Raw genomic sequence first — 66,705 nt, 5'->3', positions numbered from 1 at the left:
TTCCCTTATTATTTTTCGTTGTTGATGGTTTACTAAGCACTAATGACATCGACCATTATAGTTCGGGTAATGTTAGCATTCATACTTCCCTTCCCCAGTTGTGTTAGACAAACGTGTTTTTCACATTTAAATAACTAATTTGGAAATATGATAATCAATGATTCATCCTGCCCTTGTATATGGTTTCTTTACCTTTTTGTTTAATTGATTCTACAGGAAGAAAAGAGATTTTCATTCACCAATCAGAAGGGTCTATATATAGAACGGTTTGCATTAGTAAACTAAGTACGCATATTACCTTGACGCATGAGCAATTCCTATCGTAGAACAGGTTGTATAATGCAGTAGTGGTTTTATGTATTGTAAATAAAATGTCTTCCATTTGATATAGTTCAGCATTCTGAGGTTTGCAACACAAAGCCTAGTCAATTAACATTGACGCATGCGTAGCCCAAATGTTTCTGAATAATGTCGTAGATCAGGTTGTATATGATAGTTTTCGGTATTTTAAACAGTTATCTTCAATAACATATGGATCAAAATGGTATGTATTAAGTATTTTTGAAGTGTTTTGTAAGTTATCATTTTGGTTTACATGAAAAAAGTAAGGAATAGTGTTAAGCCTGCTAAAACGTGATTACAATTCATTGAAACAGTATTTGTCATGAGGACTTTACTTGTTATATTGGCAGTAGTAGTGCTGTAAAATCGTTTTAAATTTCCATCAGATCCGATTTGTTTTCTGTTGAGATCTTCAAGGTTAAATCTCTTAAGGTTGCGAGGTGAAAGTAGATGTATACATTTGGAAGGTTCATGTGCAATGTTGTTATAAATTTAGCCCAATTTTATGGAATCAAAAATTCGACCGTCCGTCATGTAATCAACTTGTGGAATATTTCGAATGAAATGAAGTTGTATTCATCATCACAAGGACATGTTCATATTCAGTTTAGATTTTTTTTTTTTTTGACTCGTTAAATTAATTTCTTGTATTCAAGTTATGTCTGCCGAAATTTTGTTAACGAATAAAGAAGAACTTTTTACATGTTTTTTACCACTAAAGGCTATCAATATTTTGAACTAACAATATATATGTTTCATTTTCATTTAGTCAAATAAGAGTTCAAAATTGATTAGATTTGATATTTTTGCAATGAAATCAATAATAATAAAGTTTTTTTTCTGTGGATATGTTTCCGTCTAAACATACATTAAGTATAACAACACGAACTATTACAGTGCATTATATCAGTGTTGGTAGAAATGTTTATAAAGCACCATACATGTTTGCCGATGCCTTTCAATGATTTTCACAACTTAATTCATCACTGAAGTCAAAGCATGTCAAAATGTTCACCAGTTATAACACATAAGATTTTATTGCTATATTCTCGGTACATCCATTTAAATTATTTCTCAAAGCAATAGATTTCTTAATTATATAATTCTTAAAAATATATTGATTAGATATTTTTGGGCATTTAATGCCTTTTCGACCAGCCTAGAAAATAATATGTATCTATAAGAGACGAGACAATCTAATTTATTCTCATATCAATATTGGAATTATTTATTGTATGAAAATGTGCTCACTTGTGTTTGTGGATGCTTTTGAGCGATTATTTTCATTTTCATGGATCTATATACAATTTCTTTTCAAAGGTAAGTCTTTTAAACACGTGTATAGAGTATAATAGATAATTAACAATGTATACGACAATTAATCAATTTCAGAAAATAATCATGATTTTCTAAGTTCAACTTTAGTTCTTTAAAATACACTATTTATAATATTGATGTACATGGCAACACTTCATACACGTGTATAAAAGAAATACACTATGAGTATTGGTATAGCCCTTTTATATTTAGATACCATACTGTAGTCTAGACTAGAACTACGTCTATATATGCAAAGTGTATATATATGGAACAGACTAGATTCAATATATATTTTGAGTTCATTTTTTTCAAATATATTCCTCATGTTATTCAATTTTGAATAAATAAAAATATGCATTTTCTCTCATTCCGAAAAAATAGCTTCGTATTTAGTTTGCCGTAACGGTTTGTTTTCACATTATATGTAATGTATTTACGAGCGGTTACAGGACGTCGCATACCGTATTTATATTTTCCGGAAAATGAAATGACTTAGTTTTTTGTCGAATATGAACAGGATGAGGGATTTAGAAAATATTGTTTGTTGCTGTTTTGTGAAATAGATATCTAAATATACCAGAATAGGTAGAAAACTTGTCATAAATACAATGTTTATATTTTTATTAGGGGTGTTCGAGGAATGGTCCCTTCCGCTATTTTGACAGTGATCTTTGGCTCGCTGTCGTAAAAAACCAACACGTGAACTTAATTTTAATTTTGTTGAAAATATTCTTCATAAGTCTGTCCTAAGTTACAATAATACAAACATCAACCATTGCATACTATTTTAATTTTAACAGCCGAAACCTGTGTTTTTGTTCGAGCACTGGTCAGGGGAGTCTAAATACTATCTTGTTCTCTATTTTCTTCTCTTTTTGTTCTACCTATTTACATTCTTTCTATATCACAGAAAAATAACTCGTCGCTGTCAGGTAAGCAGTAATCACTATACAAATAATGCATGGAAGAAGTTAAAATTCTTAATGCTAACTGTCAGGCGTTGGGCGATAAAAAGAAAAGAAAAGACGTGTTCACATATTTAAGAAGTATGAATTTTAATATCTATTGATTACAAGATACGCATTTTACTACAGAAATGGAAATTATGATAAGGTCGGAATGGGGACATACCTGTAATTTCAGCTCGTTTAGCTTAAACTCAAGAGGGGTAGCAGTTTTATTCAATAACAATTTTGAGGTTGATATTTTAAAACAGAAAAGGGACCTGGATGGGAATTTTATTGTTTTAGATGTGTCGACAAATAAAAAAACGTTTAACACTTATACATTTGTATGGTCCAAATTCAGATACCCCATCATTTTATAGTAAGTTACTAGAGGTTGCAAAGGATTTTGGAAATGATGCTTTTATAATTTGTGGAGATTTTAACTTAGTCTTAGACCCTAGTATAGATTGTTCCAAGTATATGCATGTAAATAACCCTAGGGCAAGAGAAAGGGTTTTTGAAATAATAAATGAGCTTGGTTTGATTGACATATATAGAAATAAACATCCAGATTGTAATAGATTAACTTGGAGAAGAACAAGGCCAGTAAAACAGGCTAGACTAGACTACTTTTGAATTTCAGAGAATCTTATTTCTAGTATAAGAAAAACAATATTGATCCAGGATATCGATCCGATCACGCTATGCCATACATAACTTTAAGTTTTAATGAATTTAGAAAAGGCAAAGGATTATGGAAGTTTAAAGATTCCCTATTACATGATTTAGAATATCTTAACTTAATAAATAAACACATAATAGATATTAAAACTCAGTATGCTTATAATCTGGAGAATTTAACTCAAATTTCAGATGATAATATTCAATTCTCAATAGATGATCAATTTTTTTCAGAAACTTTTTTATTTGAGATCAGGGGGAAATCTATTTCATATTCATCTTTTAAGAAAAAGCAAAGAACAAACCAGGAATAGTCATTAAGGAAACTCATTAAAGAATTGGAAGACCAGGAAAATGTTATTTTAGAAGAATTAGCAAAAGTACAGAAAGAACTAGAGTCCCTCAGAAAACATTATCTTAAAGGAAGTATACTGAGGTCAAAAGTGAAATGGGTCGAAGAGGGGGAGAAACCATCTAAGTATTTTTTAAATTGGGAAAACAGGAACTTTGTCACTAAAATTATACCAGTAATTGAAAAAAATGATGGAGAGATTATAACAGATCAAGATGAAATTTTAACTTAAAGTAAAGCAGTTCTATAAAAATATATATTTAGAAGAATTAAAATAACATGATACTAACCTAAATGAATATCTTTATTATGATAGTATACCAAAACTGAATTTATCTGAATCCAACAGTTTAGAGGGCAATATAACTTATGAAGAGGCAGGTGTTACTTTAAAAAAATATGAAAAATAATCAAAGTCCTAGATCAGATGGCTTCACTGTGGAACTTCTTTTAAAATGTTTTTGGAAACAGCTAGGTCATTTTGTAGTCAGGTCGATTCAACATGAGTTTAATACTAACAAACTTTCAGTAACACAAAGGCAGGGAATCATTACTTGTTTACCTAAGGGAGATAAGCCAAGACAGTGTATTAAAAATCGGAGACCAATTTCACTCTTGAATACCATATATAAAATTGCATCAGGCACTATTGCTAATAGAATTAGAAAAGTTTTAGACAATATTATAAACACAGATCAGTCTGGATTTATACCAGGAAGATCGATTGGGGAGAACACATGATAGTATGCATTATGCAGATGAAAATGATATTCCGGGTATGTTGTTAAATGTGGATTTTGGAATTTTATTGTTAAAGTACTTAACTTTTTTAACTTCGGAAATGACGTAAGAAAATGGGTGAAAGTTTTTCAAAATGTTTCTGATTCAACTGTTAACTAGGGGGGGATTTTTCTCCATTTTTTCTTATCAATCGAGGATGTCGACAAGGTGATCCTATCTCCCCATATTTGTTTATTCTCTGTGCTGAAGTTTTAGGAATTAGAATTAGAAGTAATGTAAACGTTATGGGTATTAACATTGATGACAATCCTACATCTGTATCGTACTATCCCAATATGCTGATGATACATCAGTTATATTAGATGGGTCAAGACAATCATTAAGGGAAACATCGAAAGAATTACAAAATATATGCATAATTATCTGGCTTAAAAGTAAACAATGGTAAGACTGAAGTAAATTGGATAGGGAATAAGAAATATAGTGATGAACAATTTTGTCCAGAATGGAACTTGCATTGGGGAAAAAGGAGTTTTACAGTTTTGACCATTGATTTTAACGTAGAATTACATAGAATGGTAATACATAAATTCCTATGGAACAGTAAAGTAGATAAGGTTAAGAGAGATATTATTAGAAAGGAATACAGACAAGGCAGTCTTAGAATGATAGACATTTACTCTTTTATCAGGGCTCTCAAGTTAACATGGATCAGAAGATTATAAAAACTGGTACAAGAACAATGTTATTTTTCTTAGTGACCTTTTGAAATGTACATACTCGTTAAGTTTTTACAATTTTCATGAATTTACAGAAAAAAATAATTAATACTAACTTTGTAACTTATCAGGGAATTATAAATTCATATAGAGAGTACTTATCTCACAAACAGTTTGATCATTTCAATCTGTTATATCCATTTATACCCTATAATTTAGAATTTTTTATTAAACATAAACAAGTGTCAAACGAATTCTACCACATACTATGTCAAAATAACACTAGGTCTTCTGGTAAAGGAAAATGGAACAATTTATTTGAAATTAATGAAGAAACTTGGAAGCAAATATACTTGACTCCTTTCCAAGTTACTTCAAGCTCAAAACTTCAATGGCTACAATACAGAATAAATCATCATATCCTCACAACAAACTCCTATGTATTTTAAATTGGCTGATCTGAAAATCCACATTGTTTTTTTCTGTAAGACAGAAATAGAAACAATAACACATATGTTTTGGGAATGCAGAGAAGTACAATTATTTTTTGAAAATTTAGAATTTTTGCAAGACTTATTATTTATTTCTTTTTCTTTTAATAAAAAGACTATCATTTTTGGTATACCCAACAATAGAAACATATATTACAAAAATGATAACCTCATTTTACTCATTTTGAAACAATACATTTACATATCTAGATGTCTACAACAAAACCTATCAATAAGATCATTAAAACTATTATAAAGGAAAAGTATGATATTCAGAAATACATTAGTATTGACAAAGGAAATAAATGTAAAGAAGAATTCAAGTAAGATTGGAAAAATGGATTAAGCTTATAGAAATCACACCCAATCTGACAGCACGACTTGAAATACAATGAAATAATATATTTGATTATTATTAAATAATAACCAATAACTAATGCGGAACTGCAAACCTCCAGCGAATATATCCCATACTCTCTCTCTCTCTCTCTCTCTCTCTCTCTCTCTCTCTCTCTCTCTCTCTCTCTCTCTCTCTCTCTCTCTCTCTCTCTCTCTCTCTCTCTCTCTCTCTTTCTTTCCTATTGTACATGTATGTATATTTGTATAATTTGTTGTACGTGTGTGTTAATGTTTTGACATGTGTGTATAGGATAAAAAAGAATTGACCATTTCCTTTGAGTATGTATAAGTTTGTATATCCTGTAAGTGTGTGAGTGTGTGTGTAAGGGAAGGGTGTAAGGGTGTTTGTTTGTGTGTGAGATAAAAAAAAGGAGAATAAGATTGAGTAGAATGCATGAGAAGGATGGTGTTGATGAGGAATAAGCTGAGAATAAGGATAATTGATAACTGTAATAATGCAGATAATTATTTATAGCATGAAAATTCAGATTGATTTGTGTTTGTTTACTAAGTAAGGATAAGGAAATGTATTACTGTTGTATTAGAATACGTCTTGAAAAAAAAATTAAAAAGTTACAAAAAAAATGTGCAATTGTGCATACAGGAAAAATATTTAGATATTTCCATTTTTACATGTAAATGTTTAGAAAAAATTCCACTCACAATATGGTCTTTAATTTGCAAATCACTGATATTAACTTTTTTTTCAAAAGGAAGGCAGTGAGCATAAAACATAATAGATAAATTCAAAATCTAAAATGTTTTTTTTCTCTTAGTGGTAGACACACACTTCGTCGACTTCTTGTAGATATAACTGAATATTATAAATTACACAAATCTATTCTATTATATTCGATCGATAATGCTATTGTTGTCTTCTACAAACAAAATAAAAAGCAAGTACTGATGTTTTTGTTTTGTTGAATTGTCTATTTTATTGTCGTTTAGATATGTAAATATTTCTAGGTTTGTGTTCTGATAAAAATGATCTAGTTTTAGAAGTGTCCAACCGTAATCACTTAAACTATATAATGACTTGTCGTCGGCATTTGTCCATAATACGGGTCGGTTGTGGGCAGACACAGGTAAATTAACGGAGCGTCACTAATGCAGTATTCAAATAACAACAATATCCTCCTTGTTATGTAAAGCCGCGAATATGTGTAGGATTTTGTTCTGGTATGATTTCTACACCAGTCGATCAATAGATTCTTTAAAAGAAAAACAAGATCGAAAGCAATGTTAATGTATGATTTCTATGTTAAATTTGTCGCTACGTAAGCCATAATATAAGTTGCTCATGTCTTGTCACGATTTTGCAATATTTAGGGTTATTTTATCAAACGAGCATACCTAAATTGATTTTTTTGTTTTTGAATTACAAAAACCAAAATATTTTTTGATAATTTTGTAGAGCACAAACGTTATTAGCTATTATTAACTAAATACCATACTTACCATTACTTCTTGAACAATTAGAAATTATATGTTAATTAATTACTTAATAGCTTGTATCGTCTTACATTCCTGCAAAGAATTATGTTATTAATGTCTCTACTGAAGTTAGTCAACAAATAAACAGAAACGAGATATTGAACGAAATTCGATACATAACATAATACGTTGATGATTAATCCGACATTAAATCTGTCCAAAATTCAACCTGCCCAGAGCTTGTTTACAGATGTACTTATTAACAGATGGATCGAAATCATGTGTGGAATACCTGTATAGTAATTGATTTTTTAAATTTGACTGCTTAAACAAAAATCAAAGTAACACAGGGTAAATAGTGTTCAGTACTGGCGCACATAAAAGACTAAGGTCAATCCTTGCCCCGTGGCCAAATGAAAAAGCTACAAACCAAGTCTCAATATACCGTGACGACTATCAACGGAGCCAATATTTACGAAGGGGTAATAAAACTATCTATCTGCCACTTAAGTGTTAATGGCAGTAACCTCAAATCAACAAACGAAATAAAGTTCCAAAATTCTACATTGTACAACAGATTAAATACAACTTGGTTTTAACCTGTTCATTGTTATGGGTATGTATTGGATATAATATTTTTGTCTAAAATAGCAAGGATATTATCCTTGTATGGTTGCAAGTTTGCCGGACCACATATATTACCTTTTTTGACCAGAGTCCGTAGGCTGTCGCTAATATCGCGGGTTTTTTTTTCATTATACAAAAGATTAAATGTTAGTTGACTTTTCCTGTAATATGAATCTTATCATTGTTATGGATGTGTATGATAAATGTTTTGCCCCAGAAAACAAAGGTATTATCCTTTTCAGGATTGCAAATTTGCCTGATCAAGTATAAAACCTACTCTGTGTGTTGTAATTCAGGTTTTTTGCACTACATTTATATAAACAATTGATTCTCTCAAACCATACAGACTATACACAACCCAATTTAATACTGTTGACATCCATTATTAGCATGTTAACGTATGTGTACCGTATTATTGTTATATTATTGATATGTAAGTAATTGGTTGAGAACAAGATATTTTTGCCTTTTTATTTTTGTTTAACAGAGCCAGAACAAGTTGCCCATTCTCGTCTGCATTTTTGCATGTGTCTTGCTCTTACTAAGTGGACATATATACAAGAGTAGAAACATTCCAATGCCAGTCTTCTCTGTCAACGCCAAATTAAAACCCACATTGCCAACCATTAAATCCGTTTCTCAGCACAACTCAAGGATTACAGTCGTCAGAAACATTCTTAATCAACCAAAGGAAGAACCATCCGTCAAAACGCTATTCCAGCAAAACTCCACAACACCTGCAACCAAGGACCTAATGAGTCAAAATAGGACATTGTTAGTTTTCAAAGATCCATTCAAGAAAAATGAGACACTGACATCTGGACAGAATTCATCTCTCCAAAATGTTACCAAGAGAACTACTAAACTTCCAGTCAAGAAAAATATCGCAGAAACATGTGTAAATCCTATCAAAACATTTTCATTAAAAGGCTACATTGTTTACGAATGTGACAAGGAACATCCGGGAGATTGTGGAGGGTGGTCAGACCGGATGTCCGGTATGTACAGTGCCTACGTCATTTCCGTGATTTTAAGTAAGCATTTTCTTATCAAATATACGCGTTCTGGAAACTTAACTGACTATCTCAGTCCTAACTCCCTTGACTGGCGATACAATTCTTCCCTTCTGGAGGGGAGATCATGGGGCTTTACGGATTTAATTATCAAAACTCCAAATGAAATCAAAGAATGCAATTTAACTGGACTTCGAAAAATGTTCTCAAAAGACGTCAATTTCGTGAGAATCAATTGGGACTACACTCAATATTTCAGGAGGTTTCCTGCTTTACAAAGTGTTATTCCATGGCTGTTCGAATTGCATTATGCTGATATTTATTCCACCTTCTTTCATAAATTTTTCAAGCCAACAAAACTAATCACTGAAGCAGTTAATGACATTGTTGAAAGTGCACCAAAACTTGCCTGTGCTCATATTCGTATGGGTGGAAGTAAAACCATACCAGGAGACGATAAACACACGGACAAATCACAGCTTAAATTTATCTGGGATCTACTAAAGAGATTTGAAAACAGAAATTATAGCATTTTTATTGCAACAGACGCACAATTTGTCAGAGATCGAGCAAAGGAGTTATTCCCCCTCCTGATAGAGGTGGAAGGACGAATCATTCATATCGACTGGAAAACAACCGGGGGTAATTTGGACGAGGGCTACAGAAAAGTAGTGGTTGACTTTTTTGTTCTCGCGAAATGTGATGTTCTTATGTTGACACTCAGTGGATTTGGAATAATGTCCGCTTATTTAAACACTAATGCTACTGAAATGTACTGTCTGACCAAACAAGAGCTAGTTCCATGTTCTCGATATACAATCCACAATTATTTCCCAGGTCCGCTCCTTGCACACAAATAATATTGCACTTTTAAAACAAGATATGCATTATCTATTTCCATATTTTTATTTGTGTCTGTTGTATTTCGTCATTTTATCACACTTTTATTTTCATTTCACCCTTGTGATATTGGTATTCTCCGTGCAGTCATGTCAATGTCCGGATCGATAAATAGGTGTATGGATTTCACATCATTCGAGTTCTTCATTCTGGACTTTAGTTTAAGTAGGGTCGATTCGGTTCCAACATGGTTGCCTTCGACTGGCAACTCTCGAGAGTGAGGTTATTTATAAAATTGTCGAACTCTCTGTCAGCCGAATGCTTCTCTCCGAGAATGAGGCCTTTTTCGTTTATATGGTTAGCTGTTTGGATCTCAAGTTGTTCGTTTATGAATTAAAGATGGATATGATGATTTTTTATTATTTCAAACGAGTCTTGACATAGCCCTTATAAGCTTGTTTCAAAACTGCAGTTGAGTCAGGATTTATACTTGAAATAATCACTTTCACAAACGGTCGAACCGGATGTTCCGAAATAAATGAAAACGGCCAGCCTCGTTCCGCCATTTTAACTCCGATCAAACTTTCCAAATTACGAGGGTATTGAAAACGACATTCACCTTTCGCATAAAATCTATGTATGATATACTAGAGTAAAAACCATGCGCGTTCGGCTGCCCGAGTAATAACTTTGTGGACCAGAGAGTTGCCAGCCGAAGTTAGACCAGGGCAGCAGATGATAATGATGTCAATCATATTCTGAACTCGTCTGAAAATGAATTTATCAATAGTGATTTCATTAAGGAGAAGGTGATGGAAGCTGTAAGCGTCTGAAAAACAATAAACCAGCTAGCTTAGATAATACATATATCTTAAATGAATTTATATAAAAATAAGATAGATGCATAAAGTATAAATGTGAATTTGAAAGTTATTTGAATAATATTTCTTGGCAGCATAGACGGGTCTTTTGTATGAACAAGTTTCATCCTTCAGGTAGTAGTATCCGTCCACTATGCAATGGCGACAATGTGGGAGATGAATGTCCCAATATCATTGTATGCCCCTTTTTTCCATGCTGAACAGGAAAACATGTATACTTTACAAGATACCCATTGTTGTATGAGCTGCATACACTTTTTGCAAGTGGTGAAATCAGAGGTATCAGAAATCTTGCTAATTTCTGCACAATTATATTATTATTGTTTCTAGTCAAAATAATTACCTAGATCATCTACAGTAAATTATCAATCTGAATTTGTTATATAGTGGCTTTTATCTAAGTCACGCTTGATTTTTATTATTAGATTTACATTTTATCATTTACCTTTTTGTAATGTTCTTTTTTTAACTGCTTGAACTGTCTGTAATATAACTATGAGTATATGACATCTTATGTTAAACATGTTAATTATGTACTTGTATACATGTATATGTTTCTACAATTAACACACAAAAATCAAAATCTTTGATAGTTTTAATCGTGATCAATCCGGTTAAGGTGAAATTAACACCTAAAAATAAAAATATTTGATAGTTTTAATCGTGATCAATCCAGTTAAGGTGAAATTAACACCCAAAAATCAAAATCTTTTTGTGGCCGGCCAATTTTTAGGAGATAAGTGGAAGAAAAGATACTAATTAAATTTGTAGCTTATGTATGTATTCATAAATGACAAATTCTTGAACTTTTAGTACATGTATACTGTTTTGCTTCTTACTTTGTTTTGTAACATGGGGAATGAATGTAACAACAAAAAGACTTAATTACAAAAAAATGAATGTTTTTCTCCAATACATGCAAGGTATATGCATAGCTTATTTTATGCTGCGACACAACTTTTTTTAAATGATTTTATTATTTATCTCGTATCCCTTTATGGGGCCTCCATATCCTGTTGAGGGCCCCTTCAGTAGCCAGTTTAGCAGCTCTCTGATTGGCTGGTTATTTTTGGCCTGTCTATGCGAGAGAAAAATTTCAGCAGCGCCATTTTGTCTCCTTTTGGTTGGGCAGCGAACTTGTTTTTATCTAGCTCGCTGTGTGGTGTAATTCTATGGAATCCTCACCACAGGATGTTAACTGTTGTAATATATTTTGTAAAAGTTTTATTTCCACATGATGGATTTTGAAGAATATAATAATATGGTTCTTTATAATAAATTGCCATCTTTATAAGATGGCCTTTTCAATTCATATTGTCTTTGAGTCTGATGTGGAGCAAGCATAAATGCAAGCTATATGCATAGCTTATTTTATGCTGCGACACAACTATTTTAAATAATTATATTGATTTTCCTCGTATCCATTTATGGGGCCTCCATATCCTGTTGGGGGCCCCTACAGTAGCCAGTTTAGCTGCTCTGTGATTGGCTGGCTATTTTTAGCCAGTCTATGCAAGAAAAAAAATTTCAGCATCGCCATTTTGTCCGCAGCTTTTTGCATCATTTAATTTAAACTTGGCGATTTCATAAACAATTTTAGGCCCACCCTCAATCCACCCAATTTGTTATATTTTTGTTTATTTCATAATAAGTATATCTTGATGTATTTACCAGAGTGTTTAATTCCGTATAATTAGCGTAATTCTGTTGAATCCCCACAGCAGGATGTAAATTGTTGTAATATATAGTGCAAAAGTTGTATTTCCACATAATAAATTTTGAAGAATATAATAATATGGTTCTTTATTATAAATTGTCATCTTTATAAGATGGCCATTTCAATTCATATTGTCTTTGAGTCTTATGTGGAGAAAACATAAATTATACTAAAGTTTTCTTATTTTTTGCTTTCATCAATTAAAATTTTGAATAATCTAAATATGTGTAAAGTTGTTTTTAGGAAAACTTTTTGTATCTGACATAAGCCAAAGTGGCGTTTCATCAGCATTCCATGCAATCTATTTTCAGATAAATTAGTAACGCCTTGTTCTAACTTGGTATGCTTACATGACTCACCATTACAACTAAATGTATTTATAATCTATTATATATTACAACATTAAAATTAGTAATGAACAGTTATCACAAAGGGTATGATTAAGTGTTGCATCCATATTCACATCTCTCTATGCTGTTTCTGTAATGATGTGTAACACAAGCAAGCGGAGATGTGATGTTGTAATGTTGTTGTAACACAACAAGTGGAGATGTGATGTTCCGGTGACTAGTACGTACTGTTTCTGTAATAATGTTGTTACACAACAAGTGGAGATGTGATGTTTCGGTCACAAGTACGATGCTTTTTTTGTAATGTTGTTGTAACACAACAAGTAGAGATGTGATGTTTCGGTACCTAGTACGATGCTGTTTCTGTAAAAATATTTTAAGAAAACAAGTGGAGATGTGATGTTTCGGTAACTAGTACGATGCTGTTTCTATAATGTTGTTGTAACACATCAAGTAGAGATGTGATGTTACGGTAACTAGTACGATGCTGTTTCTGTAATAATATTGTAATACAACAAGTGGAGATGTGATGTTTCGGTATCTAGTACGATGCTGTTTCTGTAAAAATATTTTAAGAAAACAAGTGGAGATGTGATGTTTCGGTAACTAGTACGATGCTGTTTCTATAATGTTGTTGTAACACATCAAGTAGAGATGTGATGTTACGGTAACTAGTACGATGCTGTTTCTGTAATAATATTGTAACACAACAAGTTGAGATGTGATGTTTCGATAACTAATACGATGCTGTTTCTGTAATAATGTTGTAACACAACAAGTGGAGATGTGATGTTTCGGTAACTAGTACGATGCTGTTTCTATAATGTTGTAACACAACAAGTGGAGATGTGATGTTTCGGTAACTAGTACGATGCTGTTTCTATAATGTTGTAACACAACAAGTGGAGATGTGATGTTTCGGTTAGAAGTGCGATGTGTACACCGTTACCTTTTTCCGACAAATGACCAACCAGCCTTTGAAAATGGAAATCGACGATCGATGTTTCAATGTCGATTTCGTCACTGTTGAGTACCATACTACACTATAAATGTTGTTTGCTTTCGCTACAGACCTGGCCATTTGCCTGATGACAGTGACAGTGTACACATCGTACTAGTCATCGTCACGACACACACAAAATTATCACTGGCGACAAGTACACATCATACTAGTCATCGACACGTCATACACAACATTATCATTGGTTTAAAGTGTACACATCGTACTAGTCATCGTCACACACAACATTATCACTGGCAGACAGTGTACACATCGTACTAGTCAACGACACGTCACACACAGCACTATCGCTGGTTGACAGTGTACACATCGTACTAGTCATGGACACGTCACACACAACATTATCACTGGTTGGTAGTGTACACATCGTACTAGTCATCGTCACACACAACATTATCACTGGTTGACAGTGTACACATCGTACTAGTCATGGACACGTCACACACAACATTATCACTGGTTGGTAGTGTACACATCGTACTAGTCATCGTCACACACAACAATATCACTGGTTGACAGTGTACACATCGTACTAGTCATCAACCAGTCACACACAACATTATCACTGGTGGCCAGTGTACACATCGTACTAGTCATCGACACATCACACACAATATTATCACTGGTTGACAGTGTACATATCGCACTAGTCATCGACACGTCACTCACAACATTTTTACTGGTTGACAGTGTACACATCGTACTACTCATCGTCACACACAACATTATTACTGGCTGACAGTGTACACATCGTACTAGTCATCGACTAGTCACGCACAACATTATCACTGGTTGACAGTGTACATATCGTACTATCGTGTTACTATAATGTTGTTGTAACACAACAAGTAGAGATGTGATGTTTCGGTAACTAGAACGATGCTGTTTCTGTAAAAATGTTGTAACAAAACAAGTGGAGATGTGATGTTTCGGTTAGAAGTGCGATGTGTACACCATTACCTTTATCAGACAAATGACCAACCAGCCTTTGAAATGAAAATCGACGATCAATGTTTCAATGTCGAATTCGTCACTATTGAGTACCATACTACACTATAAATGTTGTTTGCTTTCGCTACAGACCTGGCCATTTGCCTGATGACAGTGACAGTGTACACATCGTACTAGTCATCGTCACACACAACAATATCACTGGTTGACAGTGTACACATCGTACTAGTCATCGACACGACACACACAAAATTATCACTGGCTGACAATGTACACATCATACTAGTCATCGACACGTCATACACATTACATTATCATTTATCATGCAGACAGTGTACACATCGTACTAGTCATCGACACGCAACACACACTCATTATCACTCACTGGCAGACAGTGTACACATCGTACTGGTCACCGACACGTCACACGCAACATTATCACTCTGGCAGACAGTGTACACATCGTACTGGTCACCGACACGTCACACACAACATTATCACTCTGGCAGACAGTGTACACATCGTACTAGTCAACGACACGTCACACACAACATTATCACTGGTTGCTAGTGTACATATCGTACTAGTCATCGACCAGTCACACACAACATTATCACTGGTTGCTAATGTACACATCGTACTAGTAATCGTCACACACAACAATATCACTGGTTGACAGTGTACACATCGTACTAGTAATCGTCACACACAACAATATCACTGGTTGGTAGTGTACACATCGTACTAGTAATCGTCACACACAACAATATCACTGGTTGACAGTGTACACATTGTACTAGTCATCGACACATCACACACAATATTATCACTGGTTGACAGTGTACACATCGTACTAGTCATCGACACATCACACACAACATTATCACTGGTTGACAGTGTACACATCGTACTAGTCATGGACACGTCACACACAACATTATCACTGGTTGACAGTGTACACATCGTACTAGTCATCGACACATCACACACAACATTATCACTGGTTGACAGTGTACACATCGTACTAGTCATCGACACGTCACACACAACATTATCGCTGGTTGACAGTGTACACATCGTACTAGTCATGGACACGTCACACACAACATTATCGCTGGTTGACAGTGTACACATTGTACTAGTCATCGACACATCACACACAATATTATCGCTGGTTGACAGTGTACACATTGTACTAGTCATCGACACATCACACACAACATTATCGCTGGTTGACAGTGTACACATCGTACTAGTCATGGACACGTCACACACAACATTATCACTGGTTGGTAGTGTACACATCGTACTAGTCATCGTCACACACAACAATATCACTGGTTGACAGTGTACACATCGTACTAGTCATCAACCAGTCACACACAACATTATCACTGGTGGCCAGTGTACACATCGTACTAGTCATCGACACGTCACACACAATATTATCACTGGTTGACAGTGTACATATCGCACTAGTCATCGACACGTCACTCACAACATTTTTACTGGTTGACAGTGTACACATCGTACATGCACCAAATAATAGACCAACCAACTCACATTACAAACACCTCTGCCTACATACTTGATCTAATTTTTGTTGATAAACCACATTTTGTTGTAAATCATGGAGTTAATTCCCCACTCTGCGATCTCGATCAATGTACCATATACTGTAAATTAAAATACAAAGTACCTAGACAACAGTCCTACGAAAGAACTACATGGGATTATAAAACAGCGGATATTGCAGGTCTTAATGATGCTTTTATCTCTGCACATATCGACATATTTTTTGGTTTATTTGATCAACTAGATGACATCATAACAAACGTAAACAAATTTATTATTGACACCTGTAAATCATTCATTATATGTAAAAAAAAGTTACGATCCGTCCTCGTGATAAACCTTGGCTTACAAACGAAGTCAGGAAAGCATTTCGATGTAGAGACAGGTTTTTAAAGCGTACCAAAAATGATTACGACAAGTTAAGATATCAAGTGGCCCGAAGAGAAGCAAATCGTCTTAAAAGAGAAGCATTAAAACGATACAATGAAACAACATTAACTAAACTCACTAACAGCAACACAAACAAAAGATTCTGGTCGATCACCAAATCACTTCTCGGGAAAAACTCTGATCACTTAATTCCTCCTTTAAACGAAAACAACACTATGATTAATGACGATAGCGAAAAAGCAGAATTATTTAATAAATACTTCTCTGACCAGTGTACAATTCATAACAACGTTGAAAAACCAGTACTTCCTTCTAATGATGAAAATGTTGAAATTCCTTGTATCACCGATATCGAAACTAATCCAGAAGAAGTGTGTAATATTTTTAAATCCTTGAACACAAATAAAGCAACTGGTCCTGACGGCATAGGCAATTTTATATTGAAACATTGTTCAGAATCACTGTGTCAAATCTGGTCTCATATTTTTAATATCTCCCTTAGATCGGGTTGCTTTCCAACCATATGGAAAACAGCCCAGGTTTGTCCTATTCACAAGAAAGGCACCAAACAAGACGTGACAAATTATCGTCCTATATCACTCTTATCAAATATCTCAAAATGTCTCGAAAAAATAGTCTATAAACGCATTTATAATCTTCTCATTAAGGAAAATTCTGGTTTAAAAAAAACGATTCTACAATTAACCAATTATTAAAGATTACTCACAAAATTTACAAAAGCATTGATGGCGGAAAAGATGTATGTTCCGTGTTTTTGGACGTTTCCAAGGCATTTGATAAGGTATGGCATGAAGCTCTTATATATAAACTAGAGAATATTGGTATCAAAGGAAATTTACTTAATTGGCTCAAAAGCTATCCTAAAAATAGAAATCAATTTGTTGTTTTAAATGGTCAATCATCAGAACGTAGGTATACCAACTCTGGTGTCCCACAGGGCTCTATACTTGGCCCTTTACTATTTTTGATACATGTTATTGTAGGGATTCTGTCGGACATCAATTTATTTGCAGACGACACTTCTCTCTCTTCAGAAATTAATAACCCACACTGTATTAATAAGTTAAATAATGATCTTTCTACTCTCTCAAATTGGGCAAAGCGTTGGTTAGTAACTTTTAATGCAACGAAAACAGAACTTGTCATATTCACCAAAAAGCGCACTCTAAATAACCCTGATCTTCAGCTCAATAATATTACTATCAATCACGTCAACACACACAAACATCTTGGCATATCATTATCTGGAAACCTAAGCTGGCATGTGCATATATCTGATATTGTAGCAAAGGCTAATAAAATATTAAACATATTACAGTCATTATCGTACATAATACCACGTGTCGGTCTTGAAAAGCTATATAAATCTATGGTAAGATCTATCCTGGAATATGGTTGTATTCTATTTGATAACTGCAATCAGCATGAATCCGACCTTATTGAAAATGTCCAGCGACGGGCTGCTCTAATCTGTACAGGGGGGGTATAAGGTAACAAAATATACAAAACTTTTAACTGAGCTTGGCTGGGAGCTACTAAGTGATAGAAGGAAGTATTTTAGACTTAAAATGTTATTTAAAATTAAACATGATCTCGCTCCTCCATATTTGAATTCGCTCTGTCCACTCTTTTCACATCGCACTCCAAACTACAATTTCAGAAATTCTAATACACTACTTCCAGTTCCTTCCAAAAAACATTCTATCACCAATCTTTCTTTCAAAAAACTATTAGAGACTGGAACAATCTTCCCGAACACATAAGGAATAAATCGACTCTTAACTCTTTTTCACAAGCACTATCAAAACTTTCGACTACAAAATCAAATCCACTAAATACGTATGGGCATGGAAAAGGTAAAATCAATCAATGTAGATTAAGAATGGGCCTTAGTGCCCTAAACAAACATAGATTTTCTTACAAATTGACACCAAATAAATATTGTGATTTATGTGTAGACTCTCATGAGGATGAAAAACACTTCTTTTTATTATGTCCTAGATTTATAATCCCACGTACAAAACTAATTCAAAATACTTGTAAAGAGCTGGCTCCAAATGTCAATCCTGACCTTATCATCAATCTCATACCTGATATCTTTGTCGAAATTTTATTACATGGCTCTGAAGATAATACCGATTCATCAATCAAAATTATTTTTGATTCCGTTTTCGAATACATCATCGACTCCAAAAGATTCTAAATAATTATTTCTTTACACTCCATTTCCCCTCCCATCTGCATCTGCATCGCTCTCTCCCCCTCCTTCGCCTGTCTCTCTCTAAGTCTCACTCTCTTCTCTCTCGATTTCTTTCTCCCTCTTCCCTTTCTCATTTTTTTTTTTTTTTTTTTTGTCATGGAATGTTTGTGAGTGAGAGTGTGTGCGTTATTCTAATGTATTGTCATGTATATATTGTATTGTCATATGTGTCGAGGAGAGCATCTAGTAGCCCTAGGGCTGTGTGCAATCCTCGTTAAAGAAATAAAGAATTAGAATAAAGAATTAGAACAAGTCACCGACACGTAACACAAAATTATCACTGTTTGACAGTGTATATATCGTACTAGTTATCGTCACACACAACATTATCATTGGTTGAAAGCGTACATATCGTACTAGTATCGACACGTCACACACAACATTATCACTTGTTTACAGTGTAGCCATCGTACTAGTCATCGACACGTAACACAACATTATCACTGGTTGATAGCGTACACATCGTTCTAGTCATCGACACGTCACTCTCAACATTATCATTGTTTGACAGTGTACACATCGTACTAGTCATCGACACGTCACACAAAACAATTTTCACTGCTTGACAGTGTACACATCGTACTAGTCATCGTCACACACAACATTATCACCAGTTAACAGTGTACACATTGTACTAGTCATCGTCACACACAACATTATCACTGGTTGACAGTGTACACATCGTACTAGTCATCGTCACACTCAGCATTATCACTGGTTGATAGCGTACACATCGTTCTAGTCATCGACACGTCACTCTCAACATTATCATTGTTTGACAGTGTACACATCGTACTAGTCATCGACACGTCACACAAAACAATTTTCACTGCTTGACAGTGTACACATCGTACTAGTCATCGTCACACACAACATTATCACTGGTTAACAGTGTACACATTGTACTAGTCATCGTCACACACAACATTATCACTGGTTGACAGTGTACACATCGTACTAGTCATCGTCACAAACAACATTATCACTGGTTGACAGTGTACACATCGTACTAGTCATCGTCACACACAACATTATCACTGGTTGACGGTGTACACATCGTACTAGTCAGCGATACGACACACACAACATTATCACTGGTTGATAGTGTACACATCGTACCACTTATCGTCACACTCAACATTATCACTGGTTGACAGTGTATACATCGTACTAGTCATCGACACGACACACACACCATTATCACAGGTTGACAGTGTACACATCGTACTAGTCATCGTCACACACAACATTACGACTTGCTGACAGTGTACACATCGTACTAGTCATCGTCACACACAACATTACGACTTGCTGACAGTGTACACATCGTACTAGTCACCGACACGTCACAACATTATCACTGGTCGACAGTGAACACATCGTACTAGTCATCGTAACACACAACATTATCACTGTTTTTTACATACATTATAAACTACACATTTTAACTCGAGGAAAATGTTTGGAAATGTAGATTAACTGTATATGAGAGTAATTGTCATATAAAATTGGTATCCCCCATCATTCTCCATAAAAAAATACTTTCTGCCCATCAGAAAAGTATCCCCCTATCAAAAAAGTATCCCCCTCATGACATCAATATTGATTGTTATAATTTTAGTTGGCAGTTAATCAAATGGTCATAAAGATATACCAGGAGTCCCTGTACAGGTGTAAGATAACTAATTACACCTGGTCAGGTATTACCTAACTACCTAATTAGTGGTGGGACGGATAGGTACAGGTGTGTCTATATATAGGCACCGTCAGATAGTCACCAGCACACAGTGGTATAACCAAATGTTTACCTGTACAGGTACATCATCCCATGATTTTATTGTGCTTGAAAATTGATACAATTTATTTATGTTTTCTAACATATGTTTAAAACTATATATATATATAGCTCATTACTTGTATACATATTTTCAATGCATATAAATTATGATTATTCAATCATCAAGACCTTTGTTATATAGATACAAACACATTTATAAGCTTATATGTATATATATGTACCAATTGGTTGATTACATTGATTTTGGATGTGGGAAGAAAATAAATACCTGTTGTCATATATATTTCAGATAACATATTTACTAATTTGATGAATGAAATGTAAATCATTTTATGAGTGAATAAGTGTAAAATGGATATGTCATTTGTAATTCAACTTTATATTAGGATTACACTATCTATATGCAGGTATACATATATTTGCATGGATCTGGAAATAAAATCTAGTTTTGTTGAAAACATGTCAGGGAGATACTTATATTATCAAAAAGGATATGCGTGTGGACAAAAATTATACAATATATCAGGATGGGGAGGTACAGTTCATAGTTATAATTATAATGTCCATTTTTCGATGGCCATAAAACATGTATCCCCCTAGACTAAAACTAATCTCTCCCTAGATACTTTTTCGATGGCCATTAAATATGTATCCCCCCTAGATATTAGACTAATCTCCCCTATATACTTTTTCGATGGTCATCAAATATGAATCCCCCCTAGATATTAGACTATAATCTCCCCCCTAGATACTTTTTCGATGGCCATCAAATATGTATTCCACCTAGATATTAGTCTATAATCTCCCCTAGATACTTTTTTTCTATGGCCATCAAATATGTATCCCCCTAGATATATTAGACTATAATCTCCGATCCCCCTAGATACTTTTTCGATGGCAATCAAATATGTATCCCCCCTTGATATTAGACTAATCTCCTCATAGACGCTTTTTCAATGGCCATCAATTATGTATCCCCCCTTGATATCAGACTAATCTCCCCTTAATACTTTTTGAATTGTCATCAAATATGTATCCCCCATAGATATTAGACTAATCTCCCCCTAGATACGTTTTCGATGGCCATCAAAAATATATTCCCCTAGAAATTACACTTATATCTCCCAGATACTTTTGCGATGGCCATCAAATATGTATCCCCCCCTTGAATTTAGACTAATCTCCCTCTAGATACTTTTTATATGGCCATCAAATATGTATCCCCCTTGATATTAGACTAATCCCCCATAAATACTTTTTTCAATGGCCATCGAAAATGTATTCCCCCTATATATCAGACTTATCTCCCCCTAGATATTTTTTCAATGACAATCAAATATGAATCCCCCCTTGATATTAGACTTAAAGCCCCCTAGATGCTTTTTGATAACCATCAAATATGTATCTACCTAGATATTACACTTATCTCACTCTAAATACTTTTTCTATGTCCACTCTAGATACTTTTTTGATGGCCATCAAATATGTATCCTTCCTAGATATAAGACTATTCTCCCCTAGATACTTTTTCTATGGCCATCAAATATATATCCCCTAGATATTACACTGATTTTTATCTAGATATCTTCTCGATAGCCATCATATTTGTATCCCCCTTGTTATTACACTTATTTCTCCTAGATAATCTTTCTATGCATGCATGGACATCAGATATGTATCCCTCCATAGATAACATACTTACGTATCCCCCCTGTTTGTAAAATTCCAGTAAAAACATACTGAGGATTGAATTATTGATATGAATTATTGATGTATATTCATCTTTCAAATTCCACTCCAGAACATTCGTAGTAAATGCAAATAAGTGTTGTGATTCGAAAGACCTTATTTGATATGTAATAACATGCCCCGGATGTAAGGAATTTTACATTAGAGAGACCGGGTATACACTGAGGGCCAGTGTTCGTGTACACAAACAACATATTAATGTACCGGAGTACAGGGAAATAAATTTAAGTGAACATTTGGACATTTGCGGAAATAAAAGGTTTACTATATTTCCGTTCTATAAAATGTTAAATAATAATACCATCCAAAGAAAAGAACAAGAAAAACAATTTATTAGAACTCTGAAGCCGAAACTGAATCGTTTGTTGTAATTGTATAAATCAATTGTTATATGTATAATTACCTCCCTTAATATGACGTCACAATACACAATGACTATACTGTCATGACGTCATCTAATGTTGTTAAGCATCTGAAGATCACGATGAAAGCGCTAATGCTAAACTAACAACGTACTTCAATTCTTATATGCTTCCCAAATCTTAAAGCTATATGGTCCATAGCGGGGTGAAATGTTTGAAGCTTTGAAAATCATTCAAATTGAAAGATAAACATGTTTTTGATCTATGCAGGTTTAGATGAAAACATACCTGCAGATGCCCATTCACAATATAACTAAATAACACAATGGAAATGTAAAATGAATTTGTAGATCACATCCACATTAATTTTTTTAATTAGTTTTAATGGTTTTAATGCATAAGTACACATTTCACTGTATGGTAGTTGCAGTGGTTGATTTACTACCAAAATTCATTTTGATCTCTTGATTATTATTTGCATGTACACGTAAATTATGATATATATGTATGCATTCCATAATTGGATTTTAAGATATTTACTTTATTATCTCCCCTAGGATATTTTTGAGCACCATACATGCATGAACATACGGTAGTATTTAGTTTAAAGATGATTCCATTGAAAAATGATAATGATTGATTATAATTAATTTTCAAATTCATTTATATATTATAGTAGATAGTCGGATGTTGACACATATCAAACACAAAAAAACCTGAATGATGTTATAAAAATGTGTACAGGTAATTTTTCAAAACTCATATTGGCAGCTCAATGTTCAACCCCATCCAATCTCTTGTGTCTGCCTCTGTGTCTGCATCCATAAAATGCTAAAACAGGTCCCCACCTACTGTATTAATTGTTGTGTGGATGATTAAAGTATTATACATTCATTTGTATTGATAAAAACAATGCTAGCTATAACCCGGAGATAATCCCTGATAATTACATCCTTTCTTCTACGCGCGTATTTCAAATTGATATCAATTATCGATCATGGTATTGTATAATGTATTTTATCTTGATCAATGCAGACACTTTAACAAACAAATTGATCATTAAAAATATATACATCACATTGTATACACCATTTATTTCTTGAAAAATATTAGATTTCAAATTTACAATAACATTTATATCTGCAGGCATATTCATTATGCTTCATTATATTGGGGTCTTCCCCAAACACCAACTCTAATTATATTAATGATCGAATCATATTGGAACATATATATCAGCATAATATACCATTATATTAAAACAGTTTCTGATTGTATTTCATTTAAATGTGTATTATTTTGTGATCACATAAAATTAGTTAAAGCATTTCTAACATGAGTTTTTAAATATTATCTATTCTCTTTTATCATTATTATTTCCTTACTATATTACATTTATATGATAGTGCATGCAGTTAGTATACACAGCTGTCGCTTTAATTGTGTATACATAAAATGCAAGTTCCATGTTACATCTGTACACTAAAAATGTATAATAATTATATTTTCAAAACAAATTTTATCTTATGGTTTGGTTTGGGATTGATGTTTATTCTCACTGTTGTGATGATGTGGTAGCTATATACACACAGGTAATTTACATGTATATAGGTGCCCTCTACCTGTATCAGTGTCAGGTGTGATCCCCACTGTGCTGTTATGTAATAGAGGTAGACCAGGTGTAATTTATTACATGTACAGTCACCTTGTCACCTATATAGGCATATACTGCTATTTTCTGTTTATTTTCCTAACATTACCCATCTTTATTTGGTAAGCATAAACAGACAATGGGGGACACTTTTTTGATAGGGGGGATACTTTGTTGATGGGCAGAAAAAGTATCCGGATACTTTTTTGATGGGGATACTTTTTTGATATGACAGTAATATCACATTTGATCACATTTCATCCGTACAGTGCACATAGACCTTGACATAGCACTAAGGGTAGGTTAATAAATAAATATACGTTAGGGTTGGATTAAATACAACAAGGGCAGTATTTTATTAGTTGAGGAACTACTAGTGTTCTGAATTCCCTTATTATTTCTCGTTATTGATTTTAACATCGACCATTATAGTTCAGATAATGTTAGCGTTCATATTTCCCTTCCCCAGTTGTGTTAGGCAAACGTGTTTTTCACATTTAAATAACTAATTTGGAAATATGATAATCAACGATTCATCCTGCCCTTGTATATGGTATATTTACCTTTTTGTTTAATTGATTCTACAGGAAGAAAAGAGATTATCATTCACCAATCAGAAGGGTCTATATATAGAACGGTTTGCATTAGTAAACTATGAACGCATATTACCCTGACGCATGAGCAATTCCTATCGTAGAACAGGTTGTATAATGCAGTAGTGGTTTTATGTATTTTAAATAAAATGTTTTCCATTGGATATAGTTTAGCATTCTGAGGTTTGCAACACAAAGCCTAGTCAATTAACATTGACGCATGCGTAGCCCATATGTTTCTAAATAATGTCGTAGATCAGGTTGTATATGATAGTTTTCGCTATTTTAAACAGTATCCGTCTATCTTCAATAACATATGGACCAAAATGGTATGTATTAAGTATTTTTGCAGTGTTTTGTAAGACATATTTGATTCACATGAAATATGTAAGGAATAATGTTAAACCTGACTAAAATAAAACATGAATCCAATTTCTGTTTCCATTTTCCATTGACACATTAGAACGGTATTTGTCGTGAGGATTTCACTCGTAAAATCGGCAGTAGCAATAGTAGTGCTGTAAAATCGTTTTAAATTTCACCATATCAGATTTGTTTCCTGATGAGATCTTCGAGTTTAAATCTCTTAACGTTTGCGAGATGAAAGTAGATGTATACATTTGGAAGGTCCACGTACAATGTTGTTATAATTTATACCCGTTTTATGGAATCAAAAATTCGCCCGTCATGTAATCAACTTGTGGAATATTTCGAATGAAGTGAAGTTGTTTTCATAATCACAAGGACATGTTCATACTCAGTTTAGATTCTTTCTTTTTTTGACTCGTTAAATAGATTTCTTTTATTGAAGTTATGTCTGCCGCAATTTTGTTTACGAATCAAGAAGAACTTTTTATATGTTTTTTTACCACCAAAGGTTATCAATATTTTGAACTAAATAATGTATATGTTTAATTTTATTAAGTCAAATAAGAGTTCAAAATTGATTAAATTTGATATGTTTGCAGTGAAATTAATAATAAGAAAGTTTGTTCTGTGGATATGTTTCCGTTTAAACATACATTACGTATAACAACACGAACTATTACAGTGCATTATATCTGTGTTGTGTAGTACAACAATGCCTCGATATGAAAATTTAATTAGAAGATTTAAGTTAAAGTAAGCTATAAATAATATATAATTTGATAATTTGATTGACCATTGTGAATATATCTTCAGGCAGTTGATTCAGGATTCTAAGAATTAAGTCCATTTGGAAGTCATTTCATATCTAGAAAGTTGTTATTCAATCATTGCCTGACATCATTTTAGGGAATCGTGATCTTTACGCCATTCCTGCTTCCTTGTATCGAATATATAAAAGACTAGGGATATTCTTAAAAACAACATACACAACATAAACTAGACACTACAGACATGACAAACTTCACACAAGGACACCTTTGCAGATACTAACACTAGGAAGCATGGTAATTATTTTGTAGAATGTATTTAGAAGGACCGTGAAATATTAGTTTAATTCCCGTCAGGATGTATAGGACCATACGTCCTTTATCCACTATACTAAGTATGCATATGGAACCAAATAAAAACTATGCAACTAAATGTCAACGCCTCCATCATCATTCAACTCTGCAACTACATCGACATGAACCTCACGAGCCATGGGACAACAAGCTATACACATCCAGCATACAACAACATCATATTTTAAAGAAAAGACATTTTATTATACTGATGCCGTGACAATGCGATGGAATCTTGGGTTTCGCGGAAATCACCAACGGAGCTACGCCAATATACGATCATCAGTGCCACAAGAACACAGCCATCCAAACCCATCACCACAAACCACACGAAGAACGAAACAAGAGGAAATAAAAAGCAGAGACCACAAACAACACCCTACTGCCCACTACATAACCAGCACCGCGAATGAGCCATCAACTTGAAAGACAGAAGATCGAAGACAGAAGACAAACAAAAATGAACTGAAATTACTTTTTTTTTAATTTGGACATTTATAAATGTGCTTTTATATATTGGAATTTACTTTTTGGTAATGTATAGTGTTTTATTGATTTTTAAACTGATACAATTATACATTTTTAAAAATTTGTTTTCATCTAAATATCATATGTTTTAAGGTACAACGTATCAGCAAATTTATTATTATTTTTTACCTACATATAACAGGATGATAATTATTCTAAGCGAAACGTTATGTAGTAATGAAATACATTTTTTTAAATTCAATATGGTAAATATAATTTACATGTACTTCATTATATTTAAATATTTAATATTACCATACTATCAATTTCATTTTTATATTTTTTTCCTAAGCTAACAGATTTTTGGATAAATAATGTTTTGTTAATTTTATTTCTATTAATATTTTCATGACTTGTGCTGTTCATTTATGTCATTCAAAGAGAAAGTTCCTTAACATACCTTTTTGTTTTAAAGTATTATTTTTCATTTACACGAATACATTTTTTACACAATATATATTTAAAAGTCTGGTTTGTTCTGCTGACATGGTTAACATGCAGTATTAAAATGTAAATTGGAACAACCAGTATGTCTTGAGTACAATAGGGTGGTGAGCTATCTCATTAAGGCCCATTGTCTCGTTATTTATGACATATTTACATTAATATATATTATTTCACGTTGGGAGGAATAATACCCGATGCAGTTCAATGCCTGGCACACACAAGTTTTTATGTTTCTCTCAACGTTTACATACACAAATACACAACAAAGGAACTATCTTTGCAAAATAATTTTTATTTCACTTTTATTATTAAAGATATCAGCTTTAATTGGAAAGCAATGTTTACATACACAAATACACAACAAAACGTTTGTTTTTCAGACGATTCAACGTCAAATTCAAAAAAAATCAATAACGTCATTTTTATACAGCACAAGTATTGTACATTACTAGTTCAGGATAACTGATTTTTTCACTCCTTATAGATTTAATAACTATTTATAATTGAAATTTTTTATGCTTACGAACTCTTATCATCCTATGTTTTACAAAATTAAGACATTTAAATTTTGAATAATTACTTTATTCATTTTAGTTATTTAAAATTACTTTTTCTTATAGTAAACACATTTTGTAATGGTTGGTAAGGTATATCTGCCTGAAGACATATCTGCTTCTGCTTCAGCTTTATAGATTTATGATAAATTTTGCCCAAGGTCAAATAACTCACATATCTTATCAATAAATATTTGATAATTATGGTCGCCACACTTTGTCAATTTTAATACATTGTGTACAATTTTTGTTAACATTTTAATTTATCCCTACAAACTAATACACGTTGCATTAATTTTCTTATAATGACTTGTTCATGGTTATGCTGTTGTTATATACTTCATATTTCATATGGAAATTCTTTTAACAATTAGTATCTTACTTTATTTGTTGACACTCATACACATTTTACATATTTTATATACTTATGGGAAGTTTCTCTCACGTGCTAAAACTTCCCATTGTTTATGTTAGAGGCGGAGTAGTGATGTGATATAACACACACATTTAAATGTTGTTGCTCTGACCTTCTAAAAACATAACATGCACAATTCACAACATTTTTTTACACAATAACAAAGAACTTCCAATTTCATTTTCATTTTTTTCCTTCTAATAACAGCATATCATGAACCTTAAAAGTCATACAAAAGTTGTTGTTTTTTTTTATTGTTTTTTTATTATTTTTTTTAAATGATAACGTCATTAATTTACATACCCCTTAATATCATCAACATAATATTATTATAAATCCAAACACCACTGTTACATTGTAAATGTACCCGGAAATTTATTTTAATGTGTTTTATTGTAATATTTACATTCTATGGCATAAGAATGGTGTACAGTTATGTTAATTTTGACAATATTTTTTTTTTGCACATTTCACAGTGAACTTTCTTTAGATGTTTTTTAGTATAAACGATGACTTGGTATGAAAATTTAATTGTCCTTGTAGCATTATGATCTCAAATTATTACTATTTTGAAATCATATATGAGTGTAGGGCGTATGTAGTATAACAATGCCTTGGTATGAAAATTTAATTTAAAGATTTCAGTTAAAGTAAGCTATAAATAATATATAATTTGATAATTTGATTGGCCATTGTGAATATATCTTCAGGCAGTTGATTCAGGATTCTAAGAATTAAGTCCATATAGGAAGTTATTTCATATCTAGGAAGTTGTTATTCAATCATTGCCTGACATCATTTTAGGGAATCGTGATCTCAACGCCATTCCTGCTTCCTTGTATCGAATATATAAAAGACTAGGGATATTCTTAAAAACAACATACCCAACATAAACTACAGACACTACAGACATGACACACTTCACACAAGGACACCTTTGCAGATACCAACACTAGGAAGCATGGTAATTATTTTGTAGAATATATTTAGTAGGACGGAGAAATATTAGTGTAATTCCCGTCAGGATGTATAGGACTATACGGTCCTTTATCCACTATACTAAGTATGCATATGGAACCAAATAAAAACTATGCAACTAAAAGTCAACGCCTCCATCATCATTCAACTCTACAACTACATCGACATGAACCTCACGAGTCATACAAAAGTTGTATATCAAACCTTACAACTCACATTTTAAAGAAAAGTCATATCATTATAGTTGGTAGAAATAATTATGAAGCACCATCCATGTTTGCCGATGCCTTTCAATGATTTTCACAACTTAATTCATCACTGAAGTCAAAGCATGTCAAAAAGTTCACCAGTTATAACACATAAGATTTTATTGCTATATTCTCAGTACATCTATTTAAATTATTTCTCAAAGCAATAGATTTTGAATAATATAATTCTTTAAAATATATCAATTAGATATTTCCATTTTACAAGTAAATATTAAAAAAATCCACTCACAATATGGTCTTTTGCAAATCAATGATAATATTTTTTCAAAAAGAAGGGAGTGAGCATAAAACATAACAGATAAATTCAACATCTAATTTTTTTTCTTAGTGGTAGACACACACTTCGTCGACTTCTTGTACATATAATTGAATATTATAAATTACACAAATCTATTCTATTATATTCGATCGATAATGCTATTGTTGTCTTCTACAAATAAAAGGCTGTTATTGATTTCCCTAATGTATTTAAAGAGCAAGTACTGATGTTTTTGTTTTGTTTAATTGTCTATTTTATTGTCGTTTAGATATATAAGTATTTCTAGGTTTGTGTTCTGTTAAAAATGATCTAGTTTTAGAAGTGTCCAACCGTAATCACTTAAACTATATAATGACTTGTCGTCGGCATTTGTCCATAATACGGGTCGGTTGTGGGCAGACACAGGTAAATTAACGGAGCGTCACTAATGCAGTATTCAAATAACAACAATATCCTCCTTGTTATGTAAAGCCGCGAATATGTGTAGGATTTTGTTCTGGTATGGTTTCTACACCAGTCGATCAATAGATTCTTTAAAAGAAAAACAAGATCGAAAGCAATGTTAATGCATGATTTCTATGTTTAGATTTGTCGCTACGTAAGCCATAATATAAGTTGCTCATGTCTTGTCACGATTTTGCAATATTTAGGGTTATTTTATCAAACGAGCATACCTAAATTGATTTTTTTTGTTTTTGAATTACAAAAATCAAAATAATTTTTGATAATTTTGTAGAGCACAAACGTTATTAGCTATTATAAACTAAATATCATACTTACCATTACTTCTTGAACAATTAAAAATTATATGTTGATTAATTACTTAATAGCTTGCATCGTCTTACATTCCTCACCTTCATACATTCCGTGCAAAGAATTATGTTATTAATGTCTCTACTGAAGTTAGTCAACAAATAAACAGAAACGGGATATTGAACGAAATTCGATACATAACATAATACGTTGATGATTAATCCAAAATTCAACCTGCCCAGAGCTTGTTTACAGATGTACTTATTAACAGATGGATCGAAATCATGTGTGGAATACCTGTATAGTAATTGATTTGTTAAATTTGAATGCTTAAACAAAAATCAAAGTAACACAGGGTAAATAGTATTCAGTACTGGCGCACATGTAAGACCAATGTCAATCCTTGCCCCGTGGCCAGGTGAAAAAGCTACAAACCAGGTCTCAATATACCGTGACGACTATCAATAGAGCAAGTGTTTACGAGAGGGTAATACCACTATCTATCTGCCACTTAAGTGTTAATGGCAGTAACCTCATATCAACAAACGAAATAAAGTTCCAAAATTCTACATTGTACAACACATTAAATACAACTTGGTTTTAACCTGTTCATTGTTATGGGTATGTATTGCATATAATATTTCCTTGTATGGTTGCAAGTTTGCCGGACCACATATATTATCTTTTTTGAGCAGAGTCCGTAGGCTGTCGCTAATATCGCGTATTTTTTCCATTATACAACAGATTAAATGTCACTTGACTTTTCCTTTAATATGAATCTTATCATTGTTATGGATGTGTATGATAAATGTTTTACCCCAGAAAACAAAGGCTATTATCCTTTTCAGGATTGCAAGTTTGCCTGGTCAAGTATGAAACCTACTTTGTGTGTTGTAATTCAGGTTTTTTGTACTACATTTATATAAACAATTGATTCTCTCAAACCATGCAGACTATACACAACCCACTTTAATACTGATGACATCCATTAACATCATGTTACCGTATGTGTACCGCATTATTGTTATATTATTGATATGTAAGTAATTGGTTGAGAACAAGATATTTTTGCCTTTTTATTTTTTGTTTAACAGAGCCAGAACAAGTTGCCCATTCTCGTCTGCATTTTTGCATGTGTCTTGCTCTTACTAAGTGGACATATGTACAAGAGTAGAAACACTCCAATGCCAGTCTTCTCTGTCAACGCCAAATTAAAACCCACATTGCCAACCATTAAATCCGTTTCTCAACACAACTCAAGGATTACAGTCGTCAGAAACATTCTTAATCAACCAGAGGAAGAACCATCCGTCAAAACACTATTCCAGCAAAATTCGACAACGCCTGCAACCAAGGACCCAATGAGTCAAAATAGGACATTGTTAGTTTTCAAAAATCCATTCACAAAAAATGAGACACTGACATATAGACAGAATTCATCTCTCCAAAATGTTACCAAGAAAACTACTAAACTTCCAGTCGAGAAAACTATCGCAGAAACATGCGTAAATCCCATCAAAACATTCCCGTTAAAAGGCTACATTGTTTACGAATGTGACAAGGAACATCCAGGAGATTGTGGGGGGTGGTCAGACCGGATGTCCGGTATGTACAGTGCCTACATCATTTCCGTGATTTTAAGTAAGCATTTCCTTATCAAATATACGCGTTCTGGAAACTTGACTGACTATCTCAGTCCTAACTCTCTTGACTGGCGATACAATTCTTCCCTTCTGGAGGGGAGATCATGGGGCTTTACGGATTTAGTTATCAAAGCTCCAAATGAAATCAAAGAATGCAATTTAACTGGACTTCGAAACATGTTCTCAAAAGACGTCAATTTCGTGAGAATCAATTGGGACTACACTCAACATTTCAGGAAGTTTCCTGGTTTACAAAGTGTTATTCCATGGCTGTTCGAATTGCATTATGCTGATATTTATTCCACCTTCTTCCATACACTTTTCAAGCCAACAAAACTAATCACTGAAGCAGTTAATGGCATTGTTGAAAGTGCACCAAAACTTGCCTGTGCTCATATTCGTATGGGTGGAAGTAAAACCATACCAGGAGACGATAAACACACGGACAAATCACAGCTTAAATTTATCTGGGATCTACTAAAGAGATTTGAAAACAGAAATTATAGCATCTTTATTGCAACAGACGCACAATTTGTCAGAGATCGAGCAAAGGAGTTATTCCCCCACCTGATAGAGGTGGAAGGACGAATCATTCATATCGACTGGAAAACAACCGGGGGTAATTTGGACGAGGGCTACAGAAAAGTAGTGGTGGACTTTTTTGTTCTCACGAAATGTGATGTTCTGATATTAACACTTAGTGGATTCGGAGTTATGTCCGCCTTTCTTAACAAAAACGTTACCCAAATGTATTGTCTTACCCGGAAAGCGTTATTTCCTTGTTCTCGATATACAATCGATAACTTTTTACCAGGGACTTATCTTTCCCCATACTGAGACAAGGCATGGATAAACTATAAGTACTTAACATATATTTTTCTCTGATTTTAGATTAACATAAAACTATTTACTTCGTTATATGAATTGTGTTATAAATTTATAAATCTTTATTTTGTATTTTTTGTGAACGATAAATATTTTAAACCCACTTCTTCTCAGATTTTACATTAACATCAATACATTAATAGATATATTTTTCATTTCATGTGAAGTAAATCTATGTTATCGATCTCATATCATTTTACATGTACAAGGGTAATAAATGCTGTATGTTTGATATTTCATTTTGTTAATATTTCTATTGTTTCATAAGTCCCTTTAAAGAGCAAAGGGTAAGTTGATGATTTATAAGTGATATTTTTATTTAAATTTTCTAATTTTTGTTTTTGGGAGGGGAGAGGTGGAGAGAAGAGATACTTCCATTTTATTTTATTTTTTAACTTATGTTAGCCTTTTAATGACCGTAAATTGAACAAACAATGCAATTTACACTGCAGAATGCATCTCATGAAAGTGCTCGTTTAGTGAACAAACAACGACGACCATGAAACTCTGTATGTAAGTTATTTTTGTACGTAAATAAAATGTAAAACAATGCTATACAATAACCCTATGACCATGTTTCACAGAACGTACCGGCAATTTTTTGTTAAATCGCTGAAATCGAAATGAAAAAAAAGTTGAACACTTTAAGTTATACTTCATGCTAATCTTACTGTTACGATATGTCTCTTAAACATGTGATATTTGAACATGGACATGTTACTTGATGATAAACTCCCAAAAAGCATATGTCGGCCTATAAGATAGCCGAAATCTAAGGATCATATATTCCGGGTTTTGAATAAAGCGCCTTCAACCATCTACATGTCCAGAACCTTCGGATTTTGTCGGATTCCGAATCGTATCACGTGACTGACGTCCACATGACCTGCAAGTGGTGATACAGGTAACTTGCGTAAGCGCACATGTTTTGTTTACGTTTTCCTTCTGGCTAATATGAGCATATCGTGCTGGTAAATGTCCAGAGAGCGAGTAAATGAAATATATAATTCACATGTTGCCGTAATTCAATATTATGTGTATCAAATATCGCAATGTGCGAACTTTATTTTCTTTGTAGATCCAGTCTGCTGAGGTTGACCACATGATTTGTTTTCGAAATATTGTTGAAATTTTCTCTTGGTTTCACAACTTTCGTGTTACTTTGAGATTGTCGCGACGATGTTCGGAAGAGTTCGGAATGATTCGGCATCTTTCGAGTCTGTCTTTCACGTGTACACGTTCAAAAGACTTTTTTACTTTTATAATTAAAAAACTTCCAGTTCTGCGATTTCATAAAAAGTGACAAAAGTAGAAAGTTAAAACCTCGGACAGACGGAGAAAAATGTGTATAACACTTACACAGTTTTCACTATGACAACAAGAGCGAAAGTGATAGACCATACAACTTTAATATTAATAGAACTTTAATATTCACGACAACACCTGTCATCAGGGATACTTACAATAAGCGGGCGCCGTATACATATTTTGCGTCTTTTATTTTAGTCATATGTTATATAACACATCTCCTCTTCTGATCTCATAATATTAATCAATCGTTGCACAATGAAACAAACTATAACATTAACCGTGTAATCTTACCCGTTACCCAGGTATCACACAGAACTCACTGTGACACAGGCACAGTATGTACACGGTGGACTACAGTACATTAATCACGATTGAGCCAGTAGCCTTCCATGCAAAGATCATGTTTATTGACACGCTAAAGAGTTTTGAACTTCTAGCGTGCAAATTACTATAGTATGAGTTTATTTCAAATTCAATATTCACAAAACGAAAATAGAAAATATGAGATAATTTAAGAATAATGGTAGCTCCCTTTCCAATACGTACATTTTGTACATATACGTGTGCGTATACGTACATGTATACCGCTTATTGAAGGTATCCCTATAAGGACGTAAACACAAAATATTTACATTTCCGTTTTCTCTATGCTATATAACCTTACCAAATGCGAAATTGTTTACACTTGCGTAAACGCAGTGGTTGCTGCGCAATAATACATACACCGGAACACTGACTTCCGCAAGTAGTGTGAATGCGCATCCGATTAGGCCTATTGTATCAGTATGAAAAAATCTTTAATATATTGCATGTATGAATGCCATGTAAATCTTGAATTAAATAACAGCAAATATGTTTTACAAATATTGTGTAAATAGGATGAAAAAAGATAAAGTTAATGTAGAACTATATTTTGTGTACTGTCTAAATTTGACAACATTTTCCGCCAAATTAAAGCCATCTGTTCCGGGATTCCATCAATTGACCGGCTGTTCCAACAATCGTATAACATTAAAAAAACAAAGATTTATTCTATTCAAACACTTAATTTAAATGAAATAGTCGTTCGAAATGTAAATATAAGGAATGATTTTTGTTGTTTGTTGTTTACTGGTGTGTAAACTGCATTTTTGTACAGATATTTCAACATAACGCGCTAACGCGCGTCATTTAAAATATATGTACAAAAAATACAGTTTACACACAGTAAACAACAAACAATAATAATCATTCCTTAATTAAATCTATAGAGTAGTAAATCGTGGTAGAATCGTACAACCAGATCAGAGAATTTAAGGCTCGGGGTAAGATGTCGGACATCACCAATTTATCATATAGGAATTGGATTTCGCTTTTATGTTAACCATGCTTGTATGGAGCAATTCCTCTAAGAATATATTCTATGGGGCGCGTTATTGTGCAGCGAGGCGAAGCTGATGACGTACGCTTACACACTGGAGTTTGCCGAAGTTGTCAAAACACCGGTGTTCAAGTAGCTCAATGTGTTTGAGATTGTCGTCTGACTTGACGATATCACATCCTTTGGAGCCATGTGAATATATAATCTACGCTTAGATCCATTGCCATCGATAGATGGAACAACTTCACTTGTGTTCGATGGATACAGTGTATTTGTGGTGACGCGTAACTGTCAACAGGTGGATAGTAGCGGTGCATGTTTTATAATACACATGACTAAATTCTCAAAGAACAAAGACAAGAGGATATGTTTATAACTGACCTCTGTCAGAGGGTCTCACGCCCGTCCACCCCAAAGGCTCAATCGTAGGACGAACACAGACACAGATGTGTTTACATTTGACATCCATCATTTTTAACAAAAATGAAAGCGCTGCACGTCGCCCCGGTCGGGATATTTTTCCCCGTTTCTTTATACATTTGTTAATTTCAAAATGTTTGTATCATTTATATGTATAAAACATATATGTATTGATGACATTTTTCCCAAATTCTATCAAAAAAAAACAATATACACGTAATGTTACGTCAAAATGTAAACAAAGCCATGTGTTTCTTCAAAAAAAAATCTCTTTACGTTGCATAGAACATTTTTATACGCAAGTTCAAAGTTCAATGTTACCATGCAGTTATGGTAAACAACATCGGCTAGTATTTACGTATAGTAAACAAGCCTAGTAAGTTTAAATATAGTGATATAACAGTGGTAACGTATAGCGGACAGACTACTGGAGGCCCTTTCCACACCAGTAGTTGACTCTACCAATAGAACTATACCCGCGGATCCGGATGTTCAAAGAGTTAGCTTAATCTTATTTACCACAAATTCTGTGTACATATTCTCCCTAAAATAAGCAAGTAGGTGTAGAGTAGAGTTCTAATGTATCTTGTACAATTTGATAAAGTCAGTATTTAAAGAAATGATTTTATCTTGCTTTGCAAATTAAACTATGATTAAGCTAATCATCCTTTGAACAGCTGGAATCTCGTCACCAATGCTCGACTAAGTTAAATGGGGCCACAAAATTCACTGATAAAAGTTAATCCCTCAATCTCAATCAGATGTCGATTCCATAAGCAATTAGCTCCTTAGAACTTTTTGTCCTCAAAATTGTTTAGGAAGAAATAGCTTATAGATATGGTTAGTGTACATAAATGTGTGCTACGGGCCCCTTTTTATTCATGAAATCGACACCTGTTTGAATTATTAACTTTTATCAGTGAGTTTTCCTAAAGTCTTTGTAGACATATATGTATACAATCTAATACATTAAATTTAAGGAGGAAATGTAGTCTACCCAAAAAATGTCAGGAATATAATTATAAAAACCAATTGTATTGTCCTTGTTTAAAGGAAACGAAACCGATCATTTCCTGTCCTGTCTGTACAAGCAGGTGATTATATGATCCAGTGGCGTTGCTAGCAGCAAATTAATGTGCACGCAAAGTGGAGTCGAAAAAATCGTCGAGATGAGTTTTACGATGTATTTTTACGATTTTAAAGCGTTCTTAAAAGTAGTAATTTTGCGAAGAAAAAATATCACTCAAACGGATTAATTTATATTGCAGATTGAAAATTACCTATATTTAGAAATTTTAATTGTAATTAAAAAAAGGCGCGATTATTTTTGTGTTTTAGGGGTATTTCTCAAAGCAATAGATTTTGAATAATATAATTCTTTAAAATATATCAATTAGATATTTCCATTTTACAAGTAAATGTTAAAAAAATCCACTCACAATATGGTCTTTTGCAAATCAATGATAATATTTTTTCAAAAAGAAGGGAGTGAGCATAAAACATAACAGATAAATTCAACATCTAATTTTTTTTCTTAGTGGTAGACACACACTTCGTCGACTTCTTGTACATATAATTGAATATTATAAATTACACAAATCTATTCTATTATATTCGATCGATAATGCTATTGTTGTCTTCTACAAATAAAAGGCTGTTATTGATTTCCCTAATGTATTTAAAGAGCAAGTACTGATGTTTTTGTTTTGTTTAATTGTCTATTTTATTGTCGTTTAGATATATAAGTATTTCTAGGTTTGTGTTCTGTTAAAAATGATCTAGTTTTAGAAGTGTCCAACCGTAATCACTTAAACTATATAATGACTTGTCGTCGGCATTTGTCCATAATACGGGTCGGTTGTGGGCAGACACAGGTAAATTAACGGAGCGTCACTAATGCAGTATTCAAATAACAACAATATCCTCCTTGTTATGTAAAGCCGCGAATATGTGTAGGATTTTGTTCTGGTATGGTTTCTACACCAGTCGATCAATAGATTCTTTAAAAGAAAAACAAGATCGAAAGCAATGTTAATGCATGATTTCTATGTTTAGATTTGTCGCTACGTAAGCCATAATATAAGTTGCTCATGTCTTGTCACGATTTTGCAATATTTAGGGTTATTTTATCAAACGAGCATACCTAAATTGATTTTTTTTTGTTTTTGAATTACAAAAATCAAAATAATTTTTTTGATAATTTTGTAGAGCACAAACGTTATTAGCTATTATAAACTAAATATCATACTTGCCATTACTTCTTGAACAATTAAAAATTATATGTTGATTAATTACTTAATAGCTTGCATCGTCTTACATTCCTCACCTTCATACATTCCGTGCAAAGAATTATGTTATTAATGTCTCTACTGAAGTTAGTCAACAAATAAACAGAAACGGGATATTGAACGAAATTCGATACATAACATAATACGTTGATGATTAATCCAAAATTCAACCTGCCCAGAGCTTGTTTACAGATGTACTTATTAACAGATGGATCGAAATCATGTGTGGAATACCTGTATAGTAATTGATTTGTTAAATTTGAATGCTTAAACAAAAATCAAAGTAACACAGGGTAAATAGTATTCAGTACTGGCGCACATGTAAGACCAATGTCAATCCTTGCCCCGTGGCCAGGTGAAAAAGCTACAAACCAGGTCTCAATATACCGTGACGACTATCAATAGAGCAAGTGTTTACGAGAGGGTAATACCACTATCTATCTGCCACTTAAGTGTTAATGGCAGTAACCTCATATCAACAAACGAAATAAAGTTCCAAAATTCTACATTGTACAACACATTAAATACAACTTGGTTTTAACCTGTTCATTGTTATGGGTATGTATTGCATATAATATTTCCTTGTATGGTTGCAAGTTTGCCGGACCACATATATTATCTTTTTTTGAGCAGAGTCCGTAGGCTGTCGCTAATATCGCGTATTTTTTCCATTATACAACAGATTAAATGTCACTTGACTTTTCCTTTAATTATGAATCTTATCATTGTTATGGATGTGTATGATAAATGTTTTACCCCAGAAAACAAAGGCTATTATCCTTTTCAGGATTGCAAGTTTGCCTGGTCAAGTATGAAACCTACTTTGTGTGTTGTAATTCAGGTTTTTTTGTACTACATTTATATAAACAATTGATTCTCTCAAACCATGCAGACTATACACAACCCACTTTAATACTGATGACATCCATTAACATCATGTTACCGTATGTGTACCGCATTATTGTTATATTATTGATATGTAAGTAATTGGTTGAGAACAAGATATTTTTGCCTTTTTATTTTTTGTTTAACAGAGCCAGAACAAGTTGCCCATTCTCGTCTGCATTTTTGCATGTGTCTTGCTCTTACTAAGTGGACATATGTACAAGAGTAGAAACACTCCAATGCCAGTCTTCTCTGTCAACGCCAAATTAAAACCCACATTGCCAACCATTAAATCCGTTTCTCAACACAACTCAAGGATTACAGTCGTCAGAAACATTCTTAATCAACCAGAGGAAGAACCATCCGTCAAAACACTATTCCAGCAAAATTCGACAACGCCTGCAACCAAGGACCCAATGAGTCAAAATAGGACATTGTTAGTTTTCAAAAATCCATTCACAAAAAATGAGACACTGACATATAGACAGAATTCATCTCTCCAAAATGTTACCAAGAAAACTACTAAACTTCCAGTCGAGAAAACTATCGCAGAAACATGCGTAAATTCCATCAAAACATTCCCGTTAAAAGGCTACATTGTTTACGAATGTGACAAGGAACATCCAGGAGATTGTGGGGGGTGGTCAGACCGGATGTCCGGTATGTACAGTGCCTACATCATTTCCGTGATTTTAAGTAAGCATTTCCTTATCAAATATACGCGTTCTGGAAACTTGACTGACTATCTCAGTCCTAACTCTCTTGACTGGCGATACAATTCTTCCCTTCTGGAGGGGAGATCATGGGGCTTTACGGATTTAGTTATCAAAGCTCCAAATGAAATCAAAGAATGCAATTTAACTGGACTTCGAAACATGTTCTCAAAAGACGTCAATTTCGTGAGAATCAATTGGGACTACACTCAACATTTCAGGAAGTTTCCTGGTTTACAAAGTGTTATTCCATGGCTGTTCGAATTGCATTATGCTGATATTTATTCCACCTTCTTCCATACACTTTTCAAGCCAACAAAACTAATCACTGAAGCAGTTAATGGCATTGTTGAAAGTGCACCAAAACTTGCCTGTGCTCATATTCGTATGGGTGGAAGTAAAACCATACCAGGAGACGATAAACACACGGACAAATCACAGCTTAAATTTATCTGGGATCTACTAAAGAGATTTGAAAACAGAAATTATAGCATCTTTATTGCAACAGACGCACAATTTGTCAGAGATCGAGCAAAGGAGTTATTCCCCCACCTGATAGAGGTGGAAGGACGAATCATTCATATCGACTGGAAAACAACCGGGGGTAATTTGGACGAGGGCTACAGAAAAGTAGTGGTGGACTTTTTTGTTCTCACGAAATGTGATGTTCTGATATTAACACTTAGTGGATTCGGAGTTATGTCCGCCTTTCTTAACAAAAACGTTACCCAAATGTATTGTCTTACCCGGAAAGCGTTATTTCCTTGTTCTCGATATACAATCGATAACTTTTTACCAGGGACTTATCTTTCCCCATACTGAGACAAGGCATGGATAAACTAAAAGTACTTAACATATATTTTTCTCTGATTTTAGATTAACATAAAACTATTTACTTCGTTATATGAATTGTGTTATAAATTTATAAATCTTTATTTTGTATTTTTTGTGAACGATAAATATTTTAAACCCACTTCTTCTCAGATTTTACATTAACATCAATACATTAATAGATATATTTTTCATTTCATGTGAAGTAAATCTATGTTATCGATCTCATATCATTTTACATGTACAAGGGTAATAAATGCTGTATGTTTGATATTTCATTTTGTTAATATTTCTATTGTTTCATAAGTCCCTTTAAAGAGCAAAGGGTAAGTTGATGATTTATAAGTGATATTTTTATTTGAATTTTCTAATTTTTGTTTTTGGGAGGGGAGAGGTGGAGAGAAGAGATACTTCCATTTTTTTTTTAACTTATGTTAGCCTTTTAATGACCGTAAATTGAACAAACAATGCAATTTACACTGCAGAATGCATCTCATGAAAGTGCTCGTTTAGTGAACAAACAACGACGACCATGAAACTCTGTATGTAAGTTATTTTTGTACGTAAATAAAATGTAATACAATGCTATACAATAACCCCATGACCATGTTTCACACAACGTACCGGCAATTTTTTGTTAAATCGCTGAAATCGAAATGAAAAAAAGTTGAACACTTTAAGTTATACTTCATGCTAATCTTACTGTTACGATATGTCTCTTAAACATGTGATATTTGAACATGGACATGTTACTTGATGATAAACTCCCAAAAAGCATATGTCGGCCTATAAGATAGCCGAAATCTAAGGATCATATATTCCGGGTTTTGAATAAAGCGCCTTCAACCATCTACATGTCCAGAACCTTCGGATTTTGTCGGATTCCGAATCGTATCACGTGACTGACGTCCACATGACCTGCAAGTGGTGATACAGGTAACTTGCGTAAGCGCACATGTTTTGTTTACGTTTTCCTTCTGGCTAATATGAGCATATCGTGCTGGTAAATGTCCAGAGAGCGAGTAAATGAAATATATAATTCACATGTTGCGGTAATTCAATATTATGTGTATCAAATATCGCAATGTGCGAGCTTTATTTTCTTTGTAGATCCAGTCTGCTGAGGTTGACCACATGATTTGTTTTCGAAATATTGTTGAAATTTTCTCTTGGTTTCACAACTTTCGTGTTACTTTGAGATTGTCGCGACGATGTTCGGAAGAGTTCGGAATGATTCGGCATCTTTCGAGTCTGTCTTTCACGTGTACACGTTCAAAAGACTTTTTTACTTTTATAATTAAAAAACTTCCAGTTCTGCGATTTCATAAAAAGTGACAGAAGTAGAAAGTTAAAACCTCGGACAGACGGAGAAAAATGTGTATAACACTTACACAGTTTTCACTATGACAACAAGAGCAAAAGTGATAGACCATACAACTTTAATATTAATAGAACTTTAATATTCACGACAACACCTGTCATCAGGGATACTTACAATAAGCGGGCGCCGTATACATATTTTGCGTCTTTTATTTTAGTCATATGTTATATAACACATCTCCTCTTCTGATCTCATAATATTAATCAATCGTTGCACAATGAAACAAACTATAACATTAACCGTGTAATCTTACCCGTTACCCAGGTATCACACAGAACTCACTGTGACACAGGCACAGTATGTACACGGTGGACTACAGTACATTAATCACGATTGAGCCAGTAGCCTTCCATGCAAAGATCATGTTTATTGACACGCTAAAGAGTTTTGAACTTCTAGCGTGCAAATTACTATAGTATGAGTTTATTTCAAATTCAATATTCACAAAACGAAAATAGAAAATATGAGATAATTTAAGAATAATGGTAGCTCCCTTTCCAATACGTACATTTTGTACATATACGTGTGCGTATACGTACATGTATACCGCTTATTGAAGGTATCCCTATAAGGACGTAAACACAAAATATTTACATTTCCGTTTTCTCTATGCTATATAACCTTACCAAATGCGAAATTGTTTACACTTGCGTAAACGCAGTGGTTGCTGCGCAATAATACATACACCGGAACACTGACTTCCGCAAGTAGTGTGAATGCGCATCCGATTAGGCCTATTGTATCAGTATGAAAAAATCTTTAATATATTGCATGTATGAATGCCATGTAAATCTTGAATTAAATAACAGCAAATATGTTTTACAAATATTGTGTAAATAGGATGAAAAAAGATAAAGTTAATGTAGAACTATATTTTGTGTACTGTCTAAATTTGACAACATTTTCCGCCAAATTAAAGCCATCTGTTCCGGGATTCCATCAATTGACCGGCTGTTCCAACAATCGTATAACATTAAAAAAACAAAGATTTATTCTATTCAAACACTTAATTTAAATGAAATAGTCGTTCGAAATGTAAATATAAGGAATGATTTTTGTTGTTTGTTGTTTACTGGTGTGTAAACTGCATTTTTGTACAGATATTTCAACATAACGCGCTAACGCGCGTCATTTAAAATATATGTACAAAAAATACAGTTTACACACAGTAAACAACAAACAATAATAATCATTCCTTAATTAAATCTATAGAGTAGTAAATCGTGGTAGAATCGTACAACCAGATCAGAGAATTTAAGGCTCGGGGTAAGATGTCGGACATCACCAATTTATCATATAGGAATTGGATTTCGCTTTTATGTTAACCATGCTTGTATGGAGCAATTCCTCTAAGAATATATTCTATGGGGCGCGTTATTGTGCAGCGAGGCGAAGCTGATGACGTACGCTTACACACTGGAGTTTGCCGAAGTTGTCAAAACACCGGTGTTCAAGTAGCTCAATGTGTTTGAGATTGTCGTCTGACTTGACGATATCACATCCTTTGGAGCCATGTGAATATATAATCTACGCTTAGATCCATTGCCATCGATAGATGGAACAACTTCACTTGTGTTTGATGGATACAGTGTATTTGTGGTGACGCGTAACTGTCAACAGGTGGATAGTAGCGGTGCATGTTTTATAATACACATGACTAAATTCTCAAAGAACAAAGACAAGAGGATATGTTTATAACTGACCTCTGTCAGAGGGTCTCACGCCCGTCCACCCCAAAGGCTCAATCGTAGGACGAACACAGACACAGATGTGTTTACATTTGACATCCATCATTTTTAACAAAAATGAAAGCGCTGCACGTCGCCCCGGTCGGGATATTTTTCCCCGTTTCTTTATACATTTGTTAATTTCAAAATGTTTGTATCATTTATATGTATAAAAACATATATGTATTGATGACATTTTTCCCAAATTCTATCAAAAAAAAACAATATACACGTAATGTTACGTCAAAATGTAAACAAAGCCATGTGTTTCTTCAAAAAAAAATCTCTTTACGTTGCATAGAACATTTTTATACGCAAGTTCAAAGTTCAATGTTACCATGCAGTTATGGTAAACAACATCGGCTAGTATTTACGTATAGTAAACAAGCCTAGTAAGTTTAAATATAGTGATATAACAGTGGTAACGTATAGCGGACAGACTACTGGAGGCCCTTTACACACCAGTAGTTGACTCTACCAATAGAACTATACCCGCGGATCCGGATGTTCAAAGAGTTAGCTTAATCTTATTTACCACAAATTCTGTGTACATATTCTCCCTAAAATAAGCAAGTAGGTGTAGAGTAGAGTTCTAATGTATCTTGTACAATTTGATAAAGTCAGTATTTAAAGAAATGATTTTATCTTGCTTTGCAAATTAAACTATGATTAAGCTAATCATCCTTTGAACAGCTGGAATCTCGTCACCAATGCTCGACTAAGTTAAATGGGGCCACAAAATTCACTGATAAAAGTTAATCCCTCAATCTCAATCAGATGTCGATTCCATAAGCAATTAGCTCCTTAGAACTTTTTGTCCTCAAAATTGTTTAGGAAGAAATAGCTTATAGATATGGTTAGTGTACATAAATGTGTGCTACGGGCCCCTTTTTATTCATGAAATCGACACCTGTTTGAATTATTAACTTTTATCAGTGAGTTTTCCTAAAGTCTTTGTAGACATATATGTATACAATCTAATACATTAAATTTAAGGAGGAAATGTAGTCTACCCAAAAAATGTCAGGAATATAATTATAAAAACCAATTGTATTGTCCTTGTTTAAAGGAAACGAAACCGATCATTTCCTGTCCTGTCTGTACAAGCAGGTGATTATATGATCCAGTGGCGTTGCTAGCAGCAAATTAATGTGCACGCAAAGTGGAGTCGAAAAAATCGTCGAGATGAGTTTTACGATGTATTTTTACGATTTTAAAGCGTTCTTAAAAGTAGTAATTTTGCGAAGAAAAAATATCACTCAAACGGATTAATTTATATTGCAGATTGAAAATTACCTATATTTAGAAATTTTAATTGTAATTAAAAAAGGCGCGATTATTTTTGTGTTTTAGGGGGTCCCAAGTCGAACAATTTTTTTTAGAATTGATTGATGTGCACGCAGTTGCGTCTTTGCGTCAATGGTAGCTAACTTTTAACAGTGAGTTTTCCTAGTCTTTGTATATGTATATAATCTAATACAGTAAACTTAAGGAGAAAATGTAGTCTACCCAAAACATGTCAGGTCAGCAACAGGATGATAATTATAAAAATCAACTGGATTGTCTTCTGTTAATAGGACGTTAATAAATCAAACAAACAAACAAAAAAGTCTTTGTTTAAAGGAAACATAATCTACCTGAGAAACCGGTCATTTCCTGTCCTGTCTGAACAAGTTATTCAGCACGTTAAAGCAGGTGGTTAAATATGATCGGTCTGATCGTAGATAATGTCCTTCAGTGACTCAGGTATGTGAAAAACACAGAACAAAGCACAGCAAAATACTTTGATATGTTGTACCTCTTCGTGCTGCATTGATACCTGCACATTAATTAGTTGCTTTTGTACCAGAAACACGGTGTATATATACATGTTTCTGTTTTGCACATAAAATGCTCAGACACTACTTATCGAACAAAGGCAATAAGAGCCGTTAACGTTCATGTGCATTAACTTACACACCATTTCATGGCTAATAAGCTACTATTGTGTTGATTGGTAAGGTTCAGTGATCCGTGTAAGCTTGGCCGCATGTGTATTCATGCGCAAATGTGCGACCGAGTTGCCTCACTCCTGCCCATCCAGCCTCTCCCTCCGATAACAAACAAAACCAATATAATTGTTCATGTCTGTATAAACGACATTATAACTAGTTTTAATTTGTATTTATATAATTGGCGGCCAAGCTTACACGGATCACTGAACCTTACCAATCAACACAATGGAAACATAATCTACCTGAGAAACCGATCATTTCCTGTCCTGTCTGAACAAGTTATTCAGCACGTTAAAGCGTCATGACGCAGCTTCGTCCAGTCAGTAGCTGAAGACAGAAAATGGCTGATGAACATAGTGCGTGTGGTCAAGGCCATTAAAGCCCCATTATGTTTTGGGGTGAAAAAATATCGCCATAAAGTACCAAACTTTGTTGAATAGTAGAGCATATATCCTTATGAAAATATCCGCTAATAAAAAATGACCAACATTTCCATGTTTTTCAAAAACAATAGAAAACCCCTCTTGGGAGAGGGGGAAATCCGTAGTTCCGCCCCACAGCCAAAACAATAGAGTACGCATGCGTAGGCACATAAAAAGTGGAATTTCCCTAACAAACTTCAATGGCGAACGCAACTCGCCAAATATGTGTCAGCGAACACACATAGGTCCGTTGGAACGTGGTGAAGAGCGAGACCAATTCTTCAAACGACGATAATTTAGCGGTCAAGTTGCTCGATCGCGATCGACTGCACGTTACGAACCCACGCATTCCACGAGTGGACCTACATGTTGTATATGTGTGTATTTACATGTAGCTTCTATATAAAACTAGACTAAAACTATTCAAAAAGTTTTTGTTCTTGAATGGAAAGCAAGCAATTAACAAATTTATAATTACAATGGTATTTGCTGATCTTATGTATTTTGTAATAAAGATTTATAGATGCCTATAGGGCCTAATCTAGCTTTATTGAAATGTACACTGTACATCGAAACCGAACACACGTTTACCTGATGAGGCCTCCCATGGGGTGGCTCGACAAAACTCGTAAACAAATGAAAGTAAAAACAAATACGCCATGTCGTTACCTGCTATATAGATATTACACTTTGTTTCTTTTTATAATAACACAGCGATGTATACATACATACGAAGTCTGGTAAGCCTACATGTTCTACTCCATCGAAGACCGAACATAAACTTAGACCAGTGTTTGAGACAACAGGGTCAACGACGATATCGGCATATATCGGATATATCCATGACAAGTGATCATGAACATGAATTACTAACTGAGTACAATCCACATTGTAGCATAAGATTATTATTTGAACTTTGTAATAACTACATGCAGAAACACATATACATAATATATGTTTATGCTACATGTAAAGATACGTGTATATAAACCCCATGTGTTTGGCTCTATAGACATTTTCTCTCTATATATATATGTAATACTGTGTCAATACATAAAGAGAGAAAAATGTCTATAGAGCCAAACACCTGTGCATGAACCACATGTAGGCCTATGTGATTCATATCATCTCATAATTCATTGCATGCACGGGACAGGAAAAGGAATGGATGTACACAATGTAGAATAGTTTGGTTTGATTGAATAGTACCAAGAAATGGAGTATAAAAACAGTCCGTTAATGATTTCTACACAGTTCATCAAGTGAAGATCTGGTGGAAAAGTATACTTAAAAAGCTAAAGAAAACCTGGATCAGTCCTTCATTAAAAAGAAGAGAAAATGGGGAAAATATCCACACGAATGTAATCGAGAAACATTTTAAAAAAAATGAAATATCGACAGGTATCGGCATATAGCCCCCCCCCCCCCCCCCTCCAGTTGAAATATATACCAGAAAATGTTTACATTTATAATTGATAAAAAAAATAAAGGAGGTGATAGCAACGGTATAAATGTCAATTAAGTGCTGGGTCCTAACAAACACATATATGTTGGGTACATGAATACTGAGAATAGATATATTTATATGCAATATACGATATGTATACATATATTTACAAATAACGTATATATACAATGTACATGCAGTAACCGTGTTGATCATGAGCAAAGTAATATAATACAGACATGTCTCAACATACAATTTGATGTATCTCGACTAGCGCCGATTCCAGTGATCTTTCATCTACATGTACTATCACATATTTCATAGACATAAGAATATCGTTATAAATTACCCAAAGAAGAAATAGAAAGCAGTTATAATACATGTATATAGTAAGCTATTAGTCCACCTCTTTACGTATGTTCTGAGTATTTAGATATACTATGCTCTCCTAACTCTCAAATTATGAATAGATTAGTAGTATCATGATATTTATTTATATATATATAGTTTGGGATAAATACTGTATTTATCTCAAATTATTACACGAGAGGAAAGTTAAAATCAACCGATCATTACCAAAATTGACACGGCCACGTGTTTATATTTGTACGATAAAATACCCCATATGGTGCCCCGTGTACATGTATGGATTTCACTATTTACATCCACTATTTTTCGATTAATACGTATTTTGCATTAAGCTTTGTGATAGGACACATTTATAATCTGTGAAATCTATATGTATCATATACTTAAACAATTATAGAACATTTTAATTGTATTGCTCACCGTTTGCTCAAAACTACCCTCTTTCTCGGCCACGCTTGTTTTGTTTACCTATCCGGGTATCGAACATATACGTATACACGAGGTATTTTTAACTATGCAAATCAACCCGTTCTATGCTATTAGTAAAATTCTTTACTAATTGATTATGACGTAATCATCTTCATTGGAAAAAAATCAAATGAAGAACCTTTCATAAGGGATGTTAATGTATATTTTAGCAAAGTATGGTGAAAGCATAATGGGACTTTAACATCTTTGTTTATGTGCATATCTAGTAATTTGATTTACAAGTTATGATTGCTTTGATGTAGTAATATACATATATTGTGCAATGTCTTCAGTTGTGATCATAGGTCATAGTTTTATTAGACGTGTAGACCAACATCTTTCGGGTTCATGGACGAATCTAGGTTTTGACCCGGAACGGTTACATATTCATTGTGTTGGTAAAAGTGGAGGCCGAGTTCAGGATATGTACGCACGATGGATATCAGATATTTTATTACGTGTTCAGCCTGACGTTGTTTTACTACAAATTGGTGGAAATGACTGTGGTGACTGCGATGCACGTAAATTTAAAGACTCCCTAATAATCGAAGACATACTGTCGATCGGACAATGGCTAATGGCGGGATTTAGTGTGAAACGTGTTGGGGTCATGCAGTTGTTTTAAGGTTCCGCTATAGTTAACCAAGGGCCGTCCAAAATCAAAGTTTTTTGTCAGAGCTGTGGCAATAAATAAGACAACCAATATACCAAAATGTTCGTATTTGTATATGGAAGATTAATAACAGAGTAATATAACAATTCCTTCAACCAATCTTAAAACATTTACCTTTAAACCAGGTCAACTTCTTAGAAATCATATAAAGTCAGCAAAGTACAAACGTCTGCAATGAATAGATAATATTCATCTTAAAGACAATAATAAGGTGATGGTGGGTTGCTTTCCTAAAAATATCAGTGCTACAATACATAATCTTAGTTAGAAAACATAAGGTCACACTTGAAAAACATGGAAGCCATGAGGACAGAACTACTTTTTCTATGAAAGTATGGAAGCTGTGTGGTGGCAAATGTATAACATAGAAACAGAAATATATTAATTAGTGCATTTGTGTGAGCTTGTAATTTTTACCTAGAGCCACAATTAAAACTCTTTTTAAGCACTTTAAAATGTGATGTTTTCATTTTTATGCTTAATTTATACGTATTTTGGAATATCATAAAATTGGAATGCATGATTGAATGAAGATTTATGTTGCAATCTACAAGCACATAGAATAACTCTCTACTCACTTTTAAATATCCATGAACACTAATGCTGAAGACCTGTTATCTTCTAGCAGGTGATCCACTTCGTATGGGTCCTCTTCTCCCTCGTACTGAACCTCATATACTGCATCAGCAGCACCATCAACACCGGACACAACACTCAAAACTGTCCCCTTATACCATTCGCGTTGGTTTTTATTTTCATCGATAACCCATTGCTGTTTTATGGTTCTTCCCACAAACTTCACCTTTGATGTGCGGGCTCTTGATAACCTAGAAAACACAAATTAGGCAAAATATTCAAACACATGCTTTTTAGTTTTAATGAGCTAATGATTATTGTTACTTCAATTATAATTATAATACATACTGTTGAATTGTTTGTAATAGAAATTTTGCTGAAATACATGTTCTTGTAACGAAAAATAAATAATAAATAATTATTCTTAATTCCTCTTGTTTCATTTTTTAAAACAAAACTTTCACTTGATGATACCTTTGTGAGGTAGATGCTGAACTGCCAGCTATAGCTTCATTGCAAGGAGGTGCTTTGGTCACTTCATGATTTTCACTGTAATATTTCAGACATTAAATTCAATAATATATTTTCAAATAACAATAATATTGGTATCACTCATATGTGAAATTGGTTTAATCTGTTATATCTTAATAATTTTAAACTATAAGTTATAGGGGCCGCCTGGTTAATATGTGGGGCATTACCAGGTACTGGTCGCAGGTTAATAGTTTTTTTGGGTACAGTTCAGTGATTTAAGGGAGTCGCCTAGATGAGTCCTGGACTCGTCATTTTCCTGTGGGACTCACCAAAATTTTGAGAACCTTCCATATTTCTTTGTACTGGGACCCATCAAAATTTGAAATTTAGTGTGATGGACTCGCCTTAAAAAATCCTACATAAATTGCTGAGTACTCTGATTTTCCTACACCATCTAAAATGGCATGTTCAATAAATATTATTGTATTATGTACACAATTTCAATTTACCTTGGCAAAGTTGATGTATGGGATGTGGGCGTTGGAACATTACTTTTGGCTGCGGTTGTCTTGGAATGTGTTCGTCTGCTTCTTCGGGTCACATTTTTCTTGGCCGATTCATTATACTGAAAAGACAAAAAGTGTCAGTGTTAAAATTTAATTCTGTACTTTTACCATTCAAAACTTAGATACTTACCACAGAATCATGTATCACACCCTTTCAATGATTTTTACTGAATAAGCTAACTATATAATATAAAATATTAATTATGTCATATTTAATATTAATAAGCCTATCAATTCTTTATATTCTATACATGTCTTACCCAAATTCCCGGCTCTCTGATTCCTGGACTTTTCCCTTCTCGTGGTGAAGTTAACTCTGGAAGTAGAGCTTTGTAGTAAAAGCTTTCAAGCTTTGGCAACATTTTGTTTTCCCACAACTGAATATTTCTAAAAATGCATTGAATGTACATTTGGTATGGCTGGCTTGTGCGCACTACAAGATCAATCCAGAGCTTATCACAAATGTTCATCAATCCATGGCATTGATAGAAATAGTCATGGTTTTCTCGCAGTGTTAATTTGCCCTCCTTCAATTCCAAACAAAAGTTTTTTCTGAGTTTCAGCTGCTTGATACAAATTAAGTGGTTTATTGTACAGAACATTCTTCACTTCAACCAGGCCAACTTCCCCATTTCGAACAACAACTATTCCATCCGGACTGGCACCTAAAAATTTGTTGCATCTGTCAATGACAAGGCCACTCGATTGGATTTCCACATTGATATTATGCTCAGTCTTTTTCAGTTGGTATTCTTTCAGGCTATTTTCTTCTTGCAAGAGACCATGTGTGGTGTATTTATTTCCTCTGAATTTACTGTAGAGATGTTTGCGGACTAAACATGAGACAGGTATTGATGGATTTCTGCGTATAATAGGGCCAAAAGTAGATGCTGTGATTCTTTTTCGTCTCTCTGTATGCCAAATGGATGAATGTGATTGTTGGAGGGTTGATTTTTCAATTTGTAAGATTTTGCTTTCACTGATGTTAATCTCTCTCTTTAAATACTGCTCTTTCAATTCATCAAGTGTTTTTGGTGATACATCCTCTGCGAAATCTATGGCCTCTGGTCCATATGATAGTCTAGCTTTCTTGGAGTTCGCCTGAGTTGCGCTTACCATTTTTCTCTTCCATCTTTTTTCTTTTGTCGTTTGCTTGCATTTATGTGTGGTGGTATTTAGGTGCATCTGGTGTCTTTGCCTGTACAGTTTAGAAAACAGGAACCCAGGCTCTGTAGCTGTAGCGGATTTCCACACCGTCGGAGACCATTGTGGTCCAAGATTCATTCTTAATGCCCCACCATAGCAACGACCATGCCAGGAACCACGATTACAAAGGTTGTAGACCTTTCCTCCGTCAAATTTAGATCGAATGTGCATCCAACTTTCAGCCAGGTTGGTAGTGAGGCATCCAATCAATCGACTGCTCTTCTCTGCCAGAGGTATTAATATGTTGGTGACATCTTTAATTATGCACTGATCTACCTGGTCATAAACTGTATAAGTGCCTTGTCTTGCCTCTTCTTGAGCCTGTAATGAGCTGCCGTCTGTGCACATGTTAACCTGCTCAGTGATGACCTCATCAACATGGGTGTTGTTGGAATGCGAGTCTGCATTATCGTCACATGGTGGTAACGTAGAAGACGTTGATTTGGCTTTACAGAAATCTGAACAGTTGGTATGGTTTCCAAAGACATGATGCACATATTGGCGAATATCCCTGGATAGCTTCTGAGATGCCAGATGTCTGTTTCCATTCTCTTCAGCTTCCCTGCTTCGCATTCGAATGGCACAACGAATGGCACTTACAATCCGGATTCTGGCTGCTTTGGTTAGATGGTGTCTACCTTTATAAGAGGGATTATCCACTACCAACTTTTCTAACTTAGATCGGACACATTTGCAGGCATGATTGCAACACTCTAGTTTAACAACATCTTTGCCCCATATCGGCACTTCTTCCCTAATCTTTGCAAATGTAGAAGAGTCCCCATCACCGATGACTTTGGTGTACCGCAGGCCATGCTTTGTTTCTGCCTGATTGAAACTTTCAACGATAATGTCTGCCTCCATGGACTGGCTGCTATCTTCCCAGTTCTTAAAACACTTATGTGGTCTAGGTACCTCCTGTTTTTGTTGTGACATATTGCAAATGTAACAGTACCTTGTTACGTACTCCTATGTGTAACAGTTTCTTTGTTTCCTGGCCAATAATTATAGCTACCCCACCCAGAGCATTATATGTGTGTTTGTGTGTTCTCTTCGACCATCCTCCGTCCGTTATGACTGTTATGAATGGTACCTCTCCATGATAATTGCCTTTACTGATCGCGATCTCTCGTTCCTCAGCACCTGTCATCAATAGTTCCGTTTTTAGGGCATCTTTCCACCACTGGCCTATTTCCTGTTCAATGGCGGAAAAGGAGGTTTGGGTCATACCAGGCGAATCAAGGGTGGCGAGGAATTCGTTCAAATGGGCTGGACCATTACCTGTTACCATGCTTCCCCACACGGCTCTCACATTGATGTCGTACCGTTTGGAGTTAGGCAGCTTTGGACTTGTCTCAAATTTGAACATTTTTTGCAGCCTTGACACTGAGACATGTAAATTGACGCTAATCCTAACGTACGCTCCTCTGATACAAGTTTTATGGGGGCTTCACCTTTCATCGAGAGTTTTACGGCTTCATCACATACACATGCATGCATAGTTATCGTAGATACATATTTCTGAACACATTCTAAGTTTATTACACGAAAACCATTGCAAACAACATTGTTCACTCTTTTTATGCACAATTTGATGGTACTTGTGTCAGAAACATTACACACACTGTAGATGGGCTTCACTTTTTGATGGCTAACCAAATGCCTCCGTGTTGTGAACATACCTTTGTTGGAAAAGTTTTTTTTCTCAAAATTCTCATGTGAATACAACCAAATGTTTGAGGTGCATCTTGCAAAGAAACTTTGGCAATTGTGGGGGCTAAACAAAATTTGTATTTGAGTCTTCCAGGTCTCAAAGTTTGACGTTTCACAGAATTTATGCCTGATGATAATCCAAACCTTTTTTTGGTGTTTTTTCTCTTTGTTCCCATGTCGAAATGCTGTTTTCTATCCCTCTCTATATAGTCTGGCACTGACGACGTGTGTATGAGTTTCCGTAGTTTTACTGACATGACATAACTTTCTTGCACGCTTTTGTAAACACTTATTTAACACTACCGTGCATCTTAATCCCAAACATAACCAACCCAATAATGCAAACCAAATTTTAATAAAGTAAAAAAGAAGAAATAATAAAATGTTGTCACCGGATGTTTATACAGTCTACTGACAGTTAGCACGTAAACAAGACTGCAACATTAATGTTTGTACTTACCTTTAAAGTCCGATCGATATTTTGTAGTAAAAACATTGAACAAATATGAAATGAGCAAAGATTGCCACGCTTACTTACCAGAAATACCTTTTGTTTCTTCAGAATTCATCTATTCGTGGTTTGTTGAATTGACCGTATCACCAACCGGAGGAGAGACCTTATTCATAATAAAAAAACAAATAATTACCGATCGGATTTAAAAAATATTATGTTAAAAATATTAAGTCGGGAATTGTTTAACCAACAACATTTTAAATAGACGTCTAATCAGTAAATTAAAATATTTTCATTTTGTGCGGATGAGTATCGGTACTTCCTGCAAGAAGCTGAGAGGGAAATTGGAATGAAGCCGTGGATTTCTGTCGTAATTGTTGTTTATAGGCTCGAAAGTATTTACAATTGAACGTTAATTTGACAATATGATATCTGTGGAACCCGCAAAAACCCGATTTACTGATATCAAGGCCTTCGATCTTTCATAAAATCATTTTACTTTTTGTGAACTGCTGCTGCTACTGAATCCAATATGGCGACGCCCATAAAAAGATATAGCCAGACAGTAAAACTTAAGATTTCGTTTAAAGAGAAGAGAAAATCTTAAACTCGCTATCCGGAGCATGTGCTATGGATAGTCTGCATCCTATATCGAGCATATTTAGAATTGAAAAATCTATAAGGAATATGCCACATTTCTTCAAAATTATACACGTGATTATTCATATAGAGTTATTTCAATAGGGCAATGCATAGGCTACATTAGTTCTATATAATTCAATACTACATTAACAGAATACCCTTTTCATTATTTTACTAGAAATGGAAATGAATAAACCATAATAGCACTCTTAATGAGAGTAAAAGTTAAATTGTTTGGAAGTAGGGTTGTATGGCCAATTGGACTATAGTGGAACCTTAAAGGTCATCTACTCGGCATGTTACGTCTGATGTGTATAATGCAGCAGTTGATTATGTAAATAGTTTAAGATGCGGTTGGATTCCTCTACAAGTTTTTATTGGTTCACAAAGGTTTAAAGGACGGTGTCAATCTATGCCGAGATGGGGTTCATTTGTCAGAACCAGGATTACGTAAATATGTGTACTCTACAAGAGGCGCAGTGTTGAGGGTATATGGTCGACGTCATCTCCTCGTTTAGCGCTTGCGCAGTTTGGTTTACTTCCGCGCAACCATTTAGACTGGCCCTCTATTTGTTGGTTTATTTGATTATTTGTCGCTTATAATATTGTGATTTGTTGACATTAGGTTCTCATGTTTATTAACATTTTGTATATCACAATGTGGGTTCCACGTGTGATTTGTTGACATGTGATTCTCATGTTTATCTTCATTTTGTATTTCACAATGTGGGTTCCACGTGTGATTTGTTGATACATGTATGTGTTCTCATGTTTATTTTCATTTTGTATTCCACATTGTGGGTTCCACGTGTGATTTGTTGACATGAGGTTCTCATGTTTATTTACATTTTGTATGTCACAATGTGGGTTCCACATGTTATTTGTTGACATTAGGCCTGCCTCTCAAGCTTATTTCCATTTTGTGCGAAACAATGTGGGTTCCACGTGTGATTTCTTGACATGAGGTTCTCATGTTTATTTACATTTTGTATGTCACAATGTGGGTTCCACATGTTATTTGTTAACATTAGGCCTGCCTCTCAAGCTTATTTCCATTTTGTGCGAAACAATGTGGGTTCCACGTGTGATTTGTTGACATGTGATTCTCATGTTTATTTTCATTTTGTATTTCACAATGTGAGTTCCACATATGATTTATTGATATGAGGTTCTCATGTATGCTGGTACAGTGCATTTGAGGTTGTTTACAACAAATACTGTCTATGTTTATTCATTTTCAGCTATTTGTTGTGATTCTGATGGCTGTCCCTCTAAACTCGAAATTACATTTCGTTCTTTCAAGGGCAATTATAACATTAGGCCAGTCACACTATCATTACAATGCAATACTTTCAGTACAGCCACCTGCCCAGTTGTTGCTTCGCATCAATACTTGTCTAAACGAGGTTCCATGGCTGGTCTCTTTTTGACTTTCCTAATGGAACACCAGTTACCTACAATTATTTTAGTACTTTTTTTACAACAGTCACTAAATTGGGCTGGCTTAGCTCACCTTCCATATTCTACACAGAGTTTTCGTATTGGTGCAGCTAGTTACGCTGCATCACAAGGAGTTGCTGATGCAGACATACAACAAATGGGTAGGTGGCACTCTAATGCTTTTAAGCGATATATTCGGCTGCCGACTTATATGACATATGACTTTCCTCAAGTGATTCATGCTCTGGGCATAGGGTCGAAAGTATTCAGGAGAACTTTTCCGGGATTTTCTGCTATGTCTCAGTAAATTCTTATTTACCATGTCATTGTTTTGTATTGTTATAATGTACATACTCTGGGCATAGGGTCAAGAGTATTCAGGAGAACTTTTCCGGGATTTTCTGCTATGTCTTAGTAAATGCTTTTTACCATGTCATTGTTTTGTATTGTTATAAGGTATATACTCTGGGCATAGGGTCGAGAGTATTGGAGAAATTTTTCTTGTAGTTGGTGCTTTTATTTCCTCAAATGTTTTTCACACGTGTTATGGGTAATTATATAAGGGTGCCATGCTCTGGGCATAGGGTCGTGAGTTATGGGAAACCCGTGGACAATTTTACTATGTATTTGATATGCATTACATGCATATATGCTGTTGATTAGTATTAGCATATGGTTCATACTATGTTTCAACTATATACACTGTTAAGTAGGTTTTTAAGGATATAGGGATACAGTGTATGTTAAGTAGTTTTTTAAGGATACAAGGATACAGTGTATGTTAAGTAGTTTTTTAAGGATACAAGGATACAGTGTATGCTAAGTAGTTTTTTTAAGGATATAGGGATACAGTGTATGTTAAGCAGTTTTTTAAGGATACAATGATACAGTGTTTGTTAAGTAGTTTTTTTTTAGGATACAAGGATACAGTGTATGTTTAGTAGTTTTTTTAAGGATACAAGGATACAGTGTATGTTAAGTAAAGTACAGGATTTTTTTAAGGATCAGTATTTTTAAGATACAGGATACAGTGTAGTATGTTAAGTAGTCTGTTTAAGTAGTTTTTTTAAGGATACAAGGATACAGTGTATGTTAAGTAGTTTTTTAAGGATACAAGGATACAGTGTATGTTAAGTAGTTTTTTTAAGGATACAAGGATACAGTGTATGTTAAGTAGGTTTTTAAGGATACAAGGATACAGTGTATGTTAAGTAGTTTTTTAAGGATACAGGGATACAGTGTATGTTAAGTAGTTTTTTTAAGGATACAAGGATACAGTGTATGTTAAGTAAGTGTTTTTTAAGGATACAAGGATACAGTGTATGTTTAGTAGTTTTTTAAGGATACAATGATACAGTGTATGTTAAGTAGTTTTTAAGGATACAGGGATACAGTGTATGTTAAGCATTTTTACTTTTCATGTCGTCTCTTTTTATGTTCACTTGAATTGCTCATATTTAGTTTTGTGTTTAAATTGAAATTTTCCTAATAATTTTGATATACATCGGATACATTATCAACCATTTTCTTCCTTCAACTCTCACCATGGCTGCGGATGGGGGGATGATTTTGCTCGTAGGTATATGGATAACAGTTGCTGCTAAGTGCTAAAATCATTGTGGCGGATTTTGTTCCCCATCTAAGACTATTGTATGTTCTTGTATAAACTGTTATATAATGTTATATAACAAAGAACACATATACTGTCGATTATGCTTAATAAACGGCCTTTTTCAATTCATTTCATATGTTCTTGTTTTATATTAATTTGGTTTTAGTCTTACAAGCTTGCCATGGTGAAGGTTCTGTATAAATACAAATTAAACTAGTTTTAATGTCATTTATACAGACATGAACAATTATATTGGTTTTGATTTGTTATCGGAGGGAGAGGCTAGATGGGCAGGAGTGAGGCAACCCGGTCGCACATTTGCGCATGAATAAGCATGACGCAGTTTCGTCCAGTCTCTCGTGCCCCGAAACGTTTTATATAGCGTCACGGTACGTAAAACTCTTCACTTCACTTCACTTCGTCCAGTCAGTAGCTGAAGACAGAAAATGGCTGATGAACAAGGTGCGTACGGTCAAGGCCAGTAACATCTTTGTTTATGTGCATATCTAGTAATTTGATTTACAAGTTACCCATCTGCCTCCTCATTGCAACTTCCATATAGTAATTACAATAATTGTCTATACTGTGGTTACATGTTTCAACGTTATATGCTTCATACTTTTGTCATGCATAAGTTTTATAATAATGTTTTAATCTTTCTTGGTTCTATAATATGCATTTGTAAGATGATTGTATGTGTTATATAATTATAAAGTATTTATATAGTGTAATAAAACGACAATACAATGTCAAGGCCGGTACTGTTTGAAAGATCTTAATCATAAGCACTATACATTTTGTATTACTTCAGTTCGCTAAAAGATCCATATCTCGAATATCATTTTGTTATTATTACATGTAACATTTACATATTACAGTAAAAAAAAACTAAAACTAAACAAAAATTAATTTTTCCCTAAACCACATTGATCTTTGTTTCTTTTCTTAGTGTACCACGAAATGTCAAAATGACGAGGCCGCGCTGAGTCATCTCGGCTTTCCGAAGTCGCCCACCAAAACAAGCCTTATTAATATATTGATATTCTCTATATAATATGAAATTGATACAAGATTGACAAAATTATATTTTGCTATAAATTTATCTTACTTTTAACTGTTATATTTATATTTACCCCCGGAAATTCACATTAAACTGATCCAGTCTTTGAGCTAGAAGAGTTTAAATGCCTTCAGGGGTGAACGAGTTATATATCTGTTATGGACATCTACAGGTGGTGTGTTCTTCATTTGCCCACTTTTTAGGGAATAAAGAAAAGTGTTGGTATAGGAGAACAATACAAGAACAATTAAAGCCAGTCCAATATTAATTTTACATTTGCTTACCTGTGATACAGCCTACAAGATTATCTATATTAGGAAAAAATAAGTTTGTACAATGGCCGAAAACGGACTGATAGAATTGTGTTGCTAGTAACACGTTTTCGTAAGCAAAATATGTACGTACAAATTGTGTCAAAAACTTATTGTTATATGGATGCTATAGAAGTACGTTTTCGTCAACAAAAAATGTACGTACACCATCGTAGTTTTGCAGTGCATACAGTGATCTGTAAAGCTCTGGCATTTATATTAACCATGGATGTTGTAGTTAAAGTATATATATTTACACTATGTATTTATGTATTTCAGGGAGAATCTGTGCTTTAAAGTTATTGACATTTAACTTTAAAGCATTTAAAACTTTCTTTTTAGCACTATCATGAAGAAAGATTTAGTTTTCCTTTATTTTCTGTCTTTAATGTTAATAACTTTAATTTATAATATTGCTATACATGGTTAATTATGACCTTGGTACGAATTTAAGTGCAGACCCATTTCAGGACGGGCTGGTTGGGTAGAACTATGTACAGATTGTAGATAAGAATTAATTGCGTTTTTCGACAACGGCAAAGACATACCATTACCTGTGATTATTAAAGGGCAGTCTAACTTGTGTTTAAGCACGCATGTCCATCATATAGCGTCGAGATTATTAGTGCCACCCAGACAATATATTTTCGAATACAGTTAACTTCATACACAAAGAGCGTTTTCGCGAAGAAAAAAATGTGCTACAGACATTGGCCAAAATCAACTATGGGTATCAATATTTAACATCTGATTGGATTCGTTTTGTTGTAAAAAATAAGTAAAAGCAAGGAAATCAGTACCTAATTAGTATTGAGTTATTCAAATTTAATGAAAAGTGTTCTTCTCAATGCATTTATGGTTTATAAAGTCATATACAGAAATGACAGACACTTATTTTCATAGGTCATTCGCTAAAGTATTCATGAATATTTTCGGAGTGATAGCCTAGCGGGAAGCAGAATAACTACGACAGGAAATCCAGTCAATTTAGCGGTAAAGCTATTTTGTGCAAACATATGACTGTGTAAACGATATTTCAGCCTTATCGAATTCTTCACTGCGCTAACCTATTCAAAACCAAGTTTGCGCTTAAATCTGATCACAGGGCCTCTTTACTAATGATTATATATATAAGATAGATCACATCTATTTACATATATTACACTGTAATGTATGTAAATAGACGTGACCTATCTTATATAAATCATCATTAGTAACGAGGCCCTGTGATTTTAACGTGCAAAACTTAATACATTTACAGTATCAATTCTCTCGATAGCGGCCTTTTAAAAGAAATATTCGAAAAAATACTTTCACTCAGTTTATAAATATTAAATTTAACTTGATAGATAAAAAGGGGTATACATCTTTGTGTATTAGAAAGTTCAAGCTGCAGGGTTGAGAGTAATGCTGTTTTCACGATGTCAGATATTCGGACCTATAACAAAACAACCACAACATTTTGACTATATAAACGGTTCAGTTGAAAAGCTGAGCTTTTTATCAAGTTCATGTAATCTTAAATGACCAATGTAAATTTAAGCAATTTCAACCATAAATTCTTCTTTTGAAAATAAGTTCCCGTTTTATTGTAAATTATCCCGAAAGGATCAGCCAGATTTTTTATTCTCCGTTATTACTAAAATATGTCATTGGTATCTACTTGAGTATCCACTTGACGTGTAATAATTAGATTCAATTAACTATTATTTGTCGCTAAATTAACCTGAAAAAGTGTTTTCTCACATTGCGCTTCATCACAACACCTTATTTACTGTTATTTATTGACGATGATTATGAGCCATTCATCAAATAACCTATTTACGATAAGTACCTTAGTGATTGCTTACATTAAAATATCGGTAACTTAATCATAAATTTATACTTTCATCTATTTTACAGAATAGATCCGTGGTTGTTTGCTTTGTAATACTGACAGCTATAATGTTTGTTATGGGATACGAGTACAGCAGAAAGTGTTTCAATGGCATTGTAGTAGTCCGCTAAACCTGCCTATATTATTAGGCTTTTTTTATAAAAATAAAAAAAAGCCTAAAAATATAGGCAGGTTTAGCGGACTAGCATTGTAGCACCGGTAGCAGCGGAGAAAATGAAACCAATACCAATCAGGCAAAACAATAACATATCGACACAAGTTCATAGTTTTGTAGAACATAATGATACATCGCCACTGGAGCAAAATAAGACGTATGCTTTAGTCCAGTCCCTTGTAGATCGACACTGGTCAAGGCGCTTTTGAGGAAAAATAAGCCATCGAAACTAGTACCGGTACTTGTGAAGGAAAACAAAATATGTAAAGCTGTCCGATCCCGAGTTTGGAAAGATAAAATCGATCCATGTACTATGCCTTTTCCGGTAAAAGCCCTTCCGTTAAAAGGTTACATTGTTTACGATTGTGATGGACAACATGAAGAAGACTGTGGAGGGTGGTCAGACCGGATATCCGGTATGTATAGTGCTTACGTCATTTCCGCTATATTGAACAAACATATTCTTATAAAATATATACTTATCTTCATTTTTTGACATTAAAAGGGGCTGTAGACAGGGGGACCCATTGGCACCATACCTATTTATTTTCTGTGCAGAAGTACTAGCCACAAAATTAAAAAATAATGAAAATATAAAGGGTATGAATATTGAAAACTGTCCTATTTTATTATCACAATACGCTGATGATACATCACTTATACTAGATGGAAATGAGAGGTCACTTAAAGAATCAGTTAGTGAACTGAAAGAATTCGCAATAATTTCAGGATTAAAGATGAATGTAGAAAAAACTCAGGTGGTTTGGATTTGATGCAAAAAGTACAGTCAAGACTGTTATTTACCTGAGTGGGGGAAGGAGAAATTCACACTATTAGGAATAGAATTTAGTGTAAATCTTTATGAGATTCCTAGACTTAATTATGACAAAAAACTAATAAAACTCAAATCACTAATTAAGATTTGGAAAAGGAGGTCTTTAAAACCTATTGGTAAAATTCATATCATAAAATCGTTACTTACATCTCAATTTAATCATCTATTTATATCTCTTCCAAACCCAGACGACAAATTTGTTAAGAAACTAATCTCTTTGATATATGATTTTCTATTGAACGGAAAACCAGACAAAATTAAAAGGGAGGTAATTATTCAAAGTTACTGTTATGGTGGTTTGAAAATGGTTAATATTACTGCTTTTATAAATTCTCTGAAGCTGACATGGATAAGAAGGCTTTTCAAAACTAATGAGAAGTTGCAACATATAGTAAACACTTATGTAGATGAAGACCGTCTTGCCAATTGTGGTTTAGAATATATAAAAGTATGCATCAATAAGTGTACAAATAGATTCTGGATAGATGTCTTTAACTCTTGGTATGATCTGATTGCTAAATACCACGATAAATTTATTAAAAAAAATATACTTAAAGTCCCAATTTGGTACAATGGTAAAATAAAGATTGGTGGAAAAGCTGTTTCCTATAAGGCATTTTACCAGAAAAATGTTTGCATTTTGAATAATATAATAAAAGAAGGCACATGTGAATTCTATTCCTTTGAAGATTTTATTCATAAATATGAGGTAAATACTAATTTCTTACAATACCAAGGCCTTATACCTGCAGTGAAACACTATATTTCAGCATATGATACATCTGTCTGTAAGATTCCCTACCCATATATACCATTAAATCTTCATTTTATTCTTAAACATGAAAAAGGGTCGAAAATCTTCTATAATATTGTAATAAGATCAGATGTGACACCATCAGGTACAAGAAAGTGGAATGATATCTTTGAGACTATCGATAAAACAACTTGGAGCAACATTTATAAAATTCCTTTCCATGTAACAAAAACACAAAACTTCAGTGGTTCCAGTATAGAGTAGTTCATCATATTCTTACTACAAACTCATTTTTATACAAAATTGGAGTAGTTGCCTCCCCTTTATGCATTCTGTGTAACTCTGAACCAGAAACTATAACCCACATTTTTTTGGGATTGTCAGGAAACTCAAAAACTTCTAGATAGTCTCGAAACGTTATTAACGGCACTGTTAATTCCATTCTCGATTAATAAAAAAACAATTCTTTTTGGATTCGTTCATCAGAATAGTTTGCCAAGTAATAGAGTTGATAATGAAATTATTATCATTATCAAACAATACATCTATAGAATAAGATGTTCACTGAATATTTACTCTCTAATTAACATAATAAAAGATAACTACAAGATACAGAAATACATATCTAATGATAGAGATGCAAATACTATAAAGAAGTTTGAAATTGAATGGAAGAAATGGGACAAACTGATTCAGCTATAGTTAATTTAAAAAAAAGTGTTTTATCATTATTATAATTACATTGGCAATTTATGCATACATTGTATGTAGACATGCAAAATCTCATGTTGAGCAAACAAATTTGTCTAATTTAGTGTCATTTGAGATACCCTGGATTATATTTTCCAGAAGAATTATCTCCCTTAAATCCTGTGATACAGCTGATAGCCCTTCACAAAGCCATATATATTTTGCAATACTATTAGAAAAAAACTTATATTTGCAAGAATTCATAGCTCTGCCATCGCACTCCGAATAAACATACTTAACTAATCTACTGTCTCTCTTCTACCAGCTGCTCTCTCTCTCTTTTTCTGTCTTCTTTTTCTCTTTCTACCAACCTCCTTCTTTCCATAAAGTCAATACATTATATTGGTAACATCAAATTTACTTAATTATAAATGCTATGTAAATTGTATGTATCATAGTTTTCACACTTTGAAATCATAATAAAATACATAATCTTTAACTTTAAACTAATATATACTAATATAAACTAAACGCAATATGCAACCTGTTAGGAATAAATAGTAGATATATATATGTGTTTATGTGTGTTAGTAATGTATTTGATTACCATGTAAAATACTTTTTGAAAGAATATAAAAAATCAATATCTTTAAGTGGGTGCAAATGAATGAAAGATGAGTGCAAGCATTTTCATACATTGTATATTGTACATGTATTGATGAAAAACCTGAATAAAAAGTAAATTATAAAAAAATATATACGCTGTGGAATTTGATTGATTACCTACTACCGAATTCGTTTGATTGGCGATATCACCCATCTATTCTTGAAGGGAAAACGTGGGGGGGGGGGGGGGGGGGGGTAAACGTGGGGGGTATCAAAGCTTAGTCATCAAAATTTTTTTTTTTTTTTCTAAGGATGTCAACTTTTTACGGGTCAACTGTGACTACACTGAACATTTCAGGAAGTTTCGTGGGTTACAAAATGTTATTCCATGGTTGACCAATTTACAGTTTGCAGATATTTATTCAAAGTTCTTCCATGCGCTTTTCAAGCCAACGCCAATGGTCAATAGAACAGTAAATGACATTGTAAAAAATGCACCAAAACTTGCCTGTGCTCATATTCGTATGGGTGGAAGTAAAACCATACCAGGAGACGATAAACACACGGACAAATCACAGCTTAAATTTATCTGGGATCTGTTAAAAATGCTGGAAAAGGAAAATTATAAAATCTTTGTCGCAACAGACGCACAATTTGTACGACAACGAGCAAGAGATCTATTCCCAGAATTAATGGAGGTGGAAGGACGAATTATCCATATCGACTGGCAAAATAGCGGATATAACTTGGAGGGGTTACAAAAAAGTAGTGTTTGACTTTTTTGTCCTCACGAAATGTGATGTTCTTATATTAACAAGAAGTGGCTTTGGTAGTTTAGCTTCGTATCTAAATACGAAGGTTAAACAGCTCTAATGTGCAACGCCATATGAGCTTGTCCCTTGTTCTCGATATACAGTTAATGACTTCTATTATGACCAAATACTCTCTCCGTACTAGGAACGATAAAGCAGTGCCATCATTTCAAACAATCATGTATCAAAACGTACGCCATCTTTTCTGAAATGATTAACAGAAATATAGAGATATCGGGTGTACACATACAAAGGATCTGGTGGTTTTTTTTAATTTTATTTATTGATCTTTTAATTAATTTATCTATTTATCGATCTATTAATCAATTTATTTATTTATGTACTTACCTATTTATTTATTATATTATATTTATTTTACTCTTCATAGCATCATTTTTCACATCGTTATCATTGCGTCTTTATAATATTACAGAATGCATACCCTTGAGGTGAAGCTTCATACCGTCCTGGGGGAGGGAAGGGATATTACATGTTACAAAATAAGTGATATTAAATGGTATTACAGGGGGAAAGATATATCACATCTCAGTGAAGGACAATGTTACGTCACAAGAGAGGGCCGATATCACAACAAAGGTGAAGGCTGATATTACACTGAATGGCAGGGCAGATATTACACCGAATGGCAGGGCAGATATTACATCGAATGGCAGGGCAGATATTAAACCGAATGGCAGGGCAGATATTACATCGAATGGCAGGGCAGATATTAAACCGAATGGCAGGGCAGATATTACATCAAAGGGGAGGGAGATATCACACCAAAGGGGAGGGAGATATCACACCAAAGGGGAGGGAAATATCACACCAAAGGGGAGGAGGGAGGGAGATACACACACCAAAGGGGAGGGAGATATCACACAAAGGGGAGGGGGTATCACACAAAGGGGAGGGAGATATCACACAAAGGGGAGGGAGATATCACACCAAAGGGAGGGAGATATAACAAGGGAGGAGATATCACACCAAAGGGGAGGGCAGATATCACACCAAAGGGGAGGGAGATATCACACAAAGGGGGGGAGATATCAACCAAAGGGAGGGAGATATCACACCAAAGGGGAGGGAGATATACACCAAGGGAGGGAGATATCACACCAAAGGGGAGGGCAGATATACACCAAAGGGGAGGGAGATATCACACCAA

The 66,705-nt window shown here is 33.9% G+C and overlaps 3 protein-coding genes, 1 long non-coding RNA gene and 1 pseudogene across 7 annotated transcripts; 4 read left to right on the top strand and 1 right to left on the bottom strand.

Moving 5' to 3' along the window:
• The first annotated feature begins 385 nt into the window (after nucleotides 1-385).
• On the top strand, nucleotides 386-12,662 carry LOC138336837 (uncharacterized). The gene is made up of 2 exons (XM_069286430.1): nucleotides 386-544; nucleotides 8,541-12,662. The coding sequence occupies exons 1-2, from the start codon at nucleotides 542-544 to the stop codon at nucleotides 9,924-9,926; spliced, it is 1,389 nt and encodes a 462-aa protein (XP_069142531.1). The 5' UTR covers nucleotides 386-541; the 3' UTR covers nucleotides 9,927-12,662.
• A 12,733-nt stretch (nucleotides 12,663-25,395) lies between these two features.
• Nucleotides 25,396-33,678, top strand: LOC138336836 (uncharacterized). 2 transcript variants are annotated; one of them, XM_069286427.1, is made up of 2 exons: nucleotides 25,396-25,554; nucleotides 32,013-33,678. In XM_069286427.1, exons 1-2 carry the CDS (start codon nucleotides 25,459-25,461, stop codon nucleotides 33,396-33,398), a joined length of 1,482 nt encoding a protein of 493 aa, XP_069142528.1. In that variant the 5' UTR covers nucleotides 25,396-25,458; the 3' UTR covers nucleotides 33,399-33,678. The 2 variants fall into 2 exon arrangements, with proteins under 2 accessions (XP_069142528.1, XP_069142529.1); XM_069286428.1 differs by lacking the exon at nucleotides 25,396-25,554 and adding an exon at nucleotides 28,991-29,623.
• A 5,105-nt stretch (nucleotides 33,679-38,783) lies between these two features.
• On the top strand, nucleotides 38,784-41,525 carry LOC138336834 (uncharacterized). The gene has a single exon (XM_069286425.1). The coding sequence runs from the start codon at nucleotides 39,926-39,928 to the stop codon at nucleotides 41,243-41,245; it is 1,320 nt and encodes a 439-aa protein (XP_069142526.1). The 5' UTR covers nucleotides 38,784-39,925; the 3' UTR covers nucleotides 41,246-41,525.
• Nucleotides 41,526-49,829: 8,304 nt separating this feature from the next.
• LOC138304593 (uncharacterized) lies at nucleotides 49,830-54,858 on the bottom strand. Of its 3 annotated transcripts, none has more exons than XR_011205598.1 (5): nucleotides 54,818-54,858; nucleotides 51,295-51,410; nucleotides 50,786-50,860; nucleotides 50,314-50,562; nucleotides 49,830-49,904 (listed from the first exon to the last, which is right to left on the bottom strand). It is a non-coding gene; the product is annotated as an uncharacterized lncRNA (long non-coding RNA). The 3 variants fall into 3 exon arrangements; XR_011205600.1 differs by having other exon boundaries at nucleotides 54,809-54,829; XR_011205599.1 differs by lacking the exon at nucleotides 54,818-54,858 and adding an exon at nucleotides 51,612-51,645.
• A 10,121-nt stretch (nucleotides 54,859-64,979) lies between these two features.
• LOC138305038 (uncharacterized) lies at nucleotides 64,980-66,371 on the top strand (annotated as a pseudogene).
• Nucleotides 66,372-66,705: the final 334 nt, after the last annotated feature.

The sequence above is a fragment of the Argopecten irradians genome, chromosome 12 (genome assembly GCF_041381155.1).
Source record: "Argopecten irradians isolate NY chromosome 12, Ai_NY, whole genome shotgun sequence".
NCBI classification, from domain to species: Eukaryota; Metazoa; Mollusca; class Bivalvia; order Pectinida; family Pectinidae; genus Argopecten; species Argopecten irradians.
This window is presented reverse-complemented; position numbering and strand designations above follow the sequence as displayed.

Excerpts from the sequence above, each read along its gene's own strand:
- LOC138336836 (XM_069286427.1), top strand. The coding sequence starts at position 25,459 with ATGTTTCTAAATAATGTCGTAGATCAGGTTGTATATGATAGTTTTCGC. Across the intron at positions 25,555-32,012 it reads ATAACATATGGACCAAAATG|AGCCAGAACAAGTTGCCCAT; the intron begins GTATGTATTAAG and ends TTTGTTTAACAG.
- LOC138336834 (XM_069286425.1), top strand. The coding sequence starts at position 39,926 with ATGTACAAGAGTAGAAACACTCCAATGCCAGTCTTCTCTGTCAACGCC.